Here is a 69,866-nt window from a genome sequence, read left to right on the forward strand (position 1 = left end):
CTGGGCAAAGAGAGCATTAATCAGAGAGGCAGAGAGAACACAATGCAATGGATGAAGGTGCTCTGGTCAGTTGAGACTAAAGAATAACTTTTTTGCCTACTTGCAAATGCTGTGTGTCAAAAACCAAGCAAGGCAAAAACCTCAAACATACAAGTAAACTGAAAATCATCTATTTGGCAGGCCTGGTAAAAGCCCATATGTAAATGTATTTAAGAATCCGTCCCAAGATTTAAAAAGCTGATGTTCAGTGTTGCTCTCCTTCACACTGGACTGAGCATGGACAATTTTGAAAAAATAATGCGCAAAAACATCCGTCTCTAGATGAGCAAGACTGCTAGAAACAAACCTCCACAAGATGTTGCAAAAAACCATGTATATGGCATAATCTTAGTAATGTTAGAAAATTCGGAGTTTAGATCAGATACATCCTCTAAATCTGTGCAGAATATACAATCTTGTTTGCAATTTAACTTAGGAGCAGATGGCTCTCGATAGCAGAGTTCAGGAAAGTCAGCACTTTTTTTGAACTTTCATGTTGTAGGTGTCTGCCCAGGAGCAGGACCTTCTTAAACCAGTCACCTCACCATGGGAATATTCCTCTCAGAAATTAATGGTTGCCCTTGTGGAGGCGACCACCTCAGCATAAATCCCCCAGGGAGGTAGGGAAGCAAATGCCACACCTATCCGAGTCGTGCCCCTTACTGGTACCGCTCTGACATTGTAGTGTGTTCAAAAGAATAACAAATTTTACCCGCTTAGTCAACTAAAATGCCCGTGTACCGACTTGACACCATGCACCACTGGCATTGTTGGTAAGTTATATGGTTGATAATGAAATTAATCTTTAATAATATAGGTTAAAAGGTCAGAAAATGCCAGATGTCCCGGCACAGCATGTGGAAAAGCATGCAAGAAGCCCCCGATTGCCTCAGTAGTGACAAACGAAGGCTAACAATATTGCTACAAGCTCAAGTAAGTCCATATTGGACACACTTCCCAGAGCACAAAGAGTATGAAAGAGGGGGACAACATCTTGGATCATCTATCTTCCTTAAAAGCTGAAGCCGTGACAAAGTGGTTGGTGAAATTATGATAAATGATAAGACAAATTTAGTCAATACCTGGAATTCTTTTTCTACTCTCCGCTGTGTTTTTATCCTCAAATTGTTTAGACAGAAAGATGCACATTCATTTAAATTGCACTTTGATGGCCAGATTGTGATCAAATTGAGATGGACACTGCAAATGTTAATATCAATATCTCCATTTAACAGCCGAATTGTCAAGGTGCCTTTTCATGCATTTACGTCTTATTTAAATGGCATGTCTGCAAAAAAAACCCACAAAACAGGCTTCAGGGGCTATGGTTACTGTTAAAGATAGTACACACTAAAACTATTGACTTTGTAGTTTGCAATGCAACTATGGATTGACAAACACCTAAACCAATCCTGAGCAGTGAAGAAGCCTTTCTTTATGCTACCTACGCATATACAGTGGTGGTTATTTTCATAAATGCTGCTTGGATTGAGTCCTTCCTTCTGTGCCCCCAGAATGAGAAAAACAAATAATTACTTAGACATTTTTTTTTACATGGAAAACCCAAACCCAAGCTGCTTTTAAAAACCTATAATTAGTATTAATTATATTCAGTATAGATTCTTAACCTGTTACTCCAGATGAACAGAATAATCCGTTTGTATATTGTCTGCCAATTGTATTTTAGATCAAGCAATGATCAAATGCTTTCCTTTAATTTGGTTCCAGCTTAACATCTAAAACCTGATACCAACTTCAAGATCATTCTCCCTTCCATACATTATGTAAAATACAAGGTCATTGAGAAGAATGACCATGCCAATAAGCAGTAGAATAAGCAATAGAAAACTTGCGTTAGGTGCAGCTGACAGATAAAACCATTTCCTTACATTGTGGCACCCTGGGCAAAGAGCCATAAAATACTGAACACCTCAGCCAGTCTCAGATTTTATGACATCTTCAGATATAATTTCCTTCGGAGGTCTATTTCCAGTTAAACTCAATGAATTTATGCCGCCTAAGGTTAGTGTCAGAAGCTGGTGTTGGTTCTGTGTATTAGATCCAACACCAGTCGCACCTGAGTTCAGCTCTTTTTAGTTGCAAGTCAGAAAAGCCATTGGGATTTGCTAATTGTTTTTGCTCCAACTACTATTGGTAAAACAAGCCAATAACAATGTTGATGCTTTCAAAGACAAAAGGAACAGATGTTCACTTAGATGTTGTGAACTACCAGTTAACGTGTGTCTGTGACTCAGACACACGTTGCAGAAATGATTGAACTGTCATTAAAAATATGATGCTGTCAACATTCCTTTGTACACTTATCCCACCCCGAGTTAGGATGCCTTCAAGCCCTGAGGCCAGTGTTAGCCCTTAAAAGAAGGGGAAATAGCAAGAGAAATGATCACAGGAGATGAAATCACTCACTCACTTGTACTGAGTGTATTTCAAAAAACAATAAAAAAATATTAGCACTCATGACATGAATGTCTTAACTATAGCAGCTTAGTCACATTACCTTCACCTTGATAAACAAAATGCATAACACATACATCTCTTTTCACACTATTTCTGTATAACCCTTTTTATTGCAAATTATTTTAACTATATTTTTAAACAAAACCGAGTGCTTTACAGTAAATGTAGCAGTTTTAAGCATTTTGTTTTGAATCATTATGTTTTATAGCAAAGTCAAAACTAAATTTATACGCAAAACAGAAATATTACCGATCAAAATGACTAAGAAAATACAGTGCTTGTACTAACTGCACAAAAATCATAAATAGGCAGTGCATTATTCTTATTTAACCAAAGCAAACTGCAATACGCCATAACAGAATATGAGGCCTACTGCCATTAGTAATCCAGCTAAACTAGTTAGCTGAATACTTTTTACGCCACACATTAGCACCAAGCAAACTACTGGGATGCAAAGCAAATTAAATACAAACACATACATACAGTGCTAGCATACACCCACATGTCATTTTCTTAAAATTTGTATACCATTAATGACCTTAAAAGAAGGAAAAGAGCAAGAGAAATTATCACCGGAGACGAAATCACTGCTCTTCTACTCAGTCGCTTGTATGCTCTTTTTGCACGTACGGCACTGATGTCATATCAGGATGAGCAAAATGTGGCTTTCTTGCTTCCCTTTGCGTTACCATGACAGCTAGAAAAGACAAAGTTGTATTTCAGAAGCAAATAAAGCGGCACCATGAATATTGTTGTCTTCCAAATATAATGGTCTTTTAAGTTTTCATGTATTTCCAAGAGATCCTGAATTAAGAAGATGGTGGCTTGTAAATATTCGTCGCACAAGTTAAAGCTAACCAACTTTAGCTTTAACTTGCTAACTGCTTTAGCTTTAACTTGCTAACAGCAGGCTGCAAACAGCAAAGTTTGCAGCCTTCACTTCACTCCGGGTCAGCTTCTTCAGCCTAAAACTACCGGGGAAACGGATGGTAAGCTGTCCCTGTGTTATTTCCATGGAACCACTATTCAGCCTGAAAGAGCGAGTGTTTGGGAATGAGTGAGACAAAGCCAGACAGCCGAGCAACCGATCTGCCTGTACACGCTGCTGTAAACGTCATCCTATTTGGGCTCTTCACGAGAAGCACGCAAAAGTAATAAAACTAAATAACACGAGACCTTAAGGAACACGGACATATTTTACTAAAAGCAACAACTCTGAACCTGAACAGTCAGCTGAACTCGAACTCTGACACCAGTGCTGTCCTACTTTTAAGCTATAGGCCTTGTTGCGTTTCCTCATGCTTCTTAAGCAAAAAGTCAGAATACTTGAAAATACAAAATAAGGTAAAAAAAAACATTGTCCGTTAGAATGGATTAAAATATTTAGATACTTAAATAGCACATTTTTATAAGAAATATGTCCGAGAATATTGTCTACTAGCATAAGCTAAAGTTAATGTTAACTACAAAGTTTAAAGAAAGTAAAACTCACCTTTGTATCTGTGAATGTATAACAAGGCGTACATCTTAAAACCTTTCTCCGGCTTACTTGTTGGAGCTTTGGATCGGTGTACATCATTAAATGTTACCTTGGGCAAGCCCTGCAAGCACCTAGTGTAAAATGTCATTTTCAATAGACCGGAAGCAACCGAGCCGCTTATCACGGAACGCAGAAGCTGACGTGCAAAGAGCACGTTGACAAAAAACAACACAGTGTGGAAAAAGTGTGGGAAAAGAGCACACAAATCCCCCTAGTGGATCTTGCAAGTCGTGACGCTAAACTAACCCCTCTTCTAAACAAATGCAATCTGAGTACTTTATCTTTTGCACATTTTAAATCAGATTATATAATCATACAAATGCAGATAATAAATTAACCTGTTATTAATAAAGTCAAATTGAACAGGATTATACCCTGCAACACCAACAGGAGTCTGAGCAGTTACAGAATTTACTTACTAGCATAGTCATAAAGAGATTAAAATTCAAATTCCAGGTCTGGACCTAAACTAATTTGTTTTATTTGTTTTATTTGGAGCATATTGTTTATTCACATTTATATGTGGTTAATTTTGTGAAAATGTTGCCACTTATTACAGTACTTGGTATAGTGAGAAACAATATAGTTTTGGTTGAAATAAAGACTTTCACCAAGTCTTACATATGCCCTTTTTTCACCAAAGTGATGAGTACACAAGATGTGGAACATTCCTTTTTTTTTGTTATGGAAAAAGAGCCTTAATGCCAGCTGGCACAAGCAACCTACACAGTTGTTTTTTCTGAAGAAGACAGTTGTGCCGTTGTTACTCAGTCAATACTCACACTGTGAAAGCATTGTTTCTTTCAACAGACACCTTAACCCTGTTTGCTGCTTTAACAATCACTGGCCAGAAGCCTTGAAGTTATTGTTTCTGTATTCTTCCTTGGCTGGGCAGTCTTCATTTGTCAATTGGTTTTACCTGTCGGTAGTTAAAACCTGAGTGTGTACCGTTTAAGTAGTTCACTAGTCTGTAGCATTGATCTGAAATCCTACAAATTTATTGTACCTCTTTGTTGATAGTGATTTAATCTTTTATTGAAGCATTGTCATCTCACACTACAAAAACTCACACTGGATAAAGGTCCTTTATCCAGTTTAGGGGGGGAAAAATATCTGTTAAAAAATATATTGTTTTCAACAAAAGCCAAAGCGCAACAAATTTTAGCACTCCTAGCAAGTCCTATGAATTAAATGTTATCAAATAATTTTTGTAATTTACACTTTACTTTTTAAAATTGATTAGAGACTAGAATATCTAATTAGCAATCCATTCATATCTGACATGAAGTCTCATTTTCCTTAGCCATTCTAAACAACATGCCACAGAAAGTGGATGCATTTTGATCTTAATTTTTCAGGAAATGGCTCATGCAGGCGCCCTCATCCAGAACAGCTGTGACTAACTACGAATCCTATCAAAGCTTATCTTGTAAGCATACATATTTATTTGGTAATGTCGGTAGAGGTGAAAAATACTTTACCTATACCACTGGATTGAAATGGAATAACAATTTCAATATTTTTCGTTGTTATATGTACTTATGCAAGTATTTTGATCAAAATGCTCACACAATACTTGAAGGCTGAACTTGAAATTTTCTTAAGGTGTTGCTCATTAGATTTTTTTATGAAAGGTTATTCATAAGAGGTTATTCATAAAATGTTGTCCTCAAGCATCCTTGAGGACAACATTTATGAGGCATTAGCTTTCTAAAAGATGCATATGCATTATAGACTGCAATACACATTTTCACCAAACTATTGATGAGTTATGAGAAAAATAAAAAGTGTAAGTGTAATTGTCTTTGTACTAGGAGTTCATGTTTAAGTTACTAAAAATCCAGTAGCTTCATGTTACCTGTATGCTGGAAGATCTAGTCTTAGCTTGCAATACATTGAGCTGCGTGTCACTGCAAGCAGCAATGGGGATTCCAGAGATGATTGACAGGAAAATGAGTGGAGTACCATGCACCACAAGAAAACATTCCACTCCCTTGGTAGCAAAGAAAAAAAATCCAGAAGGTGTCTCATAATATTTAATGTTTCATGCTTATGTGCTTCATTCAACTGCATAGAGTGCAAAGAGTCCAAAAAAGGCTTTAATCTGGCAGACAAAAAACCTGAAAAACACCAGATTATGATCAGCATAAGGACGACCGGAAGAGGTAGTAAGAAAAAAAGGATGATGGTGAGGCAAGAGACCTTGTAGCAAATCGTTTCCTTGGCGCCTTCATTCACACGTCTATGGGAAACACACTAAAGCAACAAGTGGCTCTGTGAGCTTTAGCACACAAAGCGAGGGAATCCATGGGATCCAGGGACAGGGACGGGTATAAAGGACAGGAGGATCAAACTGGCCAAGAACTCCTTTCAGACAGAAAAGCAAACACCGTTGTTGAGGTTACTATTTATCTCATGCCAGCCAAGTTGGCACGCACATCTGGCGGTGGGTACTTAGTGCAATTATTTATGATTTCCTCCAAGATTTAAAAGCTCTTCGCCCGGCCTTGTAATGCAGTAACTGATTGCACTGCTAATGTAATTAAGGGGAGATTATGATGTCCACGTGGCACACCAGATGGTGGCGTTCACAGCAATGGGGGAAGGCACAACTGGCACACCACTGCACAAGGGCAGTGAGGCGCAGTCAGTCGGAGCAGTCCAGACTCCCCACCAGACGGAGGAAAGTATACGTGTGTACATGCGTGTGTGTGTGTGTGTGCGCGTGTGCGTGTGTGTGTGTGTGTGTGTGTGGATAGGTGGGTGGATGGATGTGAGGTCCACATACACAGATGCATGACAGTATATGAGCATGTATTTGATGATAAGTTGAGCAGGAAAGTGTTAGCTAATGCAAAACAGCACCAAGGAAATTAGAGATGCACGTCCACAGTAATAATTCAGAGTCTTGCTGGGAATTTATTTCAGTTATACAGTTCAAAAAGTGAAACTCACGCTGTGTATCATTTAAATATGTCAGACACATAGAGTGATGTATTTTGAGCATTTATTTTAAAACAAATGCTCAAAATACGACTTCTGATAAAAAAAAAACCTAATAAAAATTGTTATAAAGTAATAATACTGCACAAGGACCGATGACCTATTAAAGAAAGACCAAGTAATGCACTGATAAAGAAGATGGCTGTTCACAAAGTGGAGTATGCAAATGTAATAAAAAGTTAAGTGGAAGGAAAAAGTGTGGCAGAATTCTACTTGTAGCCACTCCTGAACCAAAAACAAAATCAGAAGAGTCAAGGGGAAAAGGCAGTGGATGATCCTCGGTCATCCTTTCAGTAGGATGTAAATTTTGCATTTCATTTGGAAGTTGCTCTTTAGGTGCCACTTCACCTGTTGGTGTTGATCCACACTGTTTTTATCAAGTCCAAAGCCAGTGCAGCCATCATTTCAGATCATTTAATGCTGTTCTGCTGAAGAGTTTTATGAAGATGCTCATTTCATTTTCTAGCAGGACTTGACAGCTGCAGAGATTGACAAAAATACCAATGGCTGCCTTTTTTTGATCACTGTGTCAATGTGAGTAATTGACTTAAAATATTTTCTTGACCCAAAAGCCCCAAAGTGCATCCTGAGGGTGTAATCAATAGGAAGACAAGAACCCAGGCATTGAGTGGGTAAACTGTGCAGTAACTCCACATACAGTGTTTTTCAGTAGGTGTTAGTGTATTAAAAAACATTTTTTGTTGGTCCAATGTAATATTCTTCTAGTATGAGAAACTCAAACTTTACCTGTAAGCCATGGTCTTTTAAAATGAACAGAAAGACACCCTTGAAGTATGTCACTGTCTGTGCTTTTTAAAATAAATGTGGTCGTTAAATTTGATGCACTTTTCTTTGCATTAGTTAAGCCACTCAATCAACAAGACTAAATGCCAAAAGCTCATAAGTGCAAGGCATGAATAAAATTGAAAACCCGCACTTTGATGTCAGAACGTGGATTTTTACACATAAAAGCAGCCCGACCATGTACTCTCAACCATAAGCTTGCTGAATTAGAAAATAAATATAACAGTTCATACGTTTTGAACTCTTACAAATTCAGTGTTTTAGTGAGGAAAACAGATGGGGTGAATGTAAAATTAAATCACATTTGGACAATCCATCATGTTTCAGAGGACTTTTCCAGCCAGGGCGACAATGAGACCCGACCAAACTGACCTTTAATTAGAAAGAAGCATGACATTATGGAGCCTTGCGAGGCTGTATCCTTTGGGGGGCACTAAGGGTAGGCTTCTTAAAGCTGGTTATTATAAGCCATTCAGGAGACACGGGGATTTGGTTTTCTGTGTGTAGACAGGAAAAAAAAAAGTGAGGAGGAGAGGAGGGGGCTGGGGGTTATGTATAAAATGAGACCTGCAGATTTCTACATAGCCCATAATGGGTTCATGTGGGTGACATTGGGACTGTGTAGATTTCCCAAGTTGAGATAGGGATAATATTACTCTTGGGGTAGCAGCACAGAAATTTCCATCTTCAGTCCCTACGCTGGTGTCAGCAAATTACAGATTGCAATAAATGACCTTTAGACATAAAAAAAGAACCTTTCCTTTTTTCTTCTTCTTCTTTCTTCTTTCATCATTTATGTGAGAAGTTATTCAAAAAAAAAAAAAAAAAAGTTGAATTTTGGGTTCCAGTGCTTGTCTGTCCTCTGTTAATTAAAACTCAGAACGAACAGCATTCAGATTGATGTCTCGAACACGATAAGATTGTGCTCGGGCGGGTCAGCGCGAGTTGAAATAAAGCCGAAGTCAAACAAAAGGTGAAAACAGCAATCGCAGCTCTAATGAATCTTTTCAAAATACCAGCCGTAACACCCTGCACCTCCCGCTGGTGGCTCCCCTCCAGAAATCTGCCACGGCCATCATTCATCTTACCCCGCAATCCTCCGCGCGCGAGGCGGCGCCCGTTAAAAACACTGTAAAAGCTGATGATTTTCACAGTTAGCATGTGTTGCTGATGACTCCACTCTCGACGAGCGCTTCGTCGCCTCTTCCATAATTAGACCATTACTTTAGCAGGTGCACCTCTCTCTTCCAAACCAGATTAAGCGTGTGCCTGTGTTGTTGTATTTTATTTATTTATTTCAAATTATGATTCCTTTCAACAGACACCTTTGAATTCTTTTGCTCCCAACTGTGCCAAAAAAATTTCACGCGCCTTTCTCCGCTGTGCGTCAACACCTTGATATGGTAGCATGTGTTGGTAGGATCATGTGCGTGTGAGGGCGGGGGTGATGACGTGGGGTGTAAACGCAGACGAAGGAGTGAGATTATTGAAAATGGAAATCTTTCATCATAGGCTTTTCTCTGCTCCAATCATTTGCCACAGAAAGCAGCATCAGCGACGATAAGCAGCGCTGAGCTGCTGCGTGTGATCGGAGGTTCGGGGTTTGGCAGCGGGGCGCTATCTTCATAAATATTTTCCTGCCAGTCACTCCTGAATTAGTCTGACTTTGAGCACACTAGTACACCTGCCTTCACGATTCCAGTTTCAGACACCAGAATGTGAAATCAAACAAAAGAAAGGTTCAACGCAATGTGATTTCAATTCATACAGCGAATTCAATTCTTTGTTTTTTTTTTCAAATTACGTGAACAATGCCTCAGTCAGTGTGTCTCAAAATCCAAAATTCAGATCGAGGAATGATGTCACAAGATGAGTGGGTTCCAGTGGGTGAAAACTACTGTTTTTCAAACACTAAAATAAGATTACAAATAGAGATCAAATATTACTACGCGTGGCACTACGTTAATGAGAGAAGAAATAATAAATTATTAGTTACTAATAAAATAGTATGGCTACATATTTCTCTGTTAGGACCTCTATGTGTTAGATGTCAGAATCTAATATGGCTATCTATCTATCTATCTATCTATCTATCTATCTATCTATCTATCTATCTATCTATCTATCTAAAACAAACATGTACTACAAATGTGTATGCCCCCCCCCACCCCACCCATGAGTACAAAAAGTGAAAAAAAAAAAAAAACATTATCAGAAATGTAAAGAAGTTCATCTGTCAGTGTTTAGCCCCAGAAGAAACAATCCACCGACATATGGCGCCATGTAACAGAACAGAGCAGCAAATCTCAGGTTTTAATTAACTGAAAGATGGTGTCATTGGTGTAGTGATGGTAGAAATAATAAACCTGATGATGGGGAAGCATCTGTTGCCTGCTGGTCTTTTAGAGAGCCTACAAAGAGGCTTTTAACTTCTGCGCTCAGGGAGATGCACGACTTAGCTAATAATGTAAGGGCTTATGTAAATACATTGCTCTGTCTTACTTTTATCTGATTACAGCAACGACATGTGATAACTTTTAGAGAGACACACAGCTGTCAGGAGGCCCCGACCCGTGGATGCATCTATGAGAGTCAAAGTGCAAGACAGCCGCAAATGTAGTTACACAACTAATTAGGCTGGATAAGTTATGGCAAAGAAATGAGGCCTCCAAGAAGTTAACAAAGCAAACTGAACCGTTAACTAGTTTTTTTTCTAGGTTTTGGTGAGCAATGCAGGTAAATAGCTAAAGAGACTTTGAACCTGACTTCAGATATTTGTGATGTCACTCTGTGGACTTTCAGGTTAATTATTACCAATATGCGACACCCGGAAGTCTTGAAGCTTCGTAACACGGAGGCAACGTCGAGCTGAAGGGGCAAATACCAGACATTTTCACGTAAAAAAAAGGTAAATATGTAACAGCCAAGATTATATTAGGTGTTTAGCCTCACCTTTGTGTTCCGGTTAGAGTCACAGGTGCACACGGAAATAACCTTCGACTATGGATGTAAGTGGACTTGCTATATCTTTAGCAAACTGAATGAATACTATACTCGCATTAGCTAAATTGCCTGTTCAACACATGTGCATAATTACCATAGCTATATATTATGTGTAATTTATTATTGTATTAAATTTCTATATTATTTTTTAACATGTAGCTAACAGTTACGTTTTTTAACCTTGAGCTGGCAAATCATACAACGCCACAATAAAAGCTAGGGGCATCATTAGGATGGAATCAATAAAAGATAGAAGGGGTGCAAAGTGTGGCCAAAACGTTTCACTAAACCAGATATACTTCTGACAACTATATTTATTAGTGTTATTAATCTATTTACTGGGGTTTCAGTCAAACTATACAGCAAAACCTCCTAGAATTGTTATTATTATTGCACTGTTTTGTCAGTAAACTTTCACAGTTATACTTTTATTATAAGAAGAAAACATCCAAGGTTTTAACTGCCTGAACAAAAACATGAACTTACTGAGATCTAACCTTATGGACAAAAACTGTAGATATGACCAGAATGAAAATGTTATTCAAATATTTACACTATCAGCCTTGTCAAATAACAACACATTGTAATGTTTTTTTTGTATTATTAATATGGAGGGTTTCTAATCCCCTACAATAGACCTAATAGTTATCTTGCTAAAAGCTCCACTTTACACATATGGCAATTTTATTGACACTTCTATAATATGAGGAGAGGGGATTAAGTTTCTTTTTTATTTAGTATAATTTAACTGGGCTTTTTTTTTTAGTCCTTGAGCACTGATTTGGGTTGGGGGAGAAAAAAATAACTAATTTGAACAAATTAATGTTATAAAGATATCTTTCACCCCATTGGCTAAATGGCCATTCGGTTTCATTTGAATAAGTACAGCTATCTAACATTTGTTAACGAGACAGCATGTTTCTGGAGCAAATCCTCTAATTTGATCAGCTTAATTGCAATGGATTTTGTAAATATAAAGATTGAATGCTGCAACTTTGTCAGTTACTGCAAGAACGCTTTAGACCTAATCTAATAAAACTGCATAAGAGAACCTTTGCAAAGCCACTTACCCAGTAAAAAGGCTTGCATATCCATTAGGCAAAAATTCCCTTAGACAGAAATAGATAGCAATTGATCGGGACTTCCTTGAAAATATGTGATTGCTCCCCCCTAATCTGCGATTTGGTGAAGTCAGACGGTGGTCTCCGAATGCTGTTTTGTCACTGGTCTCACTTGTCATTTGATCCCGGATTAGGCGGCCGCTTTTTCTTCTAGAGCCTAATAGGCCTCATCAAGAAGTCAATAATGTAGCCATTTAGATGAAGAAACCCCCCCGTTCCTCCTGCAGGTCAGCATTATAAAGGATGTAATTGCCATTTTCTTTCACCTTTTGTACATTTGGTTTTGCATTTATTGCTAAATTTACAAGTTTTCCTTATCAATGAATGTGATTTAAAAAAAATGTTCCTGTGCCAGAAAAACAAAAACAGTGTTATACTGCATTTTGATGCTCCTTTGCTTTTCTAACAGATCTCCAACATGTCTGAAGAGAGCAACAAGCTGGGCCCCATCTCTGCTGTCGGAATAGTTAGCTCACTCACCAAAATCCCTGACGGTTACTATGCTGTGAGTAGAGATGCTATAAGATGATCCTAAAAAACTGGATAAGGAACAGGGATAATAACTGTCCATCACCGGCTAATAGAAATATGTCAGCATTTCTTTACTCTTATTTCATAAAAAGTTGTATTTGCATAGTGTGACGATTTAGGCAACTTGCCTCAAAAAAATGTCCAGGCCCCTAAATTTCTTGTATTCTCTTAAATTGTAACCACAAACTTTATTGCATTTTATTAGGATAGTGATAGACCAGCACAAAGTAGCACATAATGATGAAATTGAAGAAAAACGATACAGGGTTTCCTATATTTATGATAAAATAAAAATCTAAAAAGGTGTCCTTTTAATCAATTCCCTTTATTAAAATCCAGTGCAACCAGTTTAGTACAGAAAACACCTGAACAGAGTTTACCTGTATGTAATGTGAGCTCTTATGTAAGCTGTTCTGTGAAGACCCGAGAGATTTGTTACAAAACATCACTGGATATTAAAAATCCTTAAAACTCTGAAAGGTGCAGACTGGATACATCAAGGATAACGTGGAGAAATCCTCTTCACACCGTGATCACTTATTTACACACAAAAACTTACACTGATGGCAGGAGCGTCGCCATGCAAAGTGATCCGCTGCCATCTGGAGCATCTTGAGGGTCCATGTCTTGCCCAAGGACACATGGACAGGTGGACAAGCTCGGAACACTAAAGCTTGCTGTAGATAACCTGTTCTCGTACCTCAGCCAAATCTGCTGTCAGCTGGCTGCCTTTAGCTGACAATACTCTTCTTATGCCGTACTACTTGCATTTTAACTTTATAAAATTTAACATTTAGCTTAAATGTCCTACTGTGCATTCTTCTTTTTAAATTAAATTATGAGAAAAAAGTAAACGAGACTAGTTTAGCTGTTTAATTCTGTTTTTTTTTTCTCTACACGATCAAAGAGTCCAAATTGCAAGTTAGTGACAAGTAAGACATGGATGTTTGTTAGTGTTCGTCTCTGTATTAAATGTGACAGCTGCCATGTGTGAACCCTGAGGCAAGATGTTTGCTCTTCCAACTTAAAAACGACAATGTTTCAATTCATTAGAGATATTATCACAGTAGTTGTCATTAGTCTTGTTCCACGTGCCTTATGGGAATTTCCCTTTTAGAGATTTACAGAAATGTTAAAGAAAAGAGTATAATCAAGTCAGGAAAGAAACAGTTTTGTTGTTAAATGCTCTAAGCAAATATCAAATTGCAAAAAAAACAAAAAAAACAACTACAAATGTAACATCAGCAAATACATTAATATAAAAAAATCAGTACTTTCAAAGAATACAAAGAGACAAAGTGGCAAAAAGAAAGAGAACCCTTTAATTTATTTTTTCAAAGGAAGTCTGTTTCTCATTTCCCCTAAAAATCTACATGCTATCATATCACTTGTGTTTTGTGTTGTTTTTAAGTGTGATCTCCTTTCAGTAATTTGACTTGTGTTTTATCTGATCCTGAGGCTACAACTATGAAATACAGACATCGTTAGAAGGTCATTGACAATGAAGGAGTTGCAGAGAGTAACTTGGTCAAGGCTACCAGAGTTGAAAAGTGGAATTCCTTCCAAAATTCATAAAAATCATGACATCTGTGCTGTCCATGAACCTCTAATGTTTATTAAAGGCTCTGCTGAACTTTGTGAAATCCATTGGGGATTTTATCTGATTATTCAAGTTTGCCAGCACATCAAGCTCACAATTTTACACTGCAATGCCTTATTGTCAAGCTCTCTACAACAACGTCATGGTTCTGAACTGTCCCCAAACAATGGTAAATACAAACACCTTCTGTGTTTTTTCACTAATAAATGGCGACTATCTTCAAGAGGATTTTCCAGAATCTTTCATTCGTATGTTTTTGACGAAGATGTTGGGGGACGTTTTGTTTTTCTTGGTGAAAGACAAAACTGATGCAGAAGAAATTTAGAAAAAATAGTTTCTTCAGCATCATTTGCTGGATTGTGAATGAACCCTTTTTACACATTTTTTGTAATAAAGTTGTAATTTTATGTCACACTACCTTGTTTCAGGACTGAGTTTGACTTAGTTACTGTGCAGCTGGTGTATTTTATCCACAATTTACGTTTCCTCTTAAAACAAAAGAAACTGATTATAAACTGCAATTTTAAAAAAAAATGTTTCACTACATTGCAAGCGTGCAAACGGCATAATGCACAGTCAGAATGTTAGCAGCTTTCTTCGAGGTTGTTGACTTGTTGGATGACTTATTCATAGAGTTTTGCTTTGATGGTTCTGAGAATCCCGTTTATGTGTCGCCATCACTACTCCACAGGTAAATTGTTAATGATATTTGGCCCAGTCTTATAATATTTCAATTTGTCCTCTATTTGTTTTAAACATGCAACAGTCTCACAATAACAAAAGCGGGTCCTGATGTGAAGCACTGAAGTTCAACCTGGTTCAGAACTTTTTTGTTGTTGTTGTAGATCAAGTTGGCGCAGGTTGAAAAGAGAGGAGCATGTGAAAGTTAAACAAAGCTCCAAACAAGCTCAGGGGCAGATCTCTCTTCCTCCTTCTCTCTCTTCCTATTCCGACCCCTTTTGTTTTTCACCCCATGCCCGCAGTCCCTCCTTCTCCCAGTTCTTATCTCTTCCTGCTCCACCCTACACACCCAGCTTGCTGGAATCTCTGGCAGATGATGGTGGGTGGAATAAGAATGAAGCCACAGGCAGGAAGACTGCATGCACATCACAGGATAGTGACAAACGGAAAGAAACCCCATCAGACTTCCCCCCTGTTTGCAGCGCCGTAGAGCATTAATACATTTTGGCTGATGTGCAAATATCGTTCTGGGGGTGGGGGGCACAGTACAGGAAGAGTTTACAATCTAAAAGTAAATCCACATTCTGCTGACTTGAGAAGAAGATGGTGGGAGTGTAGATCTGTAAGTGATGGATGATCGCACATCCACAAAAACAAAGCCAATTCTCAAACTGAAAGCAACACAATTTTCTACAAATATCACCAAGATAATTTACTGAACAATATGAAGCTGTTAATCTACTGTACACATATTCAATCAAATAAGTATTTTTGTTAGAGATGAGTTAGGAGTTGGGTAAGTTATTGAATACTTGAGATCAGTCAATTTAGGAGATTTTCTTAATAACATTTCACTCTGACATTAGAATTTGGTAAATACAACAGTTTTTAATGTCCCTGCAAAAGTAGCATCAAACTACATTTACTCTACTGGGATTGTATGGCACTCTGTAGCTCTGGTCGTGCTTTATGGTCATATTTCTACAAGAAAATGTACCTCTCTCCAAGTTTCATGTCTTTCATCAAATTTTAAATTTTGTCCCAATCGTGTCCTGTGTTTAACGCCATCCATCCTGTTGAAGATCAGCATTCCCACAGTATGGTACTACCTCTATTGTGTTTCATAGTGAAAATTAGTTATCTCAAGTAACGTGTAGCAAACCAGATTACACCTTGCTTCCATCATTACCGGATTTGTCGGTTTCGTGAGCACTTGTTGTCATGTCAACTGATTATTGTTTCACCTGAGCTATGGTTCTCTGCAGCTCCTTCAGAGTTATTATAAACCTCTGAGGTGCTTTTTTGATCAATGCTATCCCTGCAGTGAGTGTCAGTTTAGGTTGATGAAGGACGACCATGTTTCTCTGAGTTTGCAGCCCTAAAGCTTCTCTTTTCAGATGATGAACTGAACAGCTGTTCAAAGTTGGGAATATTCTTTTATGTTCTAAACCTGCTTTAAACTCCTGTTCAACTTTATTCTTCACCCATCTGCTGTGTTCATTGGTCTTCACGATGCTGTTGGTTTAATGGTCTCCAGTAAACCTCTGAAGCCTTCGCAGAACAGCTGGATCTATAGGAAGTTAAATTAAGTAACTCTGTTTACTAATTAGGGGATGTAAGAAGGCAGCCGGTTACTCTGCATATTAGAGTCAAAGGGCTTGAATGCAAATGCACACTATACTCTTTTCAGATTTTTATTTCTGCAAAAAAAATACATAATTTTCCTTCTGAAATTATTTATTATTTTGTGGTGGTCTATCCCATAAGATCATTTTATTTCTTATCTAAAGTACCATCAAAAGCAGTGAAGAAAAAAAAAATTGACAGCAGATATTTAACCAAACTTTAAGTTCTTTATTATGAAAGCCCATACATTTAATAATTTATAGGCAGCATTGTGTCTTTTTTTGTTTTGTTTAAGCCCAACACTATGTTTCTATCTTTCAGAGCTAATTTGAATATTTACGTAGCCAAACAGAACATTTTACCTCTTGTTCTAATGCAACTGGAATTTTTAGGAGAAATAAAAATATGTAATAACACTCCTTAAAATTAAATCTGACATACATTCTATAACTGAATGGGTATTTCAGTAGTTTTGTTGTAGATTAAGTCTGTAAAAATATACCTTGAGAAGAGTAGGTGTGACCAAGGACAAGCATTGAGTATTCTTCAGTTTTCATGTATTTACTTGATTTATATATGTAAGACAATATGTGTTAGCTCTTGCTTTTATCAACGCTACAGATTAGATTTCAAAACATTATCCCACTTTTGGGAGTTTTCCAAAGTTGAATAGAGAATATTTTGAGACAAATTTTTGTGTGAATGCTGAAACTATAAGCTCTTGATCAGGAAACACAAATAACAGAAATGCCACCTATTTTCTTTATTTTCATAAAGATTGATGGTAATGAAAAATTAAGCTAGAACAGCAGCCCTACTTTGGAAAGCATTGACACTCTTATATGCATATTTATGGATCAGTAAATGTTGGATTCTTTATACACAAACCTCTATGCACTTGTTTCTCCTCAAGAACCTGTTTTGATGTAACTTTCTAGTATATTACGTCTTTAAAACATCTTTTAAGCAATGCTACACGGTCTTTAATCTGCTGATTTGAGAGACGAACAAAAATATCATCTTTACATATTGGCTCACTTATCCAACGTTAAAAAGTGGAGATGTCAGGATATTAAGCTGTATATATATATATATATATATATATATTTTTTTTAATTCTAAAAATCTTCACAATCCCCCCTAATACTGACTGCTCCATGCACTTTGAGCACATTTTACATAGCAGATCAAAGGGCAGATTACCTCTTTTGCTCTCTGATATGGGGCTCTTACATCTCTGAACTTGAGCAGGTTGATCCAACGCAAGGGAGCACGGGCCCAGATCAAACACCGTTTCACAGGGATCAGGAGTTTTGCTGGAGCACCAGCCACCACCCGACATCAAACACCGCAAGCAGACTCTCACACGTTCGCACTCTGTGCAGGAGTCACAATCAGGAAGTGCCAGCAAACTCTTACCCCCATTTTCAACTCAACTAGTTGCTAGTTTGTTTAAACTCTCTACGCACAAGCTAAGTGCCACACACTATGGAGAATCATACAAACCTCAACAATGGTATTTTAGGCTGATTTTTATTATTATTTAGATTTTGTCATAGAAACCTTAGATTGTTAATACCCTCTTCAAAAGCGTTCTAGTGCCCTTTGAAGTAAATTCTTTATTTTAGTCTTCACTGAGAGAATATAATTGTTTTCCTTTAATATTGCATGTTTCATAGTATATGACCAAATATGATCCCTATGTGTTGTTAAATTTAACTTTTAGGGGTTGGAACATTGAAAAAAAAAAAAAAAATTATGAACGATCCATTATTTTTTATATCAGCAGAGACTGGTTGGTTTCTCAAAGTAATTACAGTTATGCAGTTGCTTTTCCCACGAAAACGTCTCTTTCACTTTTGTTGAATTTGGAATGAAATGCTATAACCACTACAGTCTTAAATAAGATTGTGCTGCAAATAATAATAGCGGGTAAAGTGGAGTTTGAACCCTGCTAATTAAGGTTTGGACCCAATTGAAAGAGAAAAAAACCTAATTGGGTCATAAAGCATTTATATACTCTATGTTATGAGACTTCATGCATTTACATGAGGTGTGACGGCATCTTGTATTAGAAATTTCAATCCGCTTAAACTGTACCAACTCGGAACCTGGAGTTCCTTTAAACAATCAAACAATGGGGAAAAAATGAAGCCCCTTAATGATGTAACACATTCACCTAATACAAAGTAATCGGCTAACTTTAGCTGAATTCACTTTTTTTTTCTCTTCAGTTTTTTTTTTTTTTGTGCTACAGCCTTATTGGTTTAGCAGCTGAGTAGGTTTTGAACAGAGTTTCCTCTCTATAAAAGGTCAAAGAAGAACTCATTCCTGGTCCAAATTGGATCCAAAGCTTGTTTCTTAAAAAAATCCTATTTCATCTTTAACAGTGAACTCAAGTTTTAGTGTGAGTCTGCTTGGTTTTTCTTCTTTTTTTCTTTTGTCAGAGTCTATTTCTATTGCTTGCTTCTTTTCTATAGAAAAAAATGAAGGCATTAATATTCACTGGATTTGTACCACTGTTATTATCTTACTAATTACATTATTTATTTAACACCTCCACTAGTGTTATTAGGATAAGTGAAATTTTAGTGAAGTATTAAAGAACATATCTTACCCCCATTTAAGTATTATAAAAGAAATGACAAATTAAATTGATTAGACCACACAGAGCTCCTCTAAAAGTTAATTGTGCTTATTACATGTCTCCCATTGTATGATGAGATTCTCTTTTTCTGGATATTTTTGCTGCAGAATAGTTTTCAGGTGAATAATGTTTGGATTTTGTTCAATGGAACATTGAGCAGTATATGATTATCTTTCCTCTATTTTGTACGTCTAAAATAAGCCCAAACATCAACATTTCTGGAAACATATTCGACCTGTAGTTTAGCTATGCACACGCCTGTATTTATAGATTTCCTTTCACAAAGAAATGCGAAGTCCCATGAATGTCGAGGGACAGACCACGCCCCGATTCCAGCAAACAAGATCCGGTCCAGCAGTTCAAACATTTTTCTTTGTGGTCAGACGTCATCGACAAACATAAATCTGATGTCATTTGCTGGCTAAAATGCTGACGACAGGCTCTACTCATGGGTTTTCTGCTATGAAGTATGGTCAAATATCTGCTGATCCAAAGGCTTCTGTGGTGTTTGCTGTGTTCTTGCTTCTGTCTGAATTGCTAGCAAGGGACTGCGTGAATCTTAGAGGCAGCCAGCTACATTTGCATTTTAACTTGCATCAGTTGTTGTTATTTTCAATGGTAATTAAGTTTGACGATGCTCTGATCAGGATGTTTGATACCAAGTCTGACAAATAGATAAAATACGGCATGTATATGCAATAAATTCACACTATGTTTCATGAAGGTTGCATGCCGCTTAACTCACTCATAATGTTCAAAACTACAGTAATTTTAACTTTGGATAGTTTCATAATTATTGACATGTGGAAGTACAACAACCAACAAACCTTTGGTCATGCTAATGATGTTTAAAGGTGGAGCAGTTTACTGAGCTGCATGTTTTTGAACGATATGATAATTCGGCTCATGGTGCAGTTCTTGTTAATCATGTGTAAACAAAACTGACAGAAAGTAACATATTTTCATAATGTTTCAAACTATGTTGACTAGATTTTCACCTTTTGTCTGTACTTCTTGCCGTATGGCGTATCACCAATGCTGGAACTCAGTCACGTTCGTGCTATTGACAGTCAGACTGTGGTAACTCTTATGAGTTTTTTTTTGTTTTTTTTAAAGCAACTAGTTGCAATTGTAGCAGATTCTTCCGGTGAGTTTGCAGACCTTTGGATGAAATCATACATTGTTCTTCCCTAAACTGTAGTCAGACAGGAGATGTGTATCCTTCCACATCCAGACTACAATTGAGTGAAGGCCCTGTTGGGTATTTGTTGTTCATGTGCAGCATTCGGACAAAACTTTAAAAACACAGAAAAATTTAATAAATATAATGATAAAAGAACCAGAAGAAGAAAAAAAATCAAACTACTTTCTGTCTTTAATGTAACTTTTTGTCAAGTCTAGACAAAGGAGGAAAGTATAAAAAAACAAGAATCAACAGAAGAAAGTTGTTAACATATTCATGATGTGTATTTTGCTCTTTTTTCTGCTCACACATTATTCCTTTCTCCTGCAATGACCATAGCAATTACACACACAGCCAATTATGCAGATTAAGGGATACAAATTCAGCAACTTCTGCAACTTTAGGACAGCCGATACTAATTGTTAGCGAGGAGTTGACAACACTGCACAGCCCAGAGAGCAGGCCACATAACACAGAAACTCCATAAGAGATCACACAAGTAAAGAGTGAAATCTCCATCTCCTGCCGTGCAATGTACATTAATATTTTTCTTAAGAGGAGAGTAATCTCAAAACTTTCAATTTAGATATTTGGATGAGCTGACCCTCCCTCCAGCAATCACTGTATGTAATATATGAATCAATGTAATCTAAAAAAATAATAGCTTCCCAAAGGTGTATATAGGAAACAGTTGAAGTTTGAGAGATTAAAAGATTGCACATCTTCAGTTGTGTCATTCCTATTTTCAGTTCAAAGACAGGATGTAAAGCATTTCCATGTTGTCAACTTCTACTTTGAAGGGATTGCTTGATTTGCTCTACCTGTCCCGTTTCTTTTTCACCTGGTTTCACTCTCCGGGGATTTTTTTATTTCAAGCCTTTATCTTTGAATTCACAGCCATGCCTTTTAGTGCTTCGCAGCCCTTCGCCGGCATTGTCTGTCTCCAGAGATGCTTCATACAGTAGCAATATTAATCATCCCCTCAAGACATGTTTCACAGGTGGGCTCTCAGATCACTGCAAGTGGCAGGTGATTCTGTCTTTGCATTTTAAATCAAATGATATGACATATTTCAATATCACAGCGATGAGGTCTCTTATCACACATGTGACATTCCTCTCATTGAAGTCTGTTTAATGATCAAGCTGTACAGAAGTAAATGTAAGGGTGTTAGAAAAGGGCCAATGTGACTTTTTTCATGTTTTTTTTCCCTGTATGTTTCTGTGGCTGTGGCTCAGCGGTTGGTGTTTCACATTCAAGCTGCGTCGCATCCCTGCTGCCGGCGTGAAGCCTGAGGTGCCTCCTCAGAGGACCGTGCCCTCGTTACTCCTCAGCTTGACTTTGGGTTTCACAAAGCGAGCCCTTTGTTTACGCTGACAGGATGTGCTGGCCACTGACCTGGAAAAAGTGGCCAAGACGGGCTGTCTTGTAAGGAAGAGGGAGGCTGGTGATGTATGGGCTCCTTCTGGGACCTTTCGTGGTACCGCCGTTGGGAGACACCCAACGATCCCTCTCCCCTTGCTCGTCGTCTCCTCGTCCTCTCCCCAGTCCCTCTATCCGTCTCCGTTTCCGACTCCGGTTCGCGCTCTCAACCCATCTAGTCAGCAGCGGTTTTGGATGAGTCTCCCCACACCATGTTTTCCCCCCTGCCTATAGCCACTGGGGTCATTCATCATTATTGTCAAGGGGGTAATGTGTGTGGGTGGGTGCAGAGATCTATGACTTCTTCATTTGAATGAACCTCATTAGATTGACTCTTCTTTGTAAAGGATCCCTTTAGAAAATAACTCTGGCAGTTATTTAGGTGATTCTCACATGATAGCCAATGGAACATGACGTTTCAGCCAAGCATGTTTGCTCGAACGATTGAAGAGTCTCTGTGATGCAGTCTGCAGCTTTTTTTTTTTTTTTTCACTATTTTGCCCAAGCATGCCTACATTTACATAGCAATGGAGTGTAGGACCTTGAGGTTGACTTATGGTGCCCACATATTGTCAGAATGATGCAATCTATTTCCTTAAAGTGACTCTTTTGCTTATTTACAAAAATGAATGTTCTGCTTTGCGGGTTAGGAGTGGATTTAAATGAACTGTAATGTATTCTTCTTTAAAAGTTTTTCTTTAAATTACAAAAAGATACAGATGTTGCAGGTGCAGTATTTTCAGTTTACCTGTTTCTTGCTTATTGTGACTATTCTATGTTTGCTTTATGCAGGAAAAGAAATTGGTCCAAATGTAATCCCAGCTTCATCAGTGAAGCACATAGAAGTTTGGTTTCCTTATTAGAGCAGATTCTTGTCAGGGCATCTTTAATCAGCCTGCTCCCAAGGGATGATATTTTTAGCCACCTTTTTTGGAGGCTAAGACTTTACCCACGCAGAGCACTAATGAGATGGAGCACAAGTGTAGGCAAGCGTTAATTAAGGCTAGTATGCAAAGGAAGAAGGCAAAAGCAGCACGCCCATGGCATACATACATTAACTTTATCCCACCTCCTTCATGCATTTTTTTTCTCTCCCTCTCTCTCTCTCTCCTTGTTTTTTTTTCCCTCCTGTTTTCTCCACATAGGTTACACAAACAACAGATGGCTCCGACGCCGACCTGTGGAAGGACGGCTTATTCAAATCCAAGGTCACTCGCTACCTTTGCTTCTCCAGGAAAACTGTAAGCGTGCAAACTTCTCTCCTTCCTCATCCAGAAGAGCTTCTCAGTTTGCCGGCGGTTATTAGTGCACCTCGCCGCTAGTGGAATATCTTAATGCACTTTGCACTTTGATCAGTGAAAGTCCCACTTAAAAAAAAAAAAAAAAAGGGGGCCCGCGTTGGCAGCACATTTTTGAAGTTTTTACATATAATGGATTTGCATGCATATTTGAAATGAATATTACCGCAGAGATATTTTTTTCCTGTTTTATGCCCTCCCGAGGATATTATTTATGTTTATTCATGAAATAACAATGAGCTGCATTTTAACTATTCCAATTTATTCAATCAACACTATCCCTGTGGAGAAAATTGTTACCAGCAGACTATGATTTTTGAAAGATACACATACCATCAGTGTTCAAAGTGATAGGAGTGTGTTTTCAAGAAGTGAGTAAAGCTTAAAATCCTAATCACAGGTTTTATTTAGAAACACAGAAATGGATTGGGATTATAGCGCATTCCATTCCAAATCCAAATGTGAAGAGAAATATCTCCAATTGGTTATCAGTCTGTATGAGGTGAACAAAAACAAAGGGGAACTTTGGCGATTGGGATGGGAATCCATAATGTCAATCTATAAGTATTTCCTCTTCACCTTAAGATGACTCAACACTTTCATGTATTTTGATGTATGAAAACGCAGTCTTTGTGATAAATAGACCTATTTACACAATTGCAAATATTCCTGTATCACGATACCTAAGCCAAGATGCTTCACACAATCCTGTGACTTGAATTGAGTATTCAGAGGTTTTCTAAGAGAACCGCTTGCTGCTCCTTGGTCAAAAAAGATTAACTTTGCTTTCATCAGTGACACATTATATTGTACTGTGTGTCTTCAGGAGTTTCAAAGGAGCCCCTTACTTGTTACAGATCTCTGACTTCCTTTACTTGCCCCAGATGAAGGGTCTGCTGCCTTGGCAACCCAAAATCCTGCTGAATAAAACATACAGCTGCAACCATTACTTGACCTTTTGGTAAAAGACAACTGCTACTTTTTTTTTCATAAATAGCTACTAGATGAGATTTGTTGTCTCTTTTTTTTTTTTGAAGAACCACCATTTTATTTCTGTTTAAAATGAAGAAAACACAAAAAGAGAATTAACACAGTTTCTTTTGTGGAATGTTTATTTGTGGAAAATTGTGTGTAAAAAAAAAGGAGTAGTTTTAAACACAACGACAACAAAATTAGAAATGAAAATATTACTTGTAACTTTAGATGTCTCTCTGTTTTGGAAACAATAATTCCATTGAAAAGCTGAAAAAACAAACAATCACTTGAGTCATTACCATTTTTGTTGTTCTTCTGTGTTTTGAAATAGAGGCTTCCATTTTAAATCATTTGACATTTAAAAAAATACATTAAATTTAATTTAATGAGCAGCCTAAACTTTTCTTTTCTTCTGATAAAAAAAATCTGGGACCACCCATTTCACTTAGAGGAATTGAATTTTAACCAATATATTCAAACACTACTGTCATGCTGATAACATCACTGGTCGAGCTCCACGCTGCTATTACTCTGAACATGTTGCTTTCAATTAACAATTCTGCAACACTGAATCAGCAGCACACATGTCATGGCCTGTATGGTCTGTTGGTTTTCTGTTACTCCTCTACACCAACAAGTTAGCTGCCATATAGACATATAACTTCAATCAAGTTAGACTGCTATTGTTTTGAACACAACTCTATAACTTATAAATGTGAATATTCTTTCTTTTGGAGGGGGGTAAAGGGGCAGGACTGTACTGCAAAAAGCAATTTCAGTGTAGTTAAGGCCATATATAGAATTCCCAATTTGAGCAGCCATGACTCCTCTGTGTCTAAAATGATCTTTACATTACATTTCCACATAATGCGGTTGGGTCATTTTTGGACCCTTCGCTTGCCTGCAGTCAAGAGTTGATGTGTTTCTGCTTGGCTGTCAGCTGCTCTGTGGCCATAAATACACCTGCTTACAGCGCCAGAGCCACCAGCCTGTCCAACCCCAGCTCATGCTATTGGCTGTCTATTAATTAAGTTTCCCTGGCTTGCAGGTGGATAATGCAGACAGCATTGTAAACAAAACCTGAATTTTTTTTGTTATTACTTTGCATCAGCTCAATTTTAGGACTTAATCAAGTCATATTTTTTCTGTATGTCCTCTAAAAAGCCAGGCAACTTGGCAGGCTGAGCTCAATTTGGCCCCCAGTTTAGTATATAGCATGCAAATGGCCTTTCCCTAGTTCCTGCGTATTATCTTAAAATGTCCGTCCACATTGTTTTAAAGGCTTTGACGCAAATAAAACATGACAGAACCATCAACAAAGGCTATTTTGTCTGCCAGTCATTGGAACTCCCACTGTAATTGTCTATGACAAAAACAGATTCTGTAAAATTAGCCCCTGCATTATTTGGAGGGGGAGGTAAATAGTTTGTGATTTATCATACTCTAGGTTGAAGGTAGATAGCCTTCTTTTGTCAGGTTGTGATGGGGAAAAAAAAATCTCCTGGAAAAAAAGGGGAGAAAACAATAAAAAAAAGAAGCTTCATGCATTATAATAACATTCATCCATATTCCTCCTTACGTCAGTGTAAAAACTATGAATAAAAAATGCCTCTAATGGTAATGACAGTCGAGGAGCTGCGAGAGTGTAATCCAGGCATTTTGGACGCATCAAGTCACGCCTGGCTCGCCCCACTCCTTGCTGCCGCTGTGTATTATTGCAATTTATTATGGCAAAAAATGAAAATGTAATGGGAGGCAGGGAAGAGTCATGCTTGAAAATGTCAACTACGCAGCCCCCCTGATTATTTTTAACTAGTTCAATTCTGTTGATCAGAGAGCCCGCTCTGTCTCCCATCATTGCACAACTTCTATCCTTGAATGGTTGAAAATGATTGGAAGTTCATAGATGCTCCTCTCAGACCAAGAATACGTTTCTACGGCGCAATTATTAGGCATGTTGCAAACCGTTCTCTTTAGGGATTCTAGGAGCTTTTAGTATATTATTAATTTATTTACCTTTTCTTCTCACTGCTTAATCTATGTCTTATTTTGAAAATTAATTTGCATAACTGCACGTTTTTTTCCGTTTTCTTTATCGCCCTTTCTTCGGTTTTAGGAGCCTGAAGTTGTTGTGGATATGAAGCTGATTGACATCAAGGACCCGTTGCCAGAGTCCTTCACACTTGTGCAAGAAACATTAGACAAAAGTAAATAAACAGTAAGCAGTCAATACTAACCACAGGCATCCTCCTTCTCCTGTTTTTTTTTTTTTTTCTTCCACTCTCTCCGACCAGCTTTTGCGGGGGGTCCTCAGGGGCAACTTTGCTTGAGATAGTAAATGTTTTATGGGTGCAGGTTAGCTTAATTTATGGCAGACTGTGGGAATAAAATAAACATTTTGCCCCGGAGGTACAAGAGAGGAGAATCATGAGTCATTGTTTATCTCAGCTGGAGCCGGGCTTTTCTTTATGAGGGGCTTATTTATTTATGTATTTATTTGGGGAGAGGACCAGTAGATGGGGGGGTTATCTAATATTAATGAAATGCATTCCCCAATGCTTTAGTGGGTTTTGAGTGCTACGTATCCCCCCCCCCCCTTCTACCCTCTCCCACCTCATCCATGCCTTGAAAATGTAATAATATTTTGGTGTGGGGAGTGAGGACAGCTTGTTTATTATTTTTATTATCATTGCATTTACACAGCACTTCCTTGTGTTGCTGAGGAAATAAATGAGCAAGGCACAAATGCAATATAGAAAAGCATGGTAATGCCTTTTTTTTTTCCTTTTTTTGCCAGAATGAGGAAAAGAGATTATGTTTTCTTTGGCTGTGTTGTAATTTAATGTTTTATTACTTTGCGCGAATCCATGTTTAATGTATACATGTGGCATTATGTATGAATCCCTATCCAGAATATCGAGTTTAAATCCCTGTCGTGCATTAAACCTGATGGAGAATTCACTTGCGTCCGTCATTTTACCTGGAGAAATGATAAAAATTATAATAATGCACGCATATTTTGTGCCTTTCCAGTGTCCAGTCAATTCCCTCAGAGCACAGTAAGTCAGCCAGAAACATAGATAAGACAATTTCCTTTTCTTGGGTTATGCATAACTAGGACTTTTATAAATATGCAGAGTCTTGCAAAGGTATTAATTTAAAAAAATATATTTCACTACTTGCTACAACCACAAACCTCTACATGTGTCGTTGGGGTTTAAGTTGTGCATAACTGAGAACCAGAAGTTAATAGAGTTCAGCTGTGTGTAAAATCCAGCTGCCCCATGAAGACCTTAAGCAATAAATACTTTTATTTTTAGAAAACATTAGTAGACTCACAGCATTCTGTTATAAAACAATATCCCAAGCTTTGAACATCACATAGAACTTCAAATGTTAATCAATGAATGGATCAAAACAGCTTTAATAAAAATGGATGGATAAGTATGGTACAACTTTAAATGTACAAAACCATTGTTGACTATCTGGTGACAGACCAGGTAAGGAGAGAATTAATCAAAGAAGCATTCAGTCCCTTGGCAACTCACAACTCATCAATTGAAGGGACAAACATTGCTACACTCTACAAATTTGGCCTTTTGGGAGACTGGAAAGAGGAAAGATGTTGCTAAAAGAAAACCAAAAGACACCTTGTAGGGAACATAGCATGTAGCAAAAGAGAGTAAAATAAAACTTTGTGACCATGTAATCTCGAACACACCATCCTCACAATGTGACAGCATAATAGAGTGCTTTAGAGCAAAAACATATTCATGTATTAGAAAGGCCCAGGCTTCAACACAATCAAGAATCCGTAGCTTTAAAACTGACGATCGCCAGACACTTAACACCCAAGATAGGCGATAATTTTATTGTCTAGATGAACAATGCTTTGGAGACATACCCTGAAAGACTTGCAGTTGTAAATTTTGTAGAAAAAGTTGATTTTCGGAGGTATTGACTCAGAGGGGGTTTGAAACAAAAGCACAGTTCACTTTTCAGACGTCTTCTAAAAGCTTTAAAGATCAAAAATCCACACAATTACACAAAGGCACTTTGTGCTGGTCAGTTATATAAAATCCCATTAAATTACATTAAAGTTTATTAGTTAGAATCTGAAAAAATGTGTAAAAGTTGAAAGGTTTGAATACTTTTGCAATGATGGAGAGATATATATTTATTATCTCTCCATCGCTGAAGGTGTCTCTTGGTCTCTTGGAATTTTTCTTTTTTATATATATATCCAAGCTCTGAGGACACAGAAGTGAATATGCACTAGTTCCTTCCTGACACGCTCACATGTACATGACTTTACTCATCAGAGGAAGCTGCCATGAGGAAGAGGAGGCTGTGTGTGAAAATGAGCACTCGTGAGGCTGCCGAGACAGCTGTATGTGACATCCAGATCACCGCCAAATCCAAGTACCAGCTTGTTAACTACACCTGTGTGGGGTGAGCTGATAGTCACTGGAAATGAATGAAATCAGTCACTAAATTTTCTTGGCTTTATATATCCTAAGTTTTTTTTTTTTCTTTATTCTAAGGGTTCTATTATTAAGCTTACTAACTTTACACAAGCTTCTTCTTCTCATATTGATGTTTTTCACAGAGAGATAAACAATATGGGAATATGGTATCGCATGGGAGACGTTCCTCGGAGTCTGTCATCTCAGCAAACCAGGAGCGCTCCAAAAACTGACGCCCTGTACAGCACAATAAGGTACCATCATGCCGTGTTTTCTAACTTGTTGCTCAACTCTCCTCCTGTGCTTCTCCTTCTTTGTTTTTTCTACACTCTCTGTACTCGTGAGCCTTTGTTCCACCTCTCTCTACCATGCGTATGGCAATGAAGACACAAGCAATTGATCACTACTGGGCAATCCGCCTCTGAGGGTCGTGTCTGGACAACAAGGCAGTGAGCGAGGGTGAACCGGAGAGACATTTCTAACTAGACAGGATCCCCTGAAACAACAACAGGAGTTCAACGAGGGCTAAACTCCTGCTATTTATGTGGGTGGGGGGCGTCCCACGAGGCAGAGGAAAGGCCGCTCCTCCGACACGGTGCAGACACAGAGGAGGAAGACGTGGCCCAGAGAGTTAGTGACAGCTGCAGAGGAAAGGGAGGAGAGCTCCTGAAATCTCCGCCATGTGGAGCGCGCAAGCTTGTGGCTTCCTCTGCCTCGGGCCTCGGAGTGAACAGAGTGAACCTTTGTACTGTGTTCAGATCAAACAGCTGAATTATGTATTCCAGTCAAGAGCAGGGGATTTCCACAGCAAATTGTAAATAAACAATTTATAGACTCTTTTCCGCCGCGGTGTGCCGTTTTGGTGAGAGAGGAGCTTTGGCACGGGCCGGCCGAGGTGTTTGCCAAGCTGGAAGCAAAGTGTGCCGCCATCCTGCGCTGAAGCCGCTTACAAAGCAGCACCACGCCGGAAACCGGGAGGCGAACTCAAAACAGAGCTGCTGCTCGCGTTTGGTCGCTGCTGTGGAATAAGAACAATAAACGGACCGTTTTAAAGCGGAAAACCGAAGCTTTTTCGGCGAATCCGCCGTAATTTGGGAGTCGGCTGATCAATAATCTTTCATGTGTCGGAGCTCAGGCCAACGCGCCCCCTTCACGACTTCTTCCTGGTAATCCTAAGCTCTTTTGAAGCCCACTTTCAAGTTGGTGAGGCTCAGAGGTTGGAATAAATTGCACCTCGAAGCGACTCACTCCCATCCCTCCCTCCACCTCCTGATGCCTGCTGAGATCACAGGCTGCCGTTTTTGTATTAACATTAAAATTCATTTCACAGACAGGGAGCCTTCTTTTGAAAGTTTTTCCATCCGTAAAACACTGACACATAAGGACGGGACTGTGGGCGACTCAAACCGTGGCACTCTTTTTGACTATTTATTTCTGTGTAGTTACATACACTTCCGACAGCCATACACACAACCATAAATAGTTATGCTCCTTTAAAGTCACAGATTAGATATCTTGACACAGCGGTTTATAAGCAGTTCCTCATCTCTCACCATTCCCTCAACTCAGCTGTGCCTTTATACATACTCACTGGAGGAAAAGTCTCCACTCCGAGCCTTCTTCAGGCTTTCTGCAGCGACTTTATGGCCTTAGCAGGGCAGCAGCTCTTAAATTTAAGTGCTCTTTACAGTCACTGGAAAAGATGTTTTGAATACAGTCAATAATGTGTAAATTTTTAATGACCCTTATAATTTTGAAGGCGCGCTGATCCCCCTCTTCAAATCTCCCATTGCCTCAGGCATAAGGAGCCTGTTAGTGTTGTGTACAAACATAAAGCACAAATCTTGCTCCCCCCACAACCCTCAGCAATGCGGAGTAGCTGCATCGTGTTGCATCATTATGGGATGCCCAAGGTTGTTTCATCAAGGCAGATGTGTTTCATTGGAACTGTTTCTCTATTGCTGGGGAAGAAGAACGGTAACCAGATGATCAAAATTTTAATCGTCAATAATGTTAATTTTCGGCTTGCCATCGTGATTTATTTTGGAGACGCCTAAAAACTGAAAGGGGAAATATGTCCCACAATCTGTGAGGAAGAACTGTCGCGTCTTTTTGTGGTGGCGAAAGTACTCAAAAAATGTACTTAAGTAAAAGTACAAATACACAGACAAAAATGTACTTAAGTAAAAGTAAAACTACCACATTAACATTTGTACTTAAGAAAAAGTAAAAAAGTACTGGCTTTTAAAAATACTTAAGTATTGAAAGTAAAAATACTTGCTGAATGGATTACCTAATCCCTAATGCAATATCATTAAGTGAACCAATCATATTTAATTTTAATACATTAGAAATGTGCCATTTTAATGAACAATGCCACAGATAAATCATGTTTTTATTGTGTTTACTCTCTGTAACATAGTTTAGATTTAGATATGTGATTCTATGCATCATAATTTCAGGGGTGGAAACATCTTTTCTCCTGTCCTAACAAACATGAACTTCACTTTTTTTACCACTACTGGCATTTATTTTTAAAGAAATCCAGCAAATAGGGGATGGAAAGAAAGTGGGTGGGGGAGGACACCAAGTAGCAGAGATGTAGTCAAGACCACCAACCCAAGACCAAGTCAAGACCAGCACCCCACGCTACGTGACACAAAAAAACGAAGTTTTACCTATCAAAATTGCTTCTCAAATTGATCTGAAAGATCCATATTCCCATAAAAAAACCATTTAGAGCTGAAATAAATGTAATCAGTAAAGATCCGTCCAGAAGAATCGGATCGTTCCTGAATGTCGTATCAATTCAGACTTTGGTCACAGCATTGTCCCATATTTACGACACCTCAATCAACACCTCCACACAGTAATTCAGCGCAAGAGTGACAACTTTTTTCATCGCAGATGCAACATCTGTCTCAGTACAGCTAGTTTTGCTAGCAACACATCCACAGACCTTACCTTTCTTTAAGCTTTCCTTCCAAGTGACGCTAAAAGTTGGACGAAGTCCCCACCGTCTGTGAAAGCAAAGCGCTGCTGATTTTACATGTAGTCATATCAATTTATGCAGCGCTATTACATTACTGACGATTAGACAGACATCTCCATCTGCTCAGAGGAAACCACTGCGCATGTCTGGAGCTCCGCGTGCGAGTAAAGGGGGAGGCGATGGGTGACAACAGACACTAAGTCACATTATTGCTCGGATTTTACGGCGCCACCTTAAGTCCCTGAACTTCACATTTTAACGAAAAAAAGCACAATGCGACTTGGATGTAACGAGTAACGCAACACTTTTGTAGAAATGTAGTGAAGTAGAAAGTACAGATACTTACAGTAAAATGTAGTGGAGTAAAAGTAGAAAGTACCCATTATTRRATCTACTTAAGTAAAGTACAGATACACGAAAATTGTACTTAAGTACAGTAACAAAGTACTTGTACTTCGTTACTTCCCACCACTGCTTTTTAGTGATTTAAAATTTCATTCAGCAGCATTGGAATCATCCAACTCATTACATAAAATAGAGGGATATAGTTAATTACTATTTTTTATGATTAATCTGAAATGTTTCCATGTTAAGCTGCCATTTGTTTTGTTTCAAGGCATAGGCGACACAGGTTTAAACCTATTGTAGTCAAAGCATTATATTCTGCTTTGCATCTTTAGCCTTTTTGTTATGCTGCTGCTCCAAGGACGGTTGACCAGTTGCAATCAAATAGTGATTTTTCTTTTAACCACATAAAAACTACATTTATTCGGCCAAGATACAAAAACAGTTGCAGTCTAAGCTTATGCTGTAGCCCTTTCACTAGAAAACAAAGCTTGTTTATCAGCATGCAGATGGTGAAATTAGAAGAAATATTATGATGTATTCTAGAGTTTCATTATAATGTGTCACTAAAAAATATGATCACCAAAAGTTATGAAATGTGTGTCTTTTGTTTTTGTTTTTTTTCTCATTCCCAGCACATTACTCAGTTGCAGTGATGCACCTCGTGTCCACACTCTGACCTGTTAACATAGGAACCAAAGACTAAAATAGTGACATTTCACACAAGCCGCCACCACACACCTTACCGCTGATGTGAACCCGGCTAGAAGGCGGAGGCCTGTGAAGCTGTGTTTAGACCTTGTGTTAAAAGTCTCTTTATCAAGTTGGTACACGGCATTATAAGCAGTGACGGCGTTTTGTTTTGATTCATGGCCACAGCTAGATGTCAACCACTTTGGCTTGTTCTCTGTCAAGACAGGCCGTATCAGCCACTCCCCGACTCTATAATGTAAAGACGTCGCGCCATCCGGTCAGCGTTTTAATGTATCCTGTAAAGTATCTTCCCTCCTTCCTCCTCCTGACCAGCGCTGCCATTTGTTCTCCTGATAAAACTGTCATTGCTGAGGCTGATATCTGACCTCTACACTGACTGCTGGCATAAATTAGCCTTGTCCTAATATTGCAATTTCTTTCACTTCACTCAGAATCAAGGTTTTTGACATTTCTCTTAGAATAATAGGCTATTGTACACACGGCCACTTTTTAAATCAAACTGTACGGTGATAAAAATGTCAAGGCCATTTTTTTTTTCATTTTTTCTCCCCCTCTCTCTCTCTCTCTCCTTCTCTCTTTGCGTAGCTGGCTTTTTCAGGTGAAGTATATAGAGTGTCATCAGTGTCAGAATTGGCATTCATATCAATACTTTTAGAATTGCAGTCTTCTACCTGTCACGCTCCACACGTTGGCGGAGCACTGCTGGAGTATTGTATCAGCTTTCATTGCATGCTGGTTAACCAAGACTTGCCAGCGGAAGAGAAAGAGAGCAAGAGAAAGAGAGAGAGAGAGAGACACTGTGAGTGACTGTCACAAGACAGATCTTCTGTCTGAAGTGCCGAGGAACAATCCTTTCCAGCTCAATCTCGCTCATTACTTTGTGCTCAAGAAAGTTGCGAGAAGAAGCAGAGATCAAGCAAAGGGATGTGCGGCGATGCCAGAAATGATTGAATGATCAGGTGAGATCGCACGGGGGGGGGCTCCGAAATTCAGAGGGATCCCGTCTTCGGCAGCTGACACTGAGCTTAAAGGAGGATAATGATGGGTGAGAAAGCAGCTCCCACAAAGCAACAGTGCCAGCACTCTGGGGAAGGTGTGGAGATGTTGTCACAGGAGAGGCTAGATGTGTGTCAAAACAAGAGCCTCCAGCTCTCTGTAATGCAGCTCTGGCTCCTCACACTCGGGGAAATTACTCCCATTCTTACCTCCCGTCTGACTGCTGCCTGCCGCCTGCCGGTCCCCACGGTCTCCCCTCACACTTTCTCTTTGCCTCCTTGTTTTATCTTTATAAAAATAAAAGTCCTTTCTTTATCCTGCGCTAAACAAAGATGAATTCGATTCGAGGCAAATCTGTATAAATTAGAGTTTGTGTCTTCAAAGTGATCCTTTGTGTTGCAGTTTTGCTTTTGCTGCGCTAATTTGATTTTAACCTGGGCAGATTTCATGGGAACACAACACTTTTGATCCACGCTGTAATTGCGTGAATATTTCAGGCCTTGTTCCCAGTTTTGTCATAATTTGATGAGGAACTCGGCTGTAATTGAATATTCAAATTAGGAGTATGTGTCAATATGGCTCTCCTTGCCTGGAATGAGGATTAATTGTTTTCAAAACTCCAGTGGCCGACATAATGTGGGCCCAAACACTGCTGTTGATTAGCAAATGCTCTTGCCATGTTTTTGTTTTAAGAATTAGTTGTCTAATTGATTTGCCATATGCTACCTTCTCCAATGCACCTAAAATTGTATTTAGAAATCAGCAATTTGGATTGAGACTTGTTTTTTTTTGTCTGTTTTTTTTTTTGAGGGGGGGGGATGTTGTAGACAGATGGGAAACCAACCCAGGAGGCTGCCATTACACTCTAAAACAGAACTATAGAGTCTTTTAAATATTATATTAGTTAAATATTGGTATTATTTAACATCTGATGAAGCATATCGGCTTAAACCTAAAACTATTTTGATTAGAATTTATCTGATGTTAAGCTTGTCATTCATTGTTCCCAGCAAACAGTAAGGCTGCTGTGTTTATATTTGGTTTTAATATTCAATTCAATTTTATTCACAAATACTTTATTTACCATATTTTTCGGACTAAAAGCGGCTACTTTTTTCCCACGTTTTGAACCATGCGACTTGTAGCCCAGTGCGGCTTTTCTGTGGCTTTTTCTTCAACCACCAGGGGGCTCTTTAGCAGGAAGTGAATCATTGGAAGTCAAAATTGGAAATCAAAGAAGAAAGTGCTGATTCACATGCTAGCAGCAGGCACGACGGATAAATGTTTTCAAATTCATACCCGCTCATCATGGAAACCACACGTAGAAGTTCAAATGATGCAGCTTTTAAGCTGAAGGCTATCGATCAGGCAGTACAGATCGATATCCATGGTTCGGGGTTGGAGACGCAGCGCTGCGTCCTTAATAGATTTATTTTCTGCTGCAACACCGAGAGCGGCAGAGATTCCAGCAGCTTATAGCCCGGTGTGGCTTATGTATGTACATTTCCAGTTTTTTTTTTTTTTTTTTTTTTTTTTTTWWCCTTTGGGTGCTGCTTATAGTGGGATGTGCTCTATAATCTGGAAAATACGGTATGCCAAATAGAAATTAAACATTGTCATAACTTTTGTCATAACTAACAATAGCCACACTTTAACACAAAAAGGACAATAATAAGACAGTTCTAGGTGATGTTACTGAATTAAAAACGTTTACAAGAAAATTCCACAATTTATTGGCTGAATGTCTACAGCTTTTCTTCGAAAAAGTTTATTTGGAGTTCAGTTACTCTTGAAGTCTCGGGCACTTGATGCCGATAAGCAATGCTTTACATGCTAAATTGGTTGAATAGGTTTTAAATAATAAATTGTAAATGGCCTGTATTTGTATAGTGCTTTATAAAGTCCAGAGATTCTCAAAGCGCTTTGTGCTACTTTCAGTCATTCACCAATACACACACAGCTAAGAATGATTTCTTAGCTACTAAATGATGGTTAAAACATTAAAGTCAAACTTGTTAGCAAGCTAACCTCCTTAATCCTTTGCTCTGGTTGCTAAGGAAAGAGTGTAAATACCAAGCTGTTAGAGCTGACAGACCAGATGAGTGAAGTAGTCTTAATAATGATTTAGAATAAGTACAGTGGACCCCCTCCTATTCACAGATTCAGCTATTTAGGGATATTTCTGTGGAACATGACCCCAAATTATTAGTGGAAAATCTGTCTAATTTTCCTAAATCACATCTAAAATATTCAAAAGAAAATTTAACTTGGAAAGTTGAAATACCTTGGCACAATGCAATGTTGTACATCAACCATTCCAGGCACACCATTTGTTTTTCTTGGTTCTGATTAAACCACGATAAAATATTATTGGTGCTTCAACATTTTCATAGGGGATCTCAAGTGTTAACCGATATTAGTTATTTGGAGGTGACTTGGTCCTCTTCTATTTTTAATATACAATAGGACCACTGTATATTAAAAATGTCCATTTAACATAAATTGACATTTATGTTAAATGGACATTTAACATAAATGTCCATATACAAGTTTTATTCATAAAACTTGCATAATTTCTCCTCAGAAATATTAATTTAAAATTTACCCAAGCAAAATGCTGGGGTGGTTGCGCATCATATTTACTTGGGTAAATTTTAATCTTACAAAAAATCTTACAAATTGTTTTATCCGTGAAAGAAAGCATTTCATGAGCTCACTCTTGTGTGTTTCCATTTCTAACATAAGTCTTAAAGCCATTTTCGTTGCTGCTTTGTTTATTCTGAGTATTTGTACGACAATAACAACGTGCAGCACAATCTCTAAAAGACATTTCAACCATCTGGCTCTAGTATATCTGCTCATATGATGTCTTTGTGCTTTGAAAGATGTGTACCTTTTTTTTCCGTTCCCCAGCAATGGGATCAACCTTTGCGAGGTAAAAGAAGTCTGCGCTGAATGTGGCAGTTGTTCCCCACAAGATTGATGCCAACCTTTTAAAAATTCACCATTGGCCCGGATTTAACATGGCCAAATGCTGATGTAAATGAGGTGCAGAAAAGTCGACCCTTTCACTGCAAATAAATCTGAGTTGCAGGCTTCATCTCATAAATACCACGGCCTGTCACAATTCTTGTTTTATTGCTGTTGATGGAAATTATTGCGTTTATTTATCTCGTCCGGAGAGATAAAGCTCAGAAAGTCACAACTCAAGGTGTGGCGCCCGCAGAATATGCAGATCTGGCCGTCGGCTTAAATTTAGTGAATGTTTTAGTTTTACATGCCACCCTTCCTTCTTTAACAGCAACTTGCAAATCTGTTCGATGCGGCTTTAAATGCAATTCCCAACTTCTCCGCATTATAATTTCATGAGTTCTGCGAACACATCCTGGAAATAGTTTAACCTCCAAAGCATGTCATGTTAAGCAGCTCTCTCTCAAAGCTGTGATTTTTTTTTTTTCCCTCTGTTCTTGCTGCGGATTTATCGATCCGTGGGGGTGAGTCACAGGGTGTAATTCATGATAGCTTGATTGATGAGGATTTCAATCTTATATGGTTTGTTAACTTCAACTACCCACAAAGTGCATTCTCTGCTATTTTCTGTAATACAAGGCCACGAAAAAGAAGAGCAAAAGAAGAAAAAAAACTTGTCTTCTCTTTGAATAATGGAATCTCTCAGTTCCTCAGAATTAACAAGATCCCGCTCCAAAGGTCTGTTCAAGCCCCTGGGCAGCCAAGGCACTGTTGAACTTCTACCATGTTTCTCCACTCTGAATTCACTTTTAATTCAATGCTCTTTTTTATCGCTTTTAGACGGTTCAGAAGCCACTTGTGTTCAAAGGGGAATTAGATTTTTGAGTACATTTCTTTAAAAATGTCCGAGATACATCTCTTGAAATACATCTCTTGACAAGCACTGTTTCTTTCCATCTTTTTTGACATTATAAGCTGTTTTTTGGTATATTTTTATTCACTTTATTTGTTTTTTTCCCCTTCCAGCAGGATCGCAATCAGCAGGCCACAGTATCAGCAGGAGAACAGTGGCATCTACACTATGTCAGGTAAAAGATGACAGACTGATGCAGGTACATTTTGATGTTTGATGTATTCTATGTTTTCAAATAAATTAATTGTGCAAAATGTTTCAGGCGCGACCTTTGGGGGGGAAAACGGCAAATTGAGGAAAGCAGAAATCAGATTTTTGTAGCAGGTTTCTGGTCTCCGGTGTTTGTATGGCTGAAAACATTTTCAGCTGATTCTGATTTCTCTTGTACAGCCATAATAGAAGAACATCATTATTTTTATTGTGAATGGAGGTGATGTCACACTGGGTGTGTGAGAGACCAGTCTGCAAAGTTATTTTTAAACTATGGCATAATATTGGGGTTGACATGTTAAACTATCCTTCAGTTTACATTAGTGATCAACAGTAATCAATAGCAGACTCCTACAGAATGAAGATCCTTAACTAGGATTTCCAAAAGCCTCCCAATATTTCCAAATCCAGCCTGTTTTCTGACAGACAGAGGTTGGAAGCTCAAATTTTCAGTCTTCCTGTAATCTGCTGAAATACTCTCATTGCCCGATTGAACCCCAGACGTGTTTTGATATGCCATAGAAAGCACGGTTGTCTCTAAATAGATGACTTTATGTCTGCTTCCTCTGAATTGTGTTTCAAACATTTTCACTGATGCTGAAAATGGCAAACCTTCACTGTTCTTCAATTGGTACATGTACAAAAAGATCAATTTTTAAAACTTCACAACTGGCCTGTCACCAGTGGGAGTTGATTAAGCTGAAAATTTACCAAAAGTGAATTTTTTGGCACAACTCTTTTTAAAAACGTTTTTAAAAAACCATTTTCCAGGATCTTAAAAAAAGAAACAAAAAAAAAACTGTTTTGAAACATTTAAAGTAAACCCTCCCCATATTGGAGTTTCTTGGAGATGGACACCGTACAGAGCTTTGCTTATCTCTGTGAACGTGACTTCCCAGAGGAGCTCAGCATTAACAGCCATCAAAGACGAACCGCTGCATACCAAACTTGCACATTTACCTCTTGTGCACTGGATGCTTCTTTTGTCGTCGAGGGAGAAATTCCAGTCCTAGCAACTGCAATATGCCCCACGACTAAAACTCAAAAAAAAAAAAAAAGGTAAATTTGGTAGAAAACAGCGCTTTGCTCTGACAGCATCAGCGCCACAAAACCAGAGTGGGCTGAGACACTGGAGGCTTTAAGTGTGTGTGAGCTGTGGCGGGTGAATGTGGCAGGCGGGTTTTTTTTATTTTTTTTTATCTAGCCGGAGAGAGACACCATGTGGTGAGGATGCCTCCTGCTGCTCCAGCAGAGGCGCACGCTTGCAATAGCAATGCTGCACCCGTCCTGATTAACACAAGTCTGTTTTTAAGCAGCTACCGCAATCAAATATATTTCACATAATACAACTTTTATTGAGGATTTATTCCAAATTTAACCTGAAAAGAGAGAAAAAGCACTGTTTCTTTCTAAAAGAAAGAAAAGAGTTTCTACATGACATCATTTAGTTTTGCGAGCTAAGCCCTGACACACAGTACATTATCACACTCCCGAACATTTTGTGGCATTTGGTGTGGGATCCATCCACTGGGACAGGGTGTGAGTGACAATAAGGAGCATGCACATACTCCACAGTGCGCTGCCAGCACTTATCGTTTATCTGCAGAGAACCTGTCCTCTGCAGGTGCACACACTCCCGCTTCTCCCACTTGTGAAAGGAGCAGTTTAAATAAAATACAATAAGCACCACAATAAGAACACTTCTTGCTTTTATTTTATTTTTATTTTTTTCCAGACTGCTCTCATCAGCATCACTGCGAATGTGAAAGAACACAACTTCCCTTCATTAACAACGTGATAGCCTGCAGACCAAGTGTGAGGTCGTAGCCGACAGCCTGTTTGTGATAATTGTTAGCCCAATAGAGCTGGTGTGTGTGCGTGTGTGTTAGTGTCTGTATATGCTCAGATGTGTGTGTGTGTGTGTGTGTGTGTGTGGGCTGACAGCTGGCCAGGTTTGAGTTGGTCTAAAACCATGTGCGCTCTGTCAGGGTTGTACAGGCGCCTTCTTTAGGATTGATGAATTGCCTGCTTTCTTGATTAAACCCTCCGTCACTTCCCAACAAAACAAAACAAAAAAAAAAAACCCAACACACACACATGCACACACACACACAAAAAGAAAGGGTTAAAAAAAAAGAAAGAAAGAAAAGACGAGTTGAGAGGAGAGGTAACGTGTCTGGGAAATCTGTCATCTGCAGTCACATCATGTTCACATGTGATGTGCAGAAGCTTTGACATTTATTACCCGAATATTAAAAACTAATTCACATTTATTTTGAAGCCCTCCATCACTTGACAGTTCAGGCTCATTTGAAAAGTTATCAAGTGTTCATAGCAGCACTCAGCCTCCCCCTTTTCCCCCGCCCCTCCTCTCTCAACCTTTTTGCTTTCCTTCACCGGTATTGCTTTGATCCATGCCAACTCCCTCAGCCAATTAGGTCTATTATTCATGCTTTGACAGTAAATCTTGATATTTTGAAAGAGATTGTTTGTGCATTAAAAAAAAAATCTGTCTTTGAGTTAAAAAAAAAATGCAAATGCATTAGTTGAAAACTCCCATATTAAACTTCCTTTGCGCATGTTGGATTGCAGGCTGCCTTTATTACCAGCTCAGCGACGTATAGCATTCGGCAGTCGTCCACCTGATGAAAAGTTAAATCTAATATAAAGTAATACATTTGCATATCTATAGCGTTAATCAAAAATAAACACTGACATTGGCCCTGATCTAACATAATATGGAGAGCAATTATTTCCCTATCCATTAGAGGAACTTCAATTAACAGACACTAGACAGACCATCTTTCAGAGGAGGAAAAAAAATAAATATGGAGGCTCAAAATTAACTCTGGTTTGCAAAATATCTTGGCAGGATGACAGTGATTTTTGATTTTCAGGAAACAATATTAGAATTCTTATTAAACTATGTGCATCTGCTTTTAATTTGCTCCAAATAATTGGAAAATGCAATGGAGCTTTCCAATTAAAGCTCCACTTTATACTGTTTAATAATACCCTCATAATATTATAGCTTATGAAATGACAGGTGAGTTGGTGTATGAATAAAACATAAAGCCCTGTAATAAGAGACAGGAAAAAAAACCCAGAGACAGTTGTTGGGGGGCTTTTAAATGCTCCACATAATTTGCATATATTAATCTCCTCTTTTCAGCCTTATCAAGTATTCCACTGTATTTGAAGTTAAAATAGTCGTGACAGGCAGGGGTACGCTTCGTTTTTCCAAGGATTTATTACTTGTATAATTCTGGATCTTTAATAAGCCAATATGACTGATCCTCTGAGTTCTGTGGAATTTGGTTAATTGTTCCAGATGGTGCTCACTGATTATGCAAAATTACTTTCTTTCTCCTCTGTTTTTTTTTTCCCTCTTCTCCCCCCCCACCCCACCCCTAACTACACGATTTCTTGATTGACTAACATGAAGAAAAAAGATTATTTTTGGCGCAGCACTTTCATTAAGAGGCTTCTCATCAGGTTTCAAACAAAAGTTCCATCTTATCTCCCCCGTGTAGTTCTAGGCGAGACTGTGCAGAGGGAGGAGATCAGGCAGCTCTTATCTCCAACCATGATGAATCTCAACTGCTTCTGCGCGGCTCGGGTTATATTTTAGACTAACACAATTCTTTAGGCTGAAAGATTAAAAAACATGACCCCTGAATGGTGACATAAAAGTTATTATCAGTGTATACCACGCTCTTCTTCTCGCTCCTTTCTCCCAGTTTTATACCTGAGAGAATGATGAAATTACTAAGCAGTTTGTTCCGTCTCCCCTTTTTTTTTTTTTTTTTTTTTTTTTTTTTTTTGCAGCTCCGGCTCTGTCCACGACTCGCTAACATTCTGTTTTGCATCAGCTAAACTGAGCTGAATGAATCATTTATGGAAGTGTTACGGGGGAGGCTCGGGCAGATTTACTGCCACGCTTTTTACTTTAGATGGAAAGGGATTTCTATGAAACCGATCTTGATGTTTGAAGCGATGCCAACGCTTGCATCAAGACATGAAAGGAATGCTCTTAAAACCCACGTTTTGCTTCTTAATTTTCCTGGTCAGCGAAAGGGATACTAGAGGCAGAGTGTTGCAAGGGAGAGAACGGTATTTACACGTAATGCATTCACGCACACGTACTAAAACAACCTCCTAAAAAAATGAAATGATATACAGCAGTGCAGAATTTAATTTTAATAAAGCTGTAGCTAATAAATGTGTGTTTAATTCTGCTTTTTGTGCTTCTTTTCATCACGACATAGCAGATTAGCTTCAGTGATTTAAGGTTAGATACTGCTCAGCATATAAGCAGTGGGTTTATTTGTGCCTCTAGAGGGTCTCCCAAAAAAGTTGAAATTGCTTCAAATCATCTTGCCAAAAACAGATTTTATCATATTTAATATTTAAAGCGCAAATAACATTTTCAAGTACCTTCTTAACAAGTTAACATGAAGTGTAACCACAGTTTAAGCAAATTCTGCAAAATAGACTCAAAATAATGAAAGGAAAGAACAAAAAACACGCAAATGTTACCCGTTAGCATCACACATGCTTTTGTCTTTCCAGCTTTCTAGATAAGTCGGGAAACAGGAAGTGAAATTAGAAGGGGGCTTATAGGCATTGGTCAAAATTCAGCTGAGCTGCAGTGATTGGTCAGAAAAAAAAGGAAATACAGAAACTGTTAAGATTTGTGTCAAATTTGCAATGACTTTTGGAAATTGCAAGTCTGCGTCAACAATCGGGGTGTCAGACTAGAAAAGAAAACTAAGTTCTGTTATATTATTCCTTTACAAATAGTCAATAGAGTAGTAGTTGATTACATACAACACTTATTTTAATTGGTGACTTGTTTTTTTTTTCTTCTTTACGTTTCCAGTGGTATTGTGTTTATCTGATGATGAGCTCCAAGTCTTTGTCGTCAGAATGCCTCCTTGCCGTCACCTTAATCTTTCACTCTCTCCACAGATTGTCTATCAAAAATATTTATTCTGACTCGACCACTCCAAAGCATTAATATTTCTTCTAGTGGGAACAAAATGCATTGGTGAAACTCAAAAACTGCACCCTTGTGAATAATTTTGAGGTTAATTTGTGCATTTCAAGCAAGCATCACACTTTTACACTCAGACATGGGAAGGTTTTCAAACGCAGCAAAAGAAAGAGTCCATAGGAGCTCTTCAAACAGTTTGAAAGTTTATAAGCAGGCGTTATAAAGCTGATGCGCTGTGAGAAATAAGACTTTAACACATGACAGCATAGAGACTTTGTCACAATTTCACTGGGACAGGAAATGGAGTTAGTTCACTGGCCACGAGCTTTCCTTTTCCCACAGTTTTTCTAATGACTTCAGATATTATTGTTGCGTATTCAAAAACCAAAGAAAAAAAAAGAAATCCAATAAAATGTGATGAGAGTCAATTGCACTGAAATACAGCTTAAAATAATGACTTTTATTCATTTCATATGTCAGGCCGGTCTATCCAGGTCCAGCTGCCAAACGCGATCAATCCCAACGTGATGGCGCCATTAAGTTTTTGAGGATCAATCCTGTGTAAATCCTAATGGATTTTTTGACTGGAGCCTTGAAGCCCCGAGGCATTTCTGGACCTTTATTACAGTCAAATAAGGGACTTTAAATGACTTTGCATTCGGCCAGACTGGACTGTGGAGTCTCATCCCTCATTGCTTTCTATCCGTCCCTGAGATAGAAGCGGTGCTCCATTAGTTTCGGTGTCCAGACGTGGACGGCCTCAATGGATGGGCCTGTCACGGCTCTCTCATTTGCCCCCATGTACAGCAGGGTTTGTTATCACACATCTAATTAGAACTTGATAAAAAATATTTCACAAAAAATCCAGTCATTAAATATAGTTTAAGGAGATTTATGGTCAAATATGCCTTAAAGATCTTTTAATGGCTCTGCTGACTTGTTAAGTTTGTAATTAATGGTCTTCTAATACAAAGTGTGGTGTGATTTAGAAAGCACAATGAGATTCTGGGAATGAAGTCGTTTTGGAAAAGGGCATCTGGGGCTCCCAGAAGCCATATTAAATAGTTCTGCTTAGACTGCTTTGCTTAGAACCATAAAGTCTGCTTTGAAAAGTTCAAACACACCAGTGTTTTCACAAAGATGAGGCCATTTTTATGCTGTGGTGCACCGAATGCTGCATAATTATAAAACAGCCGCAGCAGAACTCTCCGCTCCTTCTGTAATGCCGCATGCATTTTTAAAGTGCAAAGCATAACAGTTTAATTTGAATAATGGAAGATATCTCTTTTTAAAGTCCCCTCATTCTGACAGTACAGCTAACAAGCAAACGTATATGTATCCAACGGCAAACGCATTACACCAGAAACAGTCTCCTTTTTCGTCAGGAGAGTAATGGTATCCTTATTAGCATAATTAATGACAAATGGCAGTGCAGCATTGGTGAATTGGTTCTGGGGGATGATAAATTGGTGGATGCCCAGGTTAGTGGCTGCCAAGGAGGCCTCTTTGGCTGTCATCCCTCCTGCTTCCGCTCTGGCGCAGTTCATTACTCACCATGTGAGATGCCACATTACATTGCCCGGTACTGTGAGCACGGAGAACTTAATAACGCCACCCACAACCACGCGGGGCCCGCTGCTTTACCCACAGTCCAGAGGGCAGGTCTCTCTGCGAGGGCTCGCATTCGCGAAGAGCCAGGGCTGCACGGGAGCCGTCTCCTGCAGCTCCGCTGATCAAAACAGATCACACGTCAGTCACTACTTCAGGGGAGTTGAAACCATATGACCCAGTCGCCCGAGCCGCTGAGTGTTTCTTGTTAGGATTTCTTGGGGCTCGCCACATCCCTCCCATCATTACGGGTTAGTTTGCCCACAGAACCGCTAATTAAGAGGGGATTTGTGTAATTGTGCCTTCTGCTGCGTCCCATCCGGCACATGCAATTTACTGCCAGTCCTCTGCCAGCTTTTACACTTGTCCAGAGAGGCGGACGCCATTTATGCACACATTCTGCTGCACATTTACCAGCAGCCACAGCTGGGGATCAACGCCAGTGGCATGGCAGTGTCTTAAAATACTCCGTGCTGCTGATTAAAGTCTGATCGTCAACTGTTTCTTTTCAGCAACGCTCCCAGTTGCAGGCTAGCAGACATGGCTCTCCTGTCACTTCTGAGAAGTTAGTGTTTCCAGTGACAGAAATAGGTTCTGTTAGGTTCTAAAGCTATGCATGTCCCTTATGAATTTTCACGTTACAACCACAAACCTCAATGTGCTAAGCGGAAGGAAAATAATACATGCAATTCAAATTTTTTCTTTGCAAACAAAACCTGAAAAGTCTGGCTTGTATTTCTTTTCAGCCTCACTGTACCTTTACTATAGAGCTAAAAGTCTTTAGGTATGTCTCTATCAGTAGGTTTACTATAGAGGTTGGAACAACTGACTTAAAGTTTTATTACCATGTTCTGCAGAATTTACCATAATAAAACAGATGATAAAAATAAAATGACTCAAATACTGATCCAAAAATGATCGCACCCATCATCAAATAGGATACTTCAAACTGCTTATAATTACCTTCAATCATATTTTCAAACATATCTATTTTTATTCACTCTCTTATGAAACCAAAACTCATTCAAACCTCAAACCTATTAATTTTAACTGCGCTGGCTCTCTTCAGGTTTTGCTGACATGAATAAAATTTTATTCATGACTTTAAAATCGCAATTTTATCATCATTGTTGTTTTACCGCGATAACAATAAAATGCTTTTTTTTACAATTCTCAATTCACTGAATCTGGGAACGGCTCTGCAAGTCGTGTTTCAAGTTGTTGTCCTGCCAGAAACTGGAACCGTAGAAACAAAACTGTTGCAAGGACTGTCGCTTATTTAGCTCTATCCGACTTCCCAGCTAACTCTGATACAAGGGAACCGTCCCTTGTATCTGCTAAAGAAAAGCAGTCCCTCAACATGATGCTGCCATCATTTTTTCACTATTGGGATGAAGTTTTTTTTTGTAGCATATCTGTTTGTTGTTTTCTTATGACTTTGTTTTAATGTTTCCTTTGTAAAAATCAGGTTTATGATGTGCAGCTCCTTCAGATTTACCATGACTCTCCTACATTATTAATCCTCTGCTCAACTGGGTTGTCAGTTTCAGAAGGCAGCAGTATCTTCATAAGTTTGCAATGTACTGTGCTGTGTCTATTTTGAAATGATATATATGTGTGTTTCAAACAGAGATATAACCCATCTGTATTTTACACTTCTCAACAAGCCGCATCCTGACCCGTCCGCTGTGTTAGTTTTCATGATGCTGTCAAAACGTCTCGGAACATCTGCAGTTACACTGAGATCAAATTATGCTTTAGTGGATTCAGCGACATTAAATGAGGTGATTCTTGAAAGGATTTGGATTTTTTTTTTTTTAAAGGATTTCAAAGTAAATTCCAAAAGCGTGCCACACTTTATTTACGTGAAGCCATGTGTCGCTTTTCTCCTACATCAAACAAATAAACCCTGAATAAAATATACTGGAGATTTTGGTCGCAAAGTGGGGGAAAAAGTGATAAAGTTAAAGGGGGATAAATGTTGTTTCCAAGCAATTTGGCATGAGAGCCGTCCAGCACACAGCTGGGGCTGACTTTTGGCTGAATCTCGCCATCGGATTTTTAGCACTGCTTGTAACAGATGTAAACATGAGTGACTCATTTAACCTAAATTTATTTATTTATTTTTTTGCCTCTGTCTGTTGTTACATAAACATAGATTCAATTCTTTTCACTGTATGTCCACATTAAGCGTGGATAATAAAATACCTCTGTCGTGCAATTTCAACACTTTCTGTGAACTGGACAAAGAGTAAAGCTTATTTAAAATAATGTAGCTTCTTTGCACAATTCCTCATGTTTCCACTTCACTTTGTTTCTTCATAAATCAGAAACATCCAGCCATCTCATCCAGAGGTTGGTAACCACAAACAGATTCCTTCACTCCGTCGTCCGCACTCGCAAAACCTTTTCCCACTTGTTTACTTTTTTTTTTTTTTTTTTACACATTCACATAAAATAAAGTGAATGTTTTAACATAAACCCAGCTGCTGTCAGGAAGGTTGCAACAGAATGCTCCACTCCCACTGCAGCGAGGCTGAGGAAATAAGCCGCACACATCCAGAGGAGACAAATGAAAATAGATTCAGCACCGTTTTCACACGTAATCTGTTTCAGTATCAGTGTTTTGTGCATTTTAGAACGTTAATCGACTTCCCAGTAAACATTTAAATTATTCAAAATTTACACTTACGCTTTTGCAAATCTTTTTTTTTTTTGCCTTTTTTATTCATCTGTCTTGCGGGTTTAAAAAAAAGTAGGGGAAAGATAAAAGAAAAAGAATGAGTTTCACAGAGCCATAGTCATTAAAAGAATCTGAAAATAGCAACTCGCTATCATCTGTTCTCATAGCACGGGTCAGGAGCTCTGACACCTCCAAAATTCCTCCTGTCAGGGTAGGGGGCCATTTGTATTCTCTCTCATTAGGCAATTTGACTAATGACCTGCCGCGGCTGCAGAGCTACTGAGGGACCCAGAGCCTCGCGCCCTCTCCCTTGCAGCCGCCTGAACACACACCCTCTATTGGAATGGCACAGATGGCATGCCCGGGCGACAAAATAAACTACAATATGTCTCCGAGATGCTGTCAGGCCTGGGCACCATTTCTCATGTCAGAGCGGGGCTAAGGGCTGTGAGTGGGCATAGGGGTCCTCCTCCTCCAGCTCTCTGTTCATCTACTCACCATTATCTGCAGTGGTGACAGAGAGCCGGGTTCTGCAACTAGAATAGCATTTCTGTGGTCTGCATGAAGAATAAGGCTCAAATTGAACGTCACATCGACACTGAAGGGATTGCAATGCCTAGCCTCGCTGCATGCAGAGGGAAGGGATTATTCAGGTGTTTGGAATGTGAAATGCAGCAGCTTCCCGATGAGGCTTCTGAGCTATTTTGGAGCGGTTTCTCCATTATTTCTGTGCTGCCGAACAATAGAGCCGCACAGGAGAGGAGGTTCATTTGCGCTCGCACGTCGTTCCTCGCTTAATTCAGGGGCTCAGACAGATTCGCCCGCGTAATCACACCAGACGGAGATCAATGCGGTTCTGCCGGATTAGTGAAGTGTAAAATAAAAGTTCATCAACATTCCTGAAGTGCTACTCCTGAGTGGTGGCTCAGGTAATATGGGGTATGCTCGATCAGCCACGCATATTTTCCCATCAGTCAGCGCTGCGGCTTGTGTGTTTGCGCGCGAGCCCTCGTGGCGTGCGCGGCGGCGTATGTCGGAGGTGTGGGAATGCGATGTATGGTGTTGCTGAGGTCCTGGGTGACAGTGCATCCAACAATGGAAGAGTGAGGGATTAGTGCTCAGCCCAGCGTACGAGGGAGCCCTTCCCGCCCTGAAACAGCCATTCATCTGTGCCCAGGGGCTGGAGATGACAATGCAGCCATTGCTCATTGCACCTGACGGAGCCATTAATAAGGCAATGATCCACACGGGGCCTGTGCTGACTTCGTTCTTTACACTACAATCACTCAAGCCACAGGGTCCTCCTTACTTAACACCGCCGCCGCGCTCACAGCCATCATCATCACTACCATCATCACAGCCACTCTACCAAAAGTCCTGCCAGATGTTTTCCTATTGACTCCAAATGCCAAACAGGTACCCGGCTTCCCCACACTGCAATACGCGTATGAGGTAATGGAGTGTAGCGTGGCCACTTGGGTGGGAGGAACATGCTTCATGCTGGGATTTCTACTCAGAAGATTGGATTTACATTATTTTTGCCCTTTGCACCCTCGGATTGCTCCGTAGTACAGCATCCATCCCTTACCGCCAAGTCATCTGCTGCGCCTCTCCATTTGTCTGGATGTAAGATATGCTCTGTAGTATAGATGGCGGAGGAATACAAAGTAAGATCTGGTTTTAAATGTAATCCTTGAGCAATAAAGAAACTCTCTGGCCTTCGGCTCTCTGCATCCATCTGTCCGTGCCGTGTAGATCCATCAGCAAGCACAATCTCTGCTTCCCATTGCCAGTTATTGATTTAAATGTATTCTCGCTGCCTACCTCTGCCCCGGCGTTGGTCCTGGCAGCAACAAAGTGGCGTTCACTTGTGTTTTTAAGGTTGGAACAGCTGCCATGCTCTGAATAGGCACACATTAAAAGCTAATGTAGAGAGATATGTAGCTGCTCTGTATTTTGAAATGTTTTTGATCACTCCTGCTTTGGGCTGGGCTTAGGCAGTGAGGTTATTTGTAGCACCGCCTTTCAGATTGTATTATTTTAATGATATTTTGTATATTTTAATGGTAATCATGAAATCAAGCACGTAATGTTAATGATGCCACAAAGATTTATAGCGATGCATTAATCACAGATTTGTAGCCAGTTTTTGGTTGCTGGTTTTTGGTAGGCGTGGAATTGCCAGCAGTGATTTCTCTCGGAAAATTGTCTTTCTCGCCTTAAGCAGAGGTGACGTTTCACTGTGTGTGTTACAGAGGAGTCACTGCAAGAATGAATCTTGCACTCAAAGCAAAGTCATATTATTTGGAGTTAACATTTTTGAAACACTTTGTAGCATCTTTTATTAGCAAAAAGCATAGTTAGCTAAGTTGGTATTGGTAACTTTGAACATCAGTTTCCTTATTTTTTTCCAAAATCTTCTGTTACAGAATTTCTCAAGCTGCCAACATTTCCAGATCCAGCATGTTACAAATCACACAAAAGATAAAATAACTTTTCTAAGTTATTTTATTGATTTTCTGGATAGTACTTTGATTGTTTTGTCTGTGAAAGGCGCTTAACAAATAAACTTTATTGAAATACTTTCTAATGCATTCAACTTCCAAATATCGAAGTCAGCTATGGGTCAATTCCCCCTTTGGTCAACAGCTGATTTCTCATTATATCAAAGTGTTAACATTCAAATATTAACTAAGAAAACTTTTAACCTGTTATTTTAGTAATTACGTGAATCAAAGCTTGCTCACGTTAGCGTTTAGCTCAAAGCGGCTCTGTGTCCAACCTTTAAGAACAGTATGGGGTAATGAGCAAAAAAAAAAAAAAAAAGCCATGAAAAGTGAAAAAGATTTCCTTCTTTGCCTGCGAGGCCACAGCCACGCTTTGATCACAAAGATCGCATTGTATTACGGTCGTCTCCGGGTGCCAAACCCTGCATCCCTGTAATAACCGAGTCACAGAAAGCGTCAACGTGAGGAAAAGGTTTTTATCATGTCAGAACTGTTAAATATTGCTCCGAACAGGAAAGGCCGACGCGATCGCCAGCTCCCAGACAGTGACTCACAACCTTGGCTTACATTTATGTGTTCCTTTTCGCGGGCCAGCGCCGTGACCTGACTGTGGGTTAAAGAGAAGCAGTTTGAAGCTCGGCCCCTTGATAATTTGCAGCCGTGGTCGGGAGCCAGCGCCGGCAACTTTTATCACTCCAGAATTGGGAGTTTTACAAAGAAGCCGAGCAGCTGCAGTTTCCCCCCTTCAGCGTGGAAGCGAGAGGCTTTGTGTCTCCTGTCACCCCGTGTTAATTTGGGCCCTAATGTATTTTATAAACAAAGGGCTGCTCTCTAGCCTGACAGTCGTGACACCTTGATTCCAGTGCAGGATGCATGCAGGACGGGGTTACACCATTAATAATCAACTGGCAGCCATCACACCATTTTAACCACGATCATTATGATAAAGGGCATACACTTAATTACAGGCCTGCTTAATTATAGCTCTGTTGAAGCTCGTTTGTTTGGTCAAATGCTAATTATACCACCACGCTCCTGGCAAGTCCTCATTTCAATCCACTTTTTTTTTCTTTTTTGTTTTTTTGCGCTGGCTGAACAGTGCGGCTTATTTTCATGCAAATTCGATATCTCGTGAGTGTTTTGTCTCCCCTCTATACGCTTTTCTGTGCCTACAGTGCGAGCGCGTCTTTGTTTCAGAGGTGAACATCTCTCAGACAAGACAGAATCAGGAATAATCAAGAGTAATTAAACTGGAAGAGGGCTGGGAGAAGGGCTGGGCTGGAGGAGAGAGTGGAGGTGCTCATACACAGTGAATAAAAAAAAAAAAAAAGCCTTTCATCTTCTCTCTGTAGACGGAAGGCGGGGAGGCGCTGGGGCGGCTGGGGATGGTGATAGCTTTGCTGTTTTGTAATCCTGCGTTTAGACTTCAGAAAGTAGTTGCATTTAAGGCTCCAGATTAAAATGTTCTGTTGGTTTAAAGTTCAACTTTGTTTCTCTTTCTTTCTCCTCTCTGCAGCTCTCGACGATGTGCCATTTATGGTGTCGGAGAAGTTTCACGTAAAACCTCAACAGGTAAAGAAAAAGAAAATCCTCAGGATCAGATGACAAATGCGCGATTGTTTCCTGACCTTAAATGCAACACGAGAGTGAAAATGATTCGTTTTCTAGTGCATCTCTTCAGACGAGCAGTAGCTCCCGTTTCCTTCCTTGTCCTCTCCTTTCCTTTCCTTCCTTGTCCCTCTCCTTTCCTTTCTTCCACACTGAGAGATGAATGTGTGCAGTCAGGCAGAGCTGACTCAATGCAGTCCATTTGGCTGGTAGGCAGAGGTTGTCACTGCAGCCCCGTTTGTATTGACACGGAGCTGGAAAGGATTAAAGTTTTTAAGCATGCTTACTTAGCCTTGAGCCTAACCGCCATGTTTCTTCTGTGTTTTTTTTTTTTTTCTTCTTCCTCCTTCCTCTCCCTCCTCCCCCCCCCCCCCCTGTTTTTGATTTCAGATGCAGCAAGTCAATTTAATGGGCATTACGATCAAATCCCTGGCAGAGATCGAGGAGGAAGTGAGTAGAGGCTGCAACGCTCGGCTGCCGCCGCCGCTGGCCCAGAATGCAAAGCAAACGGTCTTGGGTTGTAATTAAGTGTCTGAGACAGTGAGGCCCTGTTGGCTCCACTAAGCCCCAATTGAATAAAAGCATGGCCATGCTAGGCAGCCTTTTTCTCCTAAAAGTGTTGCCTCCTGTTCCAAGAACTGTTGACTTTTATCCCCTTATTCTTGCCTCCAACAACTCAATCATGCATCTCACACAGCACAGCGCCGCAGAGCTTAAAGGCCCATTTTGGGTGTTTAAAAACTAATTTCTGTTAAAATGTTATAAGATGGTAATAATTCTCTGGACCTCTTCTTATAGTTTAAGTCATTATTAGCTGATCCAGGAGGACTGGATCGATACCAAGGAGAACTTCTACCACCTTTGACTAGTCCAGTCTACCGGATGGGCAAAATAATATTTGTTGGTGAATTTTAAATATTTTTTTTTGTCTGGCTGACAGTAACACAGGTCATTGCCACAGAACAATAAACGTGACATGACAAAATAACCTTTACCTTATCGTAAATGAAAAACAATTTCAATATTATTTTAACCAATAATCCATCGGAACTACAGCTTTTTCTCCATCTTACCTTTGATTGCAATAGAAAAATTAGAGTAGATCTGCACAATGCTAGAAATTTGGATTGTGACCTTATTACATCCAAACAGTTTCTTTGATCTTTAGCATCTTGGACCCCATCATAAGTGAGGGGTGTGGGCATACACTGCACTAAGATGCTAAATATATCGATGGCATGGAAAACATTTATTCATGACAGTTGGAAATGGCAACCTATAAATATTGCACTTCCAACAGTCTTTCGCCCACAGATAAGGTGATAATGATATTCAGCAATAGAAAGCCTCTTTTCAAAGTCTGTGTATTCAGTTTTGCTGTTCGCTCTCCCTTTAGCGTGAGCCGATACCGCCGCGCATAAGGGTTCTACTGCAGCTAACCAAGCAGAGAAACAGCAAGAGTCCTTCAAAATGCAAAGCTTTTCAAAGTAGAGCGGGCATAATCAATTTAAAACGGTCAGCTCTAACATTCATATTTTCTCCATCTAAACGTGGACCAGGGGGCTAGGAGATGCCCATGTCTGGTTTAATCAGTCATCAAGTTTTTTTTAGTGTGAGTTTCATGTAGGAAGATCATTGGCGATGCACTGACTCCAACTTTGAATACTTGTGGAAATAACCGTTGCCTTTTTCATAAATAATCACCCAAAGCGACTCACGTTTAGCTGTTAGCATCAGCATCTGAGACTCTGCTAAGACACCAACAAAGTTATCTAGTGCAGTTAAGACAACAGGTGCTTACGATATTTCAACACGACCTCGTTTTAGAATCCCGAGCTATAACCTTTCAGAAGAGCTTTTAGTTTCAGATTCGCCATGTTAAACTTTTTAATCTCTCAGTCAGCCCCACTGTCGAGAAGAAAGTGACACTGTGCCGTAGAGCAAATAAAAAAAGAGCTACAAAAGTTCTCCCCATTTCTGATGAAATACTGTAGCCTACAGGCATCTGTAGGAAGGAAATCATCTGTGTGCGGCTCCTTCCCTTTACAGCTCAAGTGTTTGTGAAAGCGAGAGACAGAAAGAGTGCGCATGTCTTTGTGCGTTTCGCTGTGTGTGCGTGTGTGTGTGTGCTTGTGTGCACGCGGGTGTGTGCTCTAAAGAGAGTGACAACCCCCCTTCTCTCTCATTAGCACGGTATCTTGGTATCAGAACTGCCAGGAAGTGACAGACCACTGTAAAAGAACAGGTGCTGTTGGGTTTGAGATGTGTTACAGAGCAAACACTCCCTCATCAAACCGGGTGTCTGTTCTGCACTCTGCCTCTGTCTTCTGTCACACACTATCCAAATCACACAGAGTCGCCATCTTGTCATATGGTCATCTGAATGAAGCTCATTGCCGGCGCAGGTATTAACGCCATCTACATGTGCATGTGTGTGTGTCCAGGCTGGAGACAGGCTGACTACTCATCCTATATATTCTCGTCTTTTATTCCTTCTTCCTCCGCTCTTGCTTCCTCTCCACCTCCTCCTCCACCACCTCCTCCACCCGCCTTTTCTTCTCCGGGAGCGTGATTAGCAGGAGGACACATGGTGAGCTGAGCTGGGGAAGAGAAGGGAAGGGCATGAGAAATCATTAATTACAGCCGCGCTGGAGCTGATGAAGTAAATGTGAGATAGTGTAACACACAGGATTTAGTGAAGTGGACGACAGCACAAGATTAATGGCGGGGCCAGGCTGATGAGGATAAGTCACAGCTTAGCTTGATAATTAGTTTCCAAGTGGAAACATCCCTCACCATTGTGTTATTTTTACTTCTCTCCTCTTATTATTATAGCCCGATGAGATGTGCGGCACAAGCAGGGGGGGGTGGGGGGTGGAGTGGAGTCAGTGATGTACCTGCGAGGACCAAACCCTTCTCCTTTTGTTTTCTTTGTTACACTTTTAGTGCCATTAATAAGATTCTTTTTTCTTTCTTTCTTTCTTGGCTGCAGCTGCTGCTTTCCAGTTGCAAATATCTTCTTCCTTTGCTGTCCAGGAGAGGTCACTCTCACTTGTCCTCAGCTTTTCCTCTGTCTCAAAGGCTAAAGGCGCTCCTACTACGACAAATTCTAATTGCCTTCTCGTCTCAAACTCTTTCCAAAAAAAAAAGAGAAAAAACACACACAGAAGGAGAAGAAAGAGATGTACCTTCTCAAATTCTCCACATGCACGTGTAATCGAGGTAAACTGTTGTAATCAGAGCCACAGTTGTAGATAGGACCATTCCCTAACAGGCATCACTTAAGCCATGTCTCAGGCGATGTTGGTTCCAGCAATTAGGCATTCTTTTCATTTCCCAAATGACTCGCAAAAAACTTGCGGATATTATAATTGCTTTTAGCCACGCATATCTAATTTGTGTCTTTTTAAGTGTTAATTAGTAAGCGAATTAAAGTGACATCTTTATGTAGTTTGCTCTGCTGAAAAATGTTGTTGGCGGCTGCTTAATGATTTTTAGAGCGAGTATAGCAGAGTGGAAAGAAGTGTGTGTGCACACATGAAGGGGTTTTCATTAGCACCTATGTATGATCGCCTTTTAGTGCTTGTAGGGAGTTCTCTGCGTGCGTCCGTACGTACGTACGCGCGCGTGCGTGTTTGGGTGTGAATAAATGGAAGGACAGTAGTGTGCAAGGGTGTGTGAGAGGGAGAGAGAGCTCCAAATAGAGGTGGAATTAATGAAGACAACATGTCACATATTTTTGGCAGTGGAGCAGGGACAGGAAATGAAGCTCGGCTCGTCTGGGTGACTGCCGCCCATGTTCGAGTGTGTCACTGTCCTGTCAGGCTGTGTGTAAAACTGGCAGACATTGATACATGCTCTCCCTGATAACACCCCATTCCCCCATCCATCATCCACACACACATTCACACACGCGCACACACACACGTACGCACACTGGTATATTTATTTACTGTGCCAGATGTTGAGACTGATTTGTGTGCGAGTGGAGGGAGCTGAATTCTTTCACAAATAATAGGCTTCTGATATGTGACAGGTTTGGGTAACTTGCAGCTTCACCACCAAGTAGACGAAGGTGGGTCGTCGCCCCCCTCCTCCCTCCCTCAAGCCCCCTCAATGCCCTGTCGATAGCGCACAGTTTCAACATTTCAGTTGTAGCTTGCTTTCTTGGAGTTGGACTGTGGAAAACTTCTTCCCGTGATCATACAGCATCACCTAGTGCTTTGTAGCAGTAATGCAGCTGCTGGACTTTTGTCTTTGAATTCACTAGAGGACGATATGTGCTGTTGAGTAGTTCTGAAACAGTTTCTATATAATCTATCACGATAGTAAAGTTTTCAGTCCAATTGTAAAAGCAAAAATAATGCTTCGTCCTGTGAGGCTTTAGTTTAATTTTGTCTTAATTAAAGTGTAATTAGGTTTTGGAATCAGAAAGTTGAAATTTGTAAAACATTTTGGAACAATTGCAATGTATTAGATTTAACTCAGTAAACATTGTCATTTTTTTGACGAGTGATTTGATGATTGTGAGAAATAGAAGTGTGACAAGAATTAGACTGATGATTGAACTTTATGCAAAAATTACGAGTCAATTAAAATCGTTCCATGCATAATTTGGCTACTGCATATTTTCATAGAAGTGGAAGTATAAAATTGAAACATAACTAATTTTTATGGTCACAAACACATGAGGATAAATTTAATTAGATTTTTTTTGTAATTAAAATAATAAAACATAAAAAAAAAACCCGCATAATCACCCCAAGAGGCGCTAAACATGTAAGACAAGCATAATATATCTAAATGTCAAATGAGTTCTGATGAGGATTACTATTTAAAAACATGACAATGGCAAGACTGAAGTGTGAAGTTTTTTTTGGGTATTATTATTTTAAATGTGAAAAATAGAACATCAAAGGAAAATTACATTATTTCTCAACAAAAAATCTTCTGCTTACCGTTGATTGTTTACATTTTAAAGTTACAATCAATCACTTTTTTTGTTTTGATGCGTTTTGCCTTTTATTGCTGGTTTCTGGTGAGATTATCCAACTACCGAGCCCTGCACCGACCTCACTCATTTCCTGGCTTTGAGTCTTTCCCAGAACTCCAAAGCAATCTGCTGATGCAGTGTTTCAACTTTTCCTCTTTATTCAATTTGTGTCAAAAATTATTTAAATGAAATCCCAGGACATCATTGAGCAACATACCAAACAAATAAAAACTATAAAAAGAGAATGAAACAAAGAAACAAACAGCAATAAAGAAAAACCATTAAAAAACCACAAACAAATGAATTGACGCCAACTTCTAATATTGACTGTCTTGTCGATGTTCCACCGCAAGGGGGCAGTAATTCTTTACATTCTCCATAAATCCTTTCTCTCTTCGTTCTGCTGCTGTGGGCTCCCAGCTTCTGTTTGGGTGGATACGATTAGATCAGACATTTTTAATCAGAAGCTGAATGGCTTTAGTCACGATCCAGTTAAACTAGGTCAAAAATGTGTAATTAATTGTGTTTCTTTGTGCTCTACACTCAATACTATTTAGATTTTGTTTTTGGCTTGGTTTTCATTTGTCAGACTGTAATTCCATCTTTTTCTTCTCCTTGCAGTTCCACTACAACTTCGGCACAGAACTGAGTATTGTTCCTTAACCCCTCGTCCGGCTCTCCCTCCGAGAATCGCAACAAGAACAGTTAAATGGACAAGAAGGATCATTTATGATTTAAACTGGGATTTTTTACTTTCAAATGTTGCATGATTTCTCATTTTATTTAAATTATTTAATTTTTAAAAAAGTACTAGAAAAGATACTTTGTATGTAATTTTTTTTTAGATAACTCTTGCAAACTTTTTGATAGTTTACAAAAAAAAAACGTATCTGTGTTTCTCAGATAGCAGCACAAGATGAGATTAAAACAATCTTACGTGCCAAAAATAAAACTAATTCACATTCCCAAATGGAATATTTGTTAAATCTATGTTAGCAGTGACTCACGTTTCGCTCATCAGAGTTGCACGTCGTTGCCGATGCCTCGGGGGGGGATGAAGGAGAATGCACAAACGGGTCCATCTGACGCTCATTTTCCAGAAGAAGCATCTTTCTGTCAGGAAGTTGATCATGAGCAGCACACGGCACGAATGAGCGGAGCCTTGAGACGTGGAGCGTTTACCCCAGACACCCACACACACAAACACACACGTCAACAGTGGCTCCTTTACTGACTCAGCTCGTTTAAAAGCACCACTATATTAAGTTGTAGCAGTGGAGAATGTTCATCCAGTCTGCTGCATATCTTGAGGAAATAATTAATAGAACTTGGACTTCAATGACCTGAATTATTCTGATGGCAATTAAAATTAGAATTTATTTTCCTGTGCAAAAACACAATGGCTTAGAATCGTTTCATTTTTTTTTTTAAATATGAAAAAAAAAAAAAAAAACATTCTAGTAATAAAGCTGAATTTTAATAACAAAGCATGACTATTTTATTGCGGCTCTTGTTTCATTAGCAATTCAGTACACTTCTGTGCAAATTTATCAGGTGTAATTAGTACCAGACGCTCATACACAATCTAGCATCCTTGCTGTTAATTAGACTCTCATTCTGCTAAGTTTGTGAACTTCTAGCTTTTGCCAACTGTGTGATTTTTTTTTTTTTGTTTTTTTTTTTTCTGACCAAAACTCCTAATGGCTTTTGATTTTCACAGGTGTTTAATGAAGCAGACGGCAGATGACAGCCCTCCGTGAGCGTTTGGTTTGTTGCTGTGCTCTGCTGCTAAAATCAGAGCGACTGAGGAATTCTCTGCAGAGGGAACAGCTTTCACGCTCCTTCGCGAAGGTGACACTCATGTCAGCGAAGCCCCGGAGAACGTGACAGGCTTCAACAGCCTCCCTCCCTGCTGGTTCACACAGTGCATCTACGCGGTGTGCCATATGCATACTGCATGACTGCGAGAAACGTAGTTAAGATTTGCAAACTAATGTGCCAGGCGTTTTTAATATCACATTAAACATTTTGGGCTTTGTTTTCATTCTAGATGCTCCATTTTGCTGTAAGCGCTCTTAAACGTCGTTGTTTTTGTTCTACACTATAAAAATAGACTTGGAGCGTTTAAAATGTCAAGCAATTAAAATTATTACAATTTTATTAAAGCATATTAAGCTGTAATTCCCATCAGCAAGTATGGTTGAATACCATTTTTTGGCAATGAATCCAACTTAAAAAGTTTGTTTAGAATCTGAAAATGTTTGGCTAAGTGTTTAAGCTTATTTATTTACATAGGTGGTATTATGAATGATTACATAACCTTGGTTGTAATGGAGCAAGCTGTAAAAGGACAGTCAGGTCTCTAAATTTAAAAAGGTTTTTTTTTTTTTTTTCCTTGGTCTAAAAAGCAAAACCTTGGGTAAATCATACAAAATAACAATATTGGGCCCATAAACGATGTCAGAGTAACTGAAGTGTACTCAAACAAGCAACAAGAATATTAACTCAAACAAATTGACCTACCTAAATAAGACAAAGGGGGGAACTTAAATACTGACTGGTCAGCCCACAAAGACAAAAAAGGGGAAAACTCACAAAAACCTAACATATTGAAATCCCATTTCTCCCCCATGATCCCAAGTGGTGGTATGACCCAATCTCCGCTTGCTCCGCCCCTTTTCCACCTCTACGTTCACCTGAAGAACTGGAGCAGCTGCCACTGAGGTAACTAAAAAAACACAAAGCAGAAAGATGAAATCTAGTCAAACACATATAACGCTATGATTTTGTAGATAAATTCTAAACAAAAAAAAACCTTTATTACTCTAAATTAAATCCTACATTTAAAGATTTGAAAACTATGGTGAAATATACAATTATCTATTGTAGCAGTGTGATGATTACATATTGGCCCATTTGTGTGACTGTAACTGCAGCCGTCACGTTGGTAAGAGCTAATAAGTGTCTTAAGACTTGTGGTTGAAAAGGTTTCTGCAGTAATTCCAAGTTTAAACAGCTCTAGCTATGTTAGCAGCAATGCTAACGCTAAAGTCAAACCTGTTAGCCAGAAAACCCAACCCTGAGGAAGTAAGGCAACACGTCTTACTTATGGCTTTCATGGGAAACATTAACATAAAATCTTTTTAAAATAGATTTAAAAAGTAAAGTTTCAAGTCTTAATCACAAACCAAATATATTTATGTTTTTTCCCCCCTATGGACGAGTAACCAGGTGAGCAAAACAATCTCAACTAGATAGAACTTAATTTAGCTCAGTTTGCTCATTTTTAAAAAAGCAATTGAAATCATGTATTTATGTATCTTTTCGCTGTTAAAACTACTATATTATTTCCCTCATGATTATTTAAACAAAAAACCTACCTGTTTAAACTGGGTGCATATTTCTACACCAGTTTCATTGATTCAATTCCAGCAGTATGTCTTAATACCGTTTACTGGTTATTTCCTCTGGTTACCAAACCGAACCTACTGTGAAACTTCAATAAACTAAACCATATATTTCTTCAAGTAAAGTAATTTGAATTACTATAGCGATGTTCTAGAAGACGGTAAAAGAAAAAACTTTGTACATATTTGTCATATTCTTAAAATAGCATTTTGTTTTAAATAAAGGGAGTATTTCTGCAGAGTTCAGTTTGAGCAGCAGAGCTGTGTTCAGACTTCAGCTGTAGTCTGCTGTTCACTCTGCATGTGAGATGGAAGAGTGCATGGAGTTAATGACCAGTTAGCTTCCAGGGCAAGAGAAAAGCTAAACTCTCCATTCTGAATAGTTAAGGGATGTATGTAGAAATGTTTAATCTGCAAAAAAAAAAAAAAAATCTCATGTTAGTTACACTAGTTCTCCAGGTAATTCATGGATGTTTTATATATTAAATCCAGTAACTAATTATTTTCTGCCTTTTCTTAATTTTTGTTTTTTAACTACATGATTTTAAGATGGTTTGTTGTTTCGTGATCCAGTTTTACCTCTAACAAATAAAAAGACAACGAATGGGTTTCAAAAAAAAAAAATCTGCAGCCCATTTTCTTAATCAGGTTAATCAGAACACATGACATATTTTACACCTGTGATTTTTAAAACAGCACAATTTCAATCCACTCTGTGACTATTTCCAACATTCTCACAGAACCAAAGTGCATTCATTCCCTAGTGTTTCAAAAGCAGGGCAAGTAAAAGAGCTGGAGGTGCTAAACAGATGTGCCTGCAGTCCGATTGCGTCATCTACTGAAATGAAGTGGTGCAGTGAGAGACGTGAAAAATAGAGAAAAGAGAGTGGCAAACAACTGCATTACGTTCATGCAAAACTAAAACACTGGTTTGCTTTCATGTTACAATAGCGGGTAACTTTGCTTGCTGAAGTATTCACATCCCTTGAGCTTTTTCAAATGTTGCTAATTTACAACAAGCTTTAATGTATGTCACTGGCATTTTATCCGATAAATAAATAATAAAAATATAATAAAATATAACCTGAAAAGTGTGGCGCGCATTTGGGTATAAGCTCTTTTACACTCCTACCCCTCCAAAAAAACTTTAAAATTGCATTTTGCCTTCAGAAGTCACCTAATTCCAGTCTATGTCATCTTTTTTTCCTGTATTGGTTATTTCTACAAATTGACCAGACTAAGTCTGCAAAGAAAATTCAATAAACTACAACATAATAGTTTCTTCAAATGCAAGTAAAGCAACTGTCCTGAGAAGTTGCTTCTCAGGACAGTTTGGCTGTCTGCTAAAACAACATTGGAAACATGAATATCAAGGAACACATGCAGACAGCTCAGGAACAAGCTGTAGACAGGTTTAAAGCAGCATTAAATTATAAAACAATACCTCCAAGTCTTAACATCTGTTCACTTCATCATTCAAAAACGGAAAGGGGGCACGGCACAGACAAGACCATCCACCTAACTGGAAAGGTTAGGTTGACGGCCATTATGCTCTACATAAGAGGTGAAGGTGCTCTGCTATTTGGCTTGGATGCAAAATTCTAAACTAGCAAAGCACAAGATTCTTAGCATACGATGAAGCATGGTGGTGGGAGCGTCGTGCTTTGGGACACCTTTCCTCAGATAAGAAATGGAAGCTGGAGATGGTAGAAGATGAATAGAGCTAAATGGGGGTTCACTTTCCAGCATGCAATGACTGTACACATAGGTGGACTAGTTTAAATCAAAACACATTCATGGCCTAGTCAAAGTTCAGACATAAATCTAGTTAAAAGATTTGGGGCAAGTATTGAAAATGTGCTTTTACAGATGCTATTCATCCAATCTGGCAAAACTTGAAGGACTTTACAGAAAAAAAATAATAAATATTGCAGACTCTAGATTTGGGTTTCAAACTTGTGTCCTCAAAGAACCTGTGAGATACCTGTGTGGCATCACACAGGTTTTAGACGTGTCCATAGTATCTCCTAGGTAACCAATTATTTTATTCAGGTGTTTAGACATGGAGACATTTCTAAAGGTTTCTCGAGGACTAGTGTTTGATTCCCTTACTCTACATGAGCAAAGCTGATGGAGTGATACCTCAAAAGACCTGCGGCTGTAATTGCAGCGGAAGGCGGTCTTCCAGATTTCAAGTTGCCATATTTTTGCTCTTTTTTCCCCCATTACTACGACTTACAAGAACTCCACTGCAGTTAGATTTGAGTTGCACTCATGAGCTGTCGCTTTTAAGTTTCGTGTATTTTGTTTGTGCTGAGCCGGCTTTGAGGCCAAGTGGCCACTTCAGTCTGCCGGGTCTCTGCTGCAAAGTTGGCCCTCGGAAGGGTTTGCCTTTAAATGATGTTGAGCGGAGCGGAGCAGCACATCAAAGCCCCACCCCTGTGCGAGTCTGCCAGATGTCTCGTGGTCATTTTTAAACTCACACCCCGGGCCCATGACATGTAGCCGTGTGTAAGCATGTAGACAGAGGTAGATGGGCCACTTGGAAATTGGAAAAGGAAGCCTGTATTTATGAGGTGGTTTGAGGTGCTGTGTTAAGACGGGCTTAGCCTGCCACTCTCCCTCTGACAGGCCTGTTCCCCCCCCCCAATCCCTGCCTTGAGTGGAGGTGACCAGAGACAGAGTGAGGTGAAAGAGTAAAGGCAGGAGAGCCTGTCTAAGACAGGGGCTCCCGGGCAGGTGATGCAGCAAATCACTCTGCCACAGAATGTAAGGTTCACTAGATCCATCATCGTATTCGTGGAGAAGTAGGGGGCAAATGCATTGTCTGGTGGGGCAGCTTTAAGCTTTCAGAAACTGGTAAGGAAAAGTTAAGAATGATCACCCAACCTTTAATCCGACCACTTACCTCTGGTCTTTTTCTGTTGTCTTGGTTCCCTGTTGACGTCATTAAGTGTTGGGAGACCCTCACTGAGACTGAAAGCAAGAGGTCAGACGTGTGGTCTTCACCGTACCTCCACCTTAACAAGCCCCTGGGCTGCACTCGGAGGGAAGCCGCACATCACACACGTCTTTCCATGCTTCAGCTGGAGGGAAGGTGAGTGATGTCCCAGAGCAGGGAACCCCCTTTTTCCCTCTCCCTCCCCTCGTCTCTCCCTCTCTGCGCCAAGGCGGCCGGCCCATGTGAGTCACATTACTGGAATTGTGCAGGGATGGAGTTGGGTGTGAGGTGATCTCTCTCTTCACCCTCCTCTCTCCCCCCCTCGCCACTGCCTCCCTTCCCCTCTCATTCTCTTGCAGATATTCGCCACATGTTGTGAAATGACCAGAAAACATCTTTCCTACTCCCTCTCTCCCCTCTTCCCCCTCCAACACTGCCTGCGACACAGAAATCAATTAACTCCTTTCAAGTCAGATCAAAGACCCAATGCACCGACCAGGTCTTACTGAGACCTCTGGGACAATTAAGTCTCCCTTTGGACAGCGACGGGGCCGCTGAGATAAAGGCAGGCCGCTGCCACTGTTTGCCGACGTGTGAAGTTGCCGTAAACAACTGGGATGATAACAAAAGGGAATATTTTGTTGCATTTTTTTCACGATAATCAGTAATGACATTTACAAATTGCTCTCTTGCAAAAGTGATCTTACTCCCACTTATCCTACAGAATTTACCGCTTTGACTTTGAAGGCCATTTGCCTCATGTAAAGATAACACACCTATAGAGCAGCACCCTTAAGGCATACATACCTTAAGGCAGGGGTGGGCAACTCCAGACTTCGAGGGCCGGTCTCCTGCAACTTTTAAATGTATCTCTACTTCATCACACCTGAGTCAAATAATGAGGTCATTAGCAGGACTCTGGAGAACCTGACTGCACATAGGTGACTCAGCTGTTGGATTCATCTAAGAGTTGCAGGACACCAACCCTCCAGGACCAGGATTGCCCACCCCTGCCTTAAGGTTAATTATTAGAGACCTCTTGATGCCACTCTTTGCCTCCGTTTCAAACTGTTTATAGTTCTGGACAAGTTCAAGAAAGCAGTCATTTTCTTGTAGACATTTCTGGACCTGTGGACCGCAACACATACATGGAGTTTTTTTTTTAATGTCTTACCCATTTTGAAAAGTGCTGATTTGGCCTCTGGGTCAATGTTTGTTATTGACCAATAATAAGCATTTGTTGTATTTGTGAAAAGATTTTTAAAAAAGTAGGGATTTCATTGGTTTCATGGACCAACTTGGGTCGAAAGAAACATGAAAATATGTACTTGTCTGATGAACTGAAGTGTAATTTTTTTTTTTTGCTTGTCTGTTGAGCTGTTCTCTGACTAATGATGTTTTCTGTTTGGGCTTTGTTTGGGTTTTTGGACAGTTGACTTACTGCAGATTTTGTGTTCTATGTTGCTCCTTGATGTGGTTAGCTTTAACAATCTCTGCATCTAAAGTAGTAGTTAATGGTGTTTTCTTTACTCTGCTTTCAAGCCATGTCTGGGTTTTCTTCCTTGTCAGAAACTGTTTGATACAGTATATTTGGCTATTTTTAAAGTTTCAGTTTTTTAAAGTGTCTTCTCATTTTCTGCCCCCCACCCCCAATACATTTGACATTTCTTGGTGCTAAGGAGAAAAATCAAAGGCCCAGACTGCAGAGCCCATCTAACTAATCTCTCCCTCATCACTGCTGTGGCACAGAGTGTGACATCAAACCAGTCGGACATGGGGGACGTGACTAAAGTTTTTGTGCACAGACAGGTGCACTGACCCTGTCCACCCTCGTAGGTGCCACTCTCATTTTATTGGACATTTATGGCCGGCCAACATTTTTTAACCGCCACCTGGATGCAATAAAGGTCCGGCTCCTGAGCCCCGGCTGCCCAGAGGATTTCCCAGCAGCTCCCACAGGACCTCTGGCTAGTTAAGATGTTTATTAAGCTGAAAGTGGTCCAGTGGGAAAACAAGGCACTTCTGAGAGATTCGGGCCAGCAGTTTTCTTGTTAGACAGTGGGCTCCCTGGAGGATTGGGTTTCTTTTCCTTTCAGACCTCGAAGGGGAGGACGGGGTCAGTTCACGGGGTGCGGGGTTGACCAAGTGGTAACTAGGCACATGAACCCAGGAAGGCAAACATCTAGATAGCATCAAGGTCAGCCTGCTGTGATTCCCACAGTTGCAAAGCCCGCAGAGATCAGCTAAAAGCTTTCACATTAGCTCTGAAGTCCGGATGGTTTGATGTTGGAATTCCATCAACTAAATACTTTCTGCTTTGCGTGGACTTACTACATGAACATGTAATGCAAAAGTTATATATTGCTAGCAAACGTACATTATTTATTTTCGATGCCACGTAAAGCTGAAATGTTTTAAGAAACTTGTCCATCTACGACCTAGAGAGGCTATTTCTCCACGCTATTTGATAGATCTTGACCTCACTAAGCCGTGCTGGACCTCTACTTCACAAAGCCCCGGTCTGTAGCCTCCGGCGTTCTGCCCTGTAATAACTGAAGTTAGTCCCCGGTTTTGGTTGAGTTTTTCGCTCACACTTTGCTTTTAGGCAAAGTTCAACCAGCTTCTTCCGCGCTCCGTCTGACAAGCATCGCTTTTGTTCTCCTGTAGCTGTGAACTTTCAAACTGCAGAGGCCGCGGCGAGCACGTTGCGAGCCGCACATGTTGCGAGCGATGGGTTTTTTAGTGCTCTCTGCCTAATGTTCAGGACAGATTAGAAATGCTCGCCTGTGACAGATGCTGTCTCCATCTTCACTACCAGATCCACCCAGCTGCAAGACATCTGGAGGATTTCTACCTTTTCCTCTGAAGTGCGGCCTGTTATTGGCACACTCACAATCATGTATGCGTATACGCTTGCGCACAAAACACATCCAAGGCATTTAATTGAGACATGAAAGAGAAAAAGAAAAGAAGAAGAAGCAGCAGCAGCACATTTACAGATGTGTGATCTGTTAAAACCCTGCTGGCCTTCGCAGGCAGATTGTCTGCATGTTTTGTTTTGTTTTTTTCTTTTCAGTTTTTAAGATTTTTTTTTTGTCTTCATTGCATTTAATTCTGCATGAATGATGCATGAATTTATCTGTATTTTTGTTCTACAGAAATGAAACCCATTTTTGGAATACCTTTCACTACTTAGGCCACAGAGTATGCAAACACACGCAGCTTACTCAGCCGACGGAGAAGTTTTCCTCTCCACATGAAGGCCCGTGCTTGTTGCTAATGGCATACATCCTACAATAATGCCCTCGGCCCCCTGCAGCTTGAACTTTTTCCCTCAGAGGAAACATTATTTTTTTGCAGGACGAAACCACTGAACGACATGATCATTTGATGAAAGAAGCTGCAAATCATACCTGAACAGAGGTACACCTTCGCTAACGGCAACACCAGCCTTGCAACAGGATGACACTTTTCAAAGTTTGTGAGAGAGCTGAAAGTTTTTTGAGAGTGCCAGGCTTTATTTCTCTACCTGCAACTCCACCTTTGTGAGTTATTCCTTGTAAGTTGTGGGGGGGGTTTTTTGCCTCTGAGCGTGTCAGTTTTATAAAAAGTAGTAGAGGAGAAAATTGAGGTCATAACATTTTTTGAAAATATTTGAAAGATAAAGTAAAAAAAATATTGCACAAATATTATTATTATTATGAAAGTTAATTGTGACACACCTTTGTGACACAAAATGTTCAGTTTTTTATATAAAGAAACTTAAAAAAAATTTGTATTAAAAAAAATTTACGTTTTGGAAAAATATGATGTAATGCAAATAATTAAATTAATTTTCAATTTGCACAGTACTTATTTGTTTGGTTTTTTGCATTTGTACATTTTGTTCTTTTTTGGAGTGAAGTCAACAATTACGATAAGACGGAGAACAATAGATTTATAGTAATTAAATTTCATAAACATACCTCGAGGCATTTTCTTCATTTTTGCTCTTTACATTTTTGGCCATTACAAATATATAATTGTTTTTTGTTGTGTTTATTTGATTGTTGTTAGTTTCTTAGTTGTTGATTATATTTGTTTATTAGCTTTTGGGTTGAATAAAACAACTTAAATCTATTCTGAACAGGTTAGATGAGAAAAAAAATATATGATTGATTACTACAAAAAGTAATCAAAACTAACTTTGCAAAATATTATGAATTTAATATTTTTTGGGAAATGGAAAATACTGAAAATTGGAGCAATTTTTGACTGCACTATTTTATATTGCCCCTGATACTTAAAAAAAGTGTTTCACTTCTGTGTTTGGTTACATTTATGTTGAAAAATAAAATAAAATAATAAAGACTAATGGAAAGTTATGGGACCTGAAAATATTGGCGAAACCAATGTTAAAAACGTCCCATACAAACAAAGGTTCAAGCATTTATGCTATAAAAAGTGCTTGCATATAAAATACGTCCCTGTGACGGAAGAGAATAAATATAATGTCCAAATTGCATCATACGTAAACGATATGGCTTTGTAATGTTTTTCTTTTTACTATTATCATATTATTACAATTTTTCTACAGTTTTACCTTTAATTCAATTTAGTGTACAGCCTCTCTCAACATCATTCATGGACAACTCATGATTTCTGTAACACGATAGTGAACACGGCAAACATAGGATGACGAAGAGTCTGCACGAGGAGGGCTCTCAGGAAACTGTGATGAGAGAAACGTCCCAGCAGGGGGCGATGTTGTCGTTCAGAACGCTGGCACATAACACCTGTGCAGCTGCGTCAGGCCTGTCTGTTTCAGACAGGAGGAGACGGAATTACAGAAGAAGAAACCAGCTGCTGAATGATGACTTGGATTATTTTTAATTGCATATATACATACATGAATTATATAAATTAATTGAAATGATTCCACTAGCTTATTTGGCTACATTTTAATAACTCATATTGGTTTGGTAGTGTAATATTAGAAATATTGCTAGATTCTTAAAACACTAACTGTTATATTCTGATAATGAAGCTAAACATTTGATTAGAGTTTAAGTCGGTTCAGGCAACGGTTCGCTCATTCACAGTGTCTGGGATAGAACAAAGGTAATTCATATCTTTATATTGATTTATTACCAATAAATATATTCAATATTAATTAAGAAAAAAAAAGTACAATTTGTAATAAGAGTCGTCATGGAGAAAGTTTCCTGTAATGGAACAAGCTAGTTGAGCAACATTGCTGCTGGTAATGTGGAGTAAACCCTGAGGCAACCGTTGCCAGTGATCAGCTCACTGTGGCTGTGGTTGTCAGGGAGAAGGTTACCGTGTCAACTCATTAGAAAAGATTTGAAAGGTCTATTACTATTTAAAGAACTTTTTTATGTCTTAATAAAAACCTAATTCTTCCTTTTTACACTTCTAGCTTGAAACCAGATGATCTTTTGAAAACAACAGCAAAAGTCCTTATAAACCAGCAGAGTTGTGTGTTATATAATGCATCTGTTGTGCACATTCAGCTATGAAGCTTTCTTATTATTAATCAGAAGCATCATAGTTGATCCAAACTTGTATCGTTTTTTTTGTTTTGTTTTTATGAGCACCATCATCATAGAATAAGACATTTAATCACACGCTGTTAGCTTTTTGCTTATGAACTGTTGGTGGTGTAGATGTTCAGAACTTCACTATTAAAATATAAATGTATTTACATTTTTCTCACTGTGGTTAAAGTCTTCATAAATAATAATAATAATAATAAAAAAACAGACAATTTAAAACTAACATTTATTTTATTATTAGGTTGGTTAAGACAGTAAGTTTTAAAAACCACTAGGAATAAAAGTTAGTTGTTCTTGAAATGTTTCAGCCATTAAATTAACACATTTACAAAATTTCTGATCAGAAGTATTGACTAAAATCTACTTAAATAGAAGCTTCATAAATTGTCACACCAACTTAGTTATATTTGAACAGTTTAATCAGTGCTTTAGTCATTTGATCAACATTACATTTTCTTTATTAACATGTACTTGCTAGTAGATCTAACCAATGAGATGGACTACCTAATTTAACCGAGTTGCAGTCACATCCAGTCGACTTTAATTATAAAATGCAACTTCCCAACAAAAACAAAACCTTCTCAGGGCGCTAAAAGATTCATGTCCAGTTTCACAAAATTTGCAGTTTAATTATTCATTTAGTTCAATTCATCCCTCAGTTACATCTCAGCCTAAGTCCTTATCGCAATACGGTGCGACAAAATTAGATTCTGAAATCATTTTAAAGTCAACAGCACGAAGCAAACATTAGACGTCTTATTTGACAGACGATAAGGTGAGACATCCGACTGTTCAACATCTTACATAAGAACCTTTTTGTTTAATTTACAACATGAATTCCCCTAAAAGCCTTCAGGATTGAAAGCATTTCCCCATCTTGGATATTTAGGGCTGAAGTATTGGGTCTTGGGGATTAAATAAGAAAGGGGGGGGGGGGGGGGGAATTTTAACAATCAAAGATATATATGTTTTCCTGAGTCAGAGAAGTACACCAGAGCCTGGTGAGGGGGGAAGAGTTGCCTGCTGCTACAATAACAGCAAAACTGGGCTGTTTCTTCAGCTTGATTAAGTTGGGGATTTTCATCCAGCTCATTGATTTAAAGGGATCATTTATGAAAACAAACAGTGAACATTTCTTCTGTTGGAGTAGAAAAGTCACAACTAGAAGAGTGAGTTTGGGTTTGCTTAGTGTTTTGTCCAGCAACTTAAAAAAAAAAAAAATTTATCTCGATTCTAAAAAAAATGTAATCTCGATTTTTATATATATATATATATATATATTTCTTTTTTTTTTGTTTACTTCACCTTGGCTTATAATATTTATTATTATACATAATTATATTTAATACTTAATATATGTTATTATAATATACAATAATATAAAAGTGAGAATTTATGATGCTGCCATATGAAAATGTAACTATTTCCGGCCTAAATGGGCTGAGCCCCCCCAGCGCTCCAGCATCTTAAAAACGCCTCTGTTCACAGTCATACACAAACGGAAGAACATTTTTAAAACGGTGGCGCATTTAGTTGCATTTATAATCAGGCGCACCATCAACGGCGTTGCGACTCCGCTTGTAATTAAATCTAATCCTAATCAAGTCCCGGCTCAGTTCTGCTTTAACAAGCTGCGGCCCACAGCCAGCCACAGGTAAACAGATTTCAGAGTCACATTTCAAATCTGGATGTCAGCTCGCTGTCACACAGGAGGCTGTCAGGTCATTTGTCAGAAACTCAATAAATTTGTCAGTGGAGGGGATGGTAGTAGGGGAAGAAGAAGAAGAAGAAAAAAAAAAAAGAAAATCTGAATCCAATAAATCATAACGTAAACAAATCTCGCCATGGGTTGACAGTGCTGTATTGTACTTTGGTCTAATCCTCCGGGAGCCGGGATTATCCCGCAGTATCATTTTTTATTTTTTATTTTTTTGGCTGCCTCGGTCTAGATAAGAGCTGGACTGGGGGAGTCATTGTTCAGAAACTTTTCATCTGTGAATTTTTATATATA

The 69,866-nt window shown here is 39.2% G+C and overlaps 2 protein-coding genes across 4 annotated transcripts in view; both read left to right on the top strand.

Annotated features, from left to right (window-relative positions):
- The first annotated feature begins 10,672 nt into the window (after window positions 1-10,672).
- mvb12bb (multivesicular body subunit 12Bb) lies at window positions 10,673-58,377 on the top strand. 3 transcript variants are annotated; one of them, XM_008419219.2, is made up of 11 exons: window positions 10,789-10,872; window positions 12,398-12,493; window positions 22,824-22,919; window positions 26,068-26,158; window positions 28,274-28,403; window positions 28,561-28,671; window positions 37,461-37,522; window positions 50,868-50,923; window positions 51,350-51,409; window positions 56,574-56,656; window positions 57,673-58,377. In XM_008419219.2, exons 1-10 carry the CDS (start codon window positions 10,867-10,869, stop codon window positions 56,613-56,615), a joined length of 750 nt encoding a protein of 249 aa, XP_008417441.1. In that variant the 5' UTR covers window positions 10,789-10,866; the 3' UTR covers window positions 56,616-56,656; window positions 57,673-58,377. The 3 variants fall into 3 exon arrangements, with proteins under 3 accessions (XP_017161971.1, XP_008417441.1, XP_017161970.1); XM_017306482.1 differs by lacking the exons at window positions 10,789-10,872; window positions 56,574-56,656; window positions 57,673-58,377 and adding an exon at window positions 10,673-10,772 and having other exon boundaries at window positions 37,464-37,522; window positions 51,350-51,602; XM_017306481.1 differs by lacking the exons at window positions 56,574-56,656; window positions 57,673-58,377 and having other exon boundaries at window positions 37,464-37,522; window positions 51,350-51,602.
- An 8,597-nt stretch (window positions 58,378-66,974) lies between these two features.
- Window positions 66,975-69,866, top strand: part of lmx1bb (LIM homeobox transcription factor 1, beta b) — a 71,064-nt gene continuing 68,172 nt past the window's right edge. The window contains exon 1 of the mRNA XM_008419277.2: window positions 66,975-67,077. Coding sequence (XP_008417499.1) covers window positions 66,975-67,077 — 103 coding nt within the window. The remainder of the gene's footprint in view (window positions 67,078-69,866) is intronic.

This window comes from Poecilia reticulata, linkage group LG9 (assembly GCF_000633615.1).
Source record: "Poecilia reticulata strain Guanapo linkage group LG9, Guppy_female_1.0+MT, whole genome shotgun sequence".
NCBI lineage: Eukaryota > Metazoa > Chordata > Actinopteri > Cyprinodontiformes > Poeciliidae > Poecilia > Poecilia reticulata.

What these genes read in the sequence shown, in the direction of transcription:
- mvb12bb (XM_017306481.1), top strand. An exon ending in GCAAGAAACATTAGACAAAA is followed by an intron (nt 26,159 to 28,273) that starts GTAAATAAACAG and finishes TTTACTCATCAG; the next exon opens with AGGAAGCTGCCATGAGGAAG. An exon ending in TGGCATCTACACTATGTCAG is followed by an intron (nt 37,523 to 50,867) that starts GTAAAAGATGAC and finishes TCCTCTCTGCAG; the next exon opens with CTCTCGACGATGTGCCATTT.